Here is a 72089-nt window from a genome sequence, read left to right on the forward strand (position 1 = left end):
GTGCCGTCAACTTAAAACACCTGAGATGTTTAGCTGATCGAGCCAATTCAATTTAAACAAGTGATGAGCGTTAAAAAAATTCTACTTGCGTGCTCGTATTTTATCATAAGCTGAAATGACACTAAGCATGTTCTGAATGTAATAATCTACCTACAGTCACAACAGGTCGAATCTCCTCAAAGCAAACCGTATATAAAAGAGTACTAAGAATAAGTTTGGTTCTGTTGTGGAGGATGTAAAACATTCCTGTGTCACCTGTGGATTTGGCTGTGGGAGTTGGAAACTTTGCGATCTCATAACACTTGGCACCAGGATTGTAACAGAGCACGGGCTTTTCACAATGAGGCACCTGTCACTGCATCTTGCTGGCACCTCACATTATTCAAAGTGCAACAAAAGAGTTGCACTTTGGCTCACGGAGCCATCGAGATTGTGGCCTTTTCAGGGCCTGTCAGCCGAGCACCTGGCCTGAGCAGCTCAGAGACAAAGCAGAACAATTTGGCCATAACTGAGACACCATTGAAAGAACATTAGCAATTGTACAATCATTGTTCAAACTGCAACCATATGGATTTGTCCCTGATTTAACAGGTTGTCATTATTCCTCTCCATTTCTGCTTCTTCATCCACATTAGGTTCCTCTGTGTTTGGCCTTCCATCCTCTTGGTGGTGCGCGCTCACGGAAATGTCCCCCACAGATGAAGTTCTGTTCTTAAGACTGTTCGTCCCCCTACGGGTCATTGTGGGCTTCCCCAGAACACTTTTCAGCTGTGCCCAGAAAAAGGCCTGCTGGTTGACCTGCTGAGGCCACTCCAGGTACGTCTTAGTGCTCAGCATTTTCTTAAGCTTGCAGTACTTGCTGGGCAGGCAGCTGGGATCAATGGGCTCCTTCACCACCAGGATGACATCACTGAAGGTCTTCCCCATCGCTCTTTGCTGAGCAAAATACAGCTCGTAGTTGCACCACTCGCTGTTAACAAAGTTTCGGGAGAGGATGAATATTACCTGAGAACGGAGGGAAAAAAATGGAAAGCATTGAAAATATGCTTTATAATTGCACTTGCTTTAAGCATGATGAGGGTGAAAGTGGCTGTAAAAACATTGGGGAATGTTTGCACGGATGAAAACTGTAGACATCTTTTTGTCAGTACAATTCGATCCCACTACGCTCCGTGGCGTTGCTTGTTTCCACACATGCACTGCAACAATAAATTGATCTAGACACGAACTGGAGGAGCTGCATGTGTAAATGCAAATGACCTGACCGATTTGCTGGAAACAAAACACTGGGATTTCTAAAGAAATTCAGACAGAGAAATTATATTTCTTTCTCAGCCATATAAGAATCAATATTATAAACGTGGCATTGAGTTTTCATTTGACTTTTGTTTCTAGGAATCCATCAGATTACTCAAACACCTTGCAAGACGATACTAAAAACTTCCTTAAAAAAGGTTGAAAGGGAAAATCACACGTTTGCTGCAACACGAAACTGCTACTTCCTAACCTTGCTTAATAAGCCCACATTTGTAATCACGCAGCTAATTCCACAGACGCTGCAACGCCAGCTGGTGGGTTTCGCCACTACTGAAAATACCCACTACTGAATATTTCCCATCAGATGTTATTGCAAAGATCTTTGCAGAAACAGGTGTGTCTAAAACCTGGCTTAAAGTCAGTGACAAAGAAGGGAATCACCCATGAATAAAGGTTACGTTTGGTTCGTAGCTAATTAAAAGTAATTAGGTTAGATCTGAATTACAGTAAAGAGTTCAAATTGTTGAAAAACAAAAAGCGACAAAACCCTAACCGAACTGGCTGGTGGTGGCCTGGGAGGAAGAGAAAGAAGTTAGAGATGAAGCAACTTATACAGGGTGAGGTCCAGTTATTTGGGTGCATGCTACTTCCCGATGGCTGACCTAAGCGGACTAAAACCAGGCCTACAAGCAGCAGGCAAAGAGAGAGAGACACTGCAAGCGGTTTTGGAAGCTAGTGGAACTGTTGTGTGTACCAGTAGAGCCTCACTTTGACCTAAATGCCTTCTATCACATAACCATGTTTAGTACCTTACGACTGCTTTCGATGTTCTCAATGATGTTATCAATGATCCATTTTCCCGGCATGAAGTCCCTCTCGTGAATACAAAGTCGATAGGGGTTTTGGTTATCCTCTAGACATGGCAAGAGCTGGTCCCTCACCCAGTCTGCATCAGAGTGGCTGTATGATATGAAGGCATGATAGGTAAAAGCCTCCGGTTCGCCTGCTGCTCTTTCCTTGTGAGCTCTGTACTTGGCCCTGATGATCTGATAGGTGGCCTTCGTGTACCATGGGAGGTCAAAAATATAGCAAATCAGCATTAATATTAAGATCACCACTGTGGTGGTTGCAACACAGATGATGATGAGTAGTCGGATATCACAAGCCACCTTTCCTGGAATGAATTTAAAGATCAATTTGTTTAGAAAGGGTTCTGGGTGGTAACATCTGTAGCTCAATGGCCAGTCAGTGAGGTTAATCCTTTCATTGGAAATTGTATCCTCAATGAAAGCATGGAGCTCACAGGTACAATGGTAAGGATTGTTCCCTGCCCGCATGTGAGACAGCTGAGGCATATCCTGGAAGGATGCCTTGCTAATGAGGCCGAATGAATTCCCATCCAAAGCCAGGAAATGCAAGGATGGACTTTCCCACTTAGATGGGATGAACTTGATCTTATTCCCACTCAGCAGGAGTTCTTGCAGGTTAGTGGCTTTCTCAAAGTATATCATATTCAGCTGGTCCAGGTCGCAATAAGACAGGTCCAAGAAGTGCACTGTCGTGGGCAGACAGAGGAGGGCTTTGCTTACGAATCGATTGTGATGAGCGATTAGCCGGGTGATATTTTGTTGCCAAACACAGTCTTGACTCTTTTCAGTAGATCCCAGATTGTTGTAGCTTAAATCCAACACCTGCAGCTTCTTAAACTCCCTTGTTAGTGATGATAAATCTTTCAAGCTGCTCAGGTCATTGGTGCTCAAGTTGAAGGTATGAAGATTTGGCAATACGGCCTTATAATCACAGCCCTGGTTAAGGATGAACTCATTTTTTAGTCGATTGTTGGAGACATCCAGCATCTCCACACCTTCCATCTCAACCCAGGCGTCGCAAGGCACAGAGTTGAAATACACATACTGAACAGAGAGTTCCTTAATGTGATTAAACCAGGTGAAGCGCCAGTCGAACCGCAGCACATCAGGGTTGCTGATATACCTGCAAATGAATAGAAATTTGAGGGCTAGCATCAGTATCTGTCTTACTTTACAGTCAACTGTGGTAAGATTGTAAGTTAGCTGTAAACCTAAGAAACCTGATTAGAAGTTAAGCTTTTTTCTGTGGAAAGTCGGTGGAAGGAACCTGATTGGACTGATGCACAGTCTGTGAACAAAGGCTGGCGAAGTTGTGCTTCTGCGTCCTGCATGTACGTAAACTAATGCAGGTTACATTCAAAGATGTTGGCAAAGGTGTTTTTGTTATACTCTCGCAATCGAGTGTAGGCGTCCACAGTGTTGCATGTTGCAAACCACAATTTACTGAAGAAGTGGAGTAAAACTGGAAGTGGAAAGTAGCATAACGCTGGCACAGACAGATCTGTACCAATTACTGAAGGATGAGTGGAACAAAATGGTCATAGTTCTGGTCATAGATTATTTCATAACTTTGATCACCATGTTTTTTTTTTTTCATTCCTTTCTTTTTCGATCCAAATCATTAACCTGCTTAGTACACGCAGCTGCACAAAATGCATTGTTGAAACTTGGTAGGGGCTAAAATTGTTCTAAACTGAATCTTGGCTAAACTGGCAACTATTTTTACAGTTTTTCAATTTTATTGGGAAACAATTAATGGGTTTGAGGTCGAGATGGATTCAGGGACTGAATGCTCAATGCTAATTTTACAAACAGGTCGGTGTTTCATGAGAAATTTCCCTTTGAATTATTTAACACGGTGCCTTAACAATACTCACCACAGATCCAACTTATCCAGTGCCAGGTTTGTGATGCTGGAACCTGCTCCGCTATCAACAAATGTGGGCGAACGAGCAAAGTCGATGTACTGAAGTCTTACATTTTTGATAGGGGCAACTTGCAAGTTCATCAAAGCCATCCTTAGGAGATTCTCATTGAATTTACCTCTGTGAAAGATGAGCTGTTTGGTTGTGATGTATTTTAAACCCTGGAAAATGTCCTCCTTTCCCAGGTAGTACATAAACTCAAAGAGGTTACGGAACTGGATGAATCTGAAGGTCTTGTTGGCGAGATCATGAAGCATGTGAAGGAGGGCTCCAGGCTGTTGATCTATGGCCATATCAAAGCTCATGTCCTGTGTCTGAATAGCTTCCAAACTTCCAGGCTCATAGTAACTTAGATTGGAGGAACATTTAATAGCAAAACCTTTTAACTTGATGGCTTTCAGGGGATGAAAATCTGCTTTCTTCAGGCCAATCAACAGAGGGCCACCCATAGAGAGTTGCTGGAGTTTGGCAAATTTAGAGAAGCTATGAGCCAATGTGGCATGTTTGTAAAGGTTATTGGACATGTAGAGCTCTCTGAGATTTAAGAGGGGAGTCAGCGCTGCGGCAGGAATTTCTTGCAGGGAGTTATTGAAGATGTTAAGGTTTTCCAGTGCACTGTTGTTTTTAAATGCATCATTGTCAATGTGTGAAATGTTATTGTACTGTAGCCGAAGGGTGCGAAGCTGAGGGAGGCGGACGAAGTCATTTGCATGGACGGCTCGAAGTTTATTGGAGGAGAGATCTATCTCTTCAAGCGTGGATGGAAAATGTCTCCATGGGACACATTCGAGCTGTCTTCCTACGCAGTCTGCACAGCGGCCAGAGTCGTAGATGCGGCAGAGCTGCTCCTCAGAGTTAGCGGGTAGGGGTGAAGATGGAGTCTCGGACGTGAGGGCTCCAAGCAGCAGAGCACTGTAATGAATCAACTTCCAAATCATGCTGATAAATCTGTAAAACACAGGAACACCGAGGATTAACTATCACCATCATTTTACTCGCCACAGCTGCCGATGCAGGTGCAGGACCTGCTTCGAAAATGATGTGACATCGTGATCTGTGCAACCACTGCAAGAGATGAAAGTTACTGTTTCCAGAAGTGGACGCGTTATTCTAAAGTGAAACCTGAAAAAAAAAAAAAAAGGAAACTGGGAAACAGAATAAATGCATTAGCTTCTATTCCTCAAATAGGAAATAGGGGAAATCATTCTTTTCTGGTCAGATAAAGAAACCTCAAGCTGTTAAACACATAACTGAGAGACAGGAAAGAAATCAACACATTAGAGACACGTAACAAAGGGAAAGCTTTGATCAATTTTCTGCCATTTCCAATCAAATCCTGAATGCGCCTCAGAGAAAACCACCTACATTCTGCACGATAAGTGGACCTTGCAAGACGCACAATAGCCAAGCGGCTGCACACATCACTCCACAATCATTACGGGCACTCAGGCGGCTAACGTGCAGCGAAAAAGACGTCAGACTCATCCATATTAAGCCGACATTTTCATCGCCCCTCTAATTTACAACAACATTTACAGCATAAAACTGTGCACTGGGCAACACTTACCCACTGGACCAGTTTCCTGCTTCGAGCTGTTAACACAGACTCTTTGAAACACGTTTGTCCTCGACCTTTATTTATACTGCAGGTTGAGTACACATTGTTTCAGCCCTTACGCAGAGGAGCCATCACTATGTTAAACTAACAGTCTCAGTCTTATCTAGTGATGTGAGTTGAATAAACATTTATGTCTGTGCTGATATGGGAAGTGTTTTCTTATTTATTTTAGGCTGTTATAGTTCATCATACTACATTTGTTTATGGTCTGTTAATCTGTGAAAACTTTGGATCTGTATGGAAAGATGGTGAACATCGTCCTTATGAAGCAACACTGTCGTATTGAGACGCATTGTGCAACTCTCATACCTCTCAAGTCATGTCAGTGATTCACTGTTAACAAGTTCTTCAGTGGATGGAAGACGATATTCTCTGAATAAACACAAGTCGCCGTTTGTTTACTGTGTGATCTCCCTCTTTACATAAACCATGTGCAGGAAAACAGAAGCCGTCAGCTGCTTCGTTAAGGAAAACCAGAAACACCCATTGGCCATCTATTCAGGTTAATCGAGGACAGCTGTCCCTGGAAATGGACAGTAAATCAGAGGGACATCAATAATGTTGACTTAGTTAAACCCCTTGCATGAAAGGAACTGTTGTAAAATGATGCTATAATATCACCCAGCAATGACAAATGTTGTGAATGGACACAATTTGAGGTAAAAGGGGCTTTAAGGAGTTAGTTCAGTTCTTTGAGTGCAATGTTCAACTGGCTTCCTATGGCTTTAATTTAGGCTGCAAATGCACGTTAATCTTTTTAAACCTCTCATACTGGAATATTTCTCGACGTCTAGCTAAAACCCTCCTCCAGATGAAATCACCCAAGACATTTTTCGGCTCGAAGCAGAGATATGAGTGAGGGAGAGAGATGTTTCACAGGGCGGCTGTAGCTCAGATGGTACGGCAGTCGTCCACGGACCACAGGGTCAGTGGCTCGATCCCCGGTCCCTGGGTAAGACGGTGAACCCCAAGTTGCTCCCGGTGGGTCAGGTGAGCCCCTTGCATGGCAGCCACCACCATCAGTGTGTGTGAAAGGGTGAATGGGAATCAACATTGTGAAGTGCAGCGCTATAGAAGTGGCCATTTACCATTTAGATATTTTAATGTAGGGAAATCAGAGGCACGTTTTATGGCCGTCAGTTACATCTTCTTCTCCTTTTCCTTTCAGCTGTTCCCTTTCAGGGGTCACCCACAGCAAATCTGTCCTCTGCATCCTCTTCTCTCACACCAACTAACTTCATGTCCTCTCTCACTACATCCATGTGGCTCCTCAAACTGAAACGGAAAACCATGAAACGCAAGATCAATTCAGACAGTGTGCACACATTTTCCTTTCAAACCAGTATTAACAGACTCACAGAACATGGCCGAGACACTTTTCATGCACAGGCCTAATTATTAAATATTGATGCTGTGGCTTCTGTCATCTTATTTATTATTTATTTCCATCTGAAATATAGAGCCCTCTACATTGTGCCATGGCAGTGATCCTGCAGGTTCGAGGGTTTGACAAAATGGACAATATCAGTTTCCAGAGACTACTCACCCGAGGAAAAACACAACGGCAGCAGGCTTTTCAGTAAATGCCCACAAGCGACATGTTTAAATTCAACTAGTGAAGCTATGTAGCAGCTAGAGAAGCAATGACCTCTGGCCGCCATGGGTGAAGTAGTAAACAGTGTGAATTGCTACCACAGCCGCAGAGGGAGAAGCCAGGATGAGGCAAACGTGACTAGTGTTTGCTTCCTGTTTCCCAGTTTAGTCTTCTTTTACCTACCCTCACCCAACGTGTAGCTGCTGTCATTATAACGTGCTGTATGTCCCTAAGCCCGCTCAAACCTTTTCCCCGCACTTATAAGTGTTGTTTAGGCAACTGTGAATTGCATTTAGCTGTTTAATGTGGAGGGTGTTAGATCGTCATGCACAGACTAGAAATGTGGCGACAGCAAGTAACTTTTCTATTCTCAAATCTTAACAGATTTTAACAACTGGGGAGAAATTTCTCATATTTCAATGTTAAGAACGCAAACACACCAGACAGTTCAGTCAAGTCCAGGAACCTGTGATACCATAGAAACGTCTGTGATAAAACGGGACTTAAACATGGAGCCGACCTGTTGGTTGGGGCCACTTGTGATATGGGAAAGGATGGTTTCCCTCCACACAAAAAGCATAAAGTTAGATTGCAATGTTTCACTAATATACGTTTCAGACCGAACTGAGAGCCAGCACAGTACAACATGTTCCCAGGAGCACACAGTAATCACAGGCCTCAGCGACTACATGCCTGCGACTCCCAACCAGTCAGCTTTAACTGAAGAAACCTGTTAGATAGGAGGTGGAATGTCACCAGGAACCTCATGTCCAAGCTGAGAATCTCCGCACACATTCACATTCTATATTCCCACACAGCCCACGTACATTCAGACGAACAGCATGACACAACCCGGCACCTGCTCCCTGCTCGCTCCTTTCTAATGCTCCTGCCCTTTTTGTTTCTCTGGGCATCACAAGCAGCAGACTGCTGAAACAAGTCATTTTTTTCACACTTCGCAGCATCAGTCAGCAAAGCCTTTTCTGTTCTAACGCGTCTATCCTGCTTTCTGCCGTGGATGTTTGTTTGATCATAAACAAAAGTTGCCAAAAATGTTTGTGTGTGACTCTGTGACGGTTTTGTTGTCTCTTGTGCATCCATCCTTTTAACTCCTTATCCCGTTCAGGATTGTGGGGGCTAGTAATCATGCATGAAAAATCTGGCTGTGTATGTCTGTAAAAGCAAGGTCTGCACTTATATAGCACTTTTCTACTATTGGCACACACACACACACACACTCACACACTGATGGGGCAGCTGCTATGCAGCTGGCCAACGCTCACAGGGAGAAACAAAGTTGGAGTTAAGTGTCTTGCTGAAAGACACTAGAGATCGAACCAACAACCCTGAGGTTGGTGGACGACCGCTCCACCTACTGAGCCACAGTCGCCCCAACAAGCAATAAAAATGCATATCGACTGATCGTCTTGTGCCAGAACTGTATAGTGAGATGTAAACGATGCAACTACATCCATACATCCATCAGTTCGACCTCGAGGAAACACTGCGTTTGTGAGTAGTGGTCGTGTGTGTTGGTAGGCAGTAGCTCATGGCTGTATTATTAGAAGTGGATCCAGAAACATGGCGTCCATCCACTCTTGGGAAAGTCCAGATACTGGACCTTGGCCTTTCAATTACCCTGATGATCCCTACGCCGCCATGTTTTGGGCCCATACAGCATGTGCAGCAGCACACATGAATGGGGTCAAAATAAAATAATCTTATTTTTCCAGACTTTCCAAATTATACTGGACTGAGTTCATGATGATAATAAAGAGAAAGTCACAAGGCTTCACTGTGTTATAGTGGCTCCGGTGAAAGAGCCTTTTAGGTCAGTGTAGGTCATGTGGTGAATGTGGAAGTTGCATTAGCACCACTGGACAAAATTCCCTGCACAGCCCTGATCTAGGGTTTCGGTAGCGCTCAGCGTAAACAATTGGATGCAGCGTTCACCTGTAAGTTGTGGTTATGCAAGACCAAACTAGTGAGGTGGGTCAAAAAAAGTCAAAAGAATTCTTGGGCAAAATCTTCTCTATTAAGTAATAAGTCAATTTAGCTGTATGTTCCGAGTTGTCAGTGCAGTTGACCTCGGCATACTTTGACGTTAACCTGCCTGGCAGGATTTTCTTCATGATCTCTCCCTGTTCCGTGGTGTGCAGCCAGGAATGTGCACAAATATGTTGGCAGGCTGTGCTCAATTTCATCCTTGGGTGTAATTTCCTTCTGTTTCAGAAAAGAGGTGTTGCAATTCAGTGTCAACACACTTTTCATTGAATGGTAACGTATTAACTGCTCACACCACACTGAAACGCATCTCACTGTGCACACACATCGTAAAGCCTTTCTCCTGGTCAATACGTTTCATGTGTAGTTTGGCCCACTGCCATGTTCATAGGAGCCACGAAGACAACTGGGAAAATATTTGGTTTGCCTTTTGCAAAACCTGAAATGTGTAGGATCCACGGGCTGGCACTGCCTGGCAACGACGTTCTTTATCTTTGGACTCAGCTGAAGAGGCATTGCAACAAAATGATGCACACTGACACCTCACTGCAGCCGTGTGGCGAGAAAAGTGAACAATATAACTGGAAATGTGTCAGCGTGACACCAAGTCTCTATGTCCTCCAAAATACAAACGTTTTCTACTAGTTTACCTTTTCCTTATGTTACAGACTACGGGGTTGTAATAAACCCAATTCATTAGCAAACCAGCCCCCGGAGGAAAACAGGGGTATTTGACCAAAATCCACTCGGATCATTTTAAAAACGAATGCTGGTAGAAGTGTCCCTGCTGTGTTTTGCGGCCTTGGGACTGTGCAAGCTTATCTGAGACGATGCCAAGCATTTCACAGTGAAACATCCTTTATAAAAGTTCTCTGCAAAGCGGCTTTCTGTCACAGCAGTCCTGTTGTTCAACCTGCCCTAGAAAAAAAAACAAAACACTTTATTTAAACGTAATAAACAGATTAGACACGGAGTTCAAAACATTTCTTTCAGCAGATTTAAATAAATCCAGAAAAAGTCTATTCCGCCCCACGTTTTTCAGATGATAGATCTTGATCCTATGCTTCAGCTGTCTTGTAATTAAAGTCCCTGCCGTGTTGATGCAAACAGTGCATAAAAATGATCAATCGCTCCTGCTCTGGCCCTGTTACTAACACATTAAAGTTATGCATCACGTGCATTATGCTTAAAGTGCAGCTGATGATGACAGCATGCGGCTAATGAGGTCTGTGTGTGTAGTGCATCTCATGGCTGATGTGGTATTGAGCCGCTGGCCTCATGCAGAGATGAGGGGCGGTCTACAGAAGATTGTGGGGTTGGTTTTTTTGAGCGCATTCTCACTGGATTCATCCTGAAGCTGAGGTGTTTTACTCACGCTGTACAGCTCCATGGTGCGAGCAGCCGGTCAATGTCAAACAAGAAAAATGCCTCTTTTATTGATTAAACTATGATATCTCTCTGATATGAATGGCGTCGCCCACTGAGCCCAAAGCTCAGTTAATGCCTAATGTTTACCCAGCAGTCAATGGTCGGTGGCAAACAGCTCTTTCATTTACAGGTATCGGCAGCACTGTGTCAGTTGCTGCTGCACAGTACATTAAACTGAGCTGCGCTCTTTGCTGAGGTTCAGTGATGCTCCCTGTTTATGTGATACACACTAACACAGCTGCACTCGTACTTGAGCTGGGAACATTCTGCTCCCAGGTCAACAAATTCCGTGTCTCAAGTGACAGATGCAGAGTGTTTACTGTTTCTTTTTACCTTTGCAGGCGTTTTTTACAGGACAGAGGCCCTATAGGGACTAAAAGCAGCGGTGTGGCTGAATAAAATGCGTAGCTGCTCGCTAAAATGGCATTTGAAAAACATCTTCCCACTCAAATCTGGTGATATTTAAACATGCAGGTAATGTTGTTTGCCCAGGTTTTGCAATAGTGAGAAAGGAGTTTAATTTCTGTAACACTGTTTACAGCAAGAGAGATAAATATCTAACATGTTTGACTTATAAAACCAAATGTACCTGCTTGTGTAGATAAAAAAAAAAAAGAGGCGTCGGTTGAGCAACGGAAAGTGGCCTTATGCGATGTAATAACTGCAAACAATACAAAGTGAAAAGCGAACAGCAGCTGATGACCACTGGGAAAGGGAACAGATAGTGCATGAAATCATCTTTCACAAAGGAAGTCGCAAGAACTTCCTGAAGCTGCCATCAACATTTTCCTTGCCTGCTTCTTCCCACTACCCAAAACAAAATAGTAATAGTTTGCATTTTATGATCCATCAAAGCAGAAAAACACAGGTCTGACTAAGGCAACCGTGTCCGACTTAGTCACAAGTGACGAGGCAAAATGTTTTTCCCAGAACAGAGCCAGTATTTTAATGTCATTAGTTACAGCCAGGCTTTTCCTGTCATTGCCATTTAAAAATCCGCTAAGAGAAACTTCTATTGTGTGTTGTTTTTTTAACTTAACTTCTTCATTTAGTTGATTCAGTTCACTAAAGTTATCCACAGAATAATTAAGTTAAAAGCATATACATATGAAACATATGAAAAGTCTTATTTCACAACGTACAGCCCAGTATGGCCACAAAAAGGAAGGATTGTTCCACAAAGAACAACGTCTGTGTCATTGCCCTACTGAGTGACTTCAGCTAGAACTGAGTAGTCAATGAGTTACTTTTACCAGTCAAGTCAAACGGAGGCCAGGGGTCTACAGAACAAACCTGCAGTAATGAGTTCAGAGGTTTTTTTGTTTGACTGGAGTTCAGAACATTTGGTGATGTATGAGGTTTTCTTTTGAACTTAATGGTGCGGCTGAGCAGTGTATACATTTGTGCATTATTTTTAGAAGATGCACCTAATAAACCTCAAATTGTACATCTGACCAAAGATGCATTGTGATAAATTTGGGTTACTGTAGTTTACCCTAAGTCAGAGGAGGCATGTGCTTTATCAACAAATAGAAGAGAAACATTTCTCTTATTTGGAAGGAATTTCTGCCAATGACACTGAACTAATAACTCTGATTGTGGCAGGGGATGATTTGCGTTGCTCAGACTTGTCCTGATTTGTTTCCGTACTGAAAGAGCACACACAGAAGAGACATTCAGAACCTTATTCACGTGTAGATGTATTTAATGTCCAGTATCTGTGTTAGATTGAAAATCTCCATTAAATTTGTGAGCTGCTGTCAGTGCAGAATAAAGATATTTCCTGTTTACACATATATAATAAAACATGTTCATTCCAAGCTCCAGGTGTCGCCTGTGTAGCTTGGTGGTGGAAAAATGTCAGTTTTGTGTTGTTTAGCTTAGGTTTCTTTCTGGTTTGGATATTTTAGTGCAGAAATGTAGATAAACTTGCATCGATTAATGAATTTAAAGTGCTTTAATATGTCTCAGACCCGCTCCGCGAGGCTAACTGAGCACATGGCTAATATTCATTCAGATCACCACAACGTTTAGAGACAACTGTTACTAATTATACAAACTCATATAAATAACTGTCTATCAAAACACACTTGCTAGTAGTATTAGTATTTATTCACACAAACAGAGTTATGGTCAGAAGCCTTAGAACAAGTCAGTCCTCATTTGTTTTCCTCCACATGTCACTCGCTATCGCAGCTTATACAGATGGACTAACCAGAACCAGCCACACCAGCCTTTAAAAACTTACTTTCATGAGATGTGTTGGTGTATAAATTTTAACATTAAAAGTAAAGTTTAACATTTATGTTGTGGTAACTTAATTAAAATGGACTTGGCAACTCAATTTTGTTCCACCTTGAATACAGGATTCTAAGTCCCCTCCTCCATCCAGGGAGGGAAAGCATGCTAGAGATTTTAAAGCTAATAGGAAAAGACTTAACACTGATAAGTAGTCAACTTAAAAACATTTTAAAATGCCAGTAATTAAGTGAATGGTAAATAAAGATGGATTTATTTTGTAGCAGAAAGTCAAATTCGCTCTACGCACCGTAGTTTGTTGCTTCCACTTCGTTTCACCAGACATTGTAATAACTCAGAAAAAGCCTGACGGCAACTGTCGCCTTCATTTTTTGTTGTTGTTGAACCAAAAACTGAGTGGACTTTACAAAACTGTAACAGAACATAACATGACATAACCAAATGGCTCTCCCCAAATTTAACATTGGATATGCATCCTCGGCTTATGTCGGCTGGAAATGATTTCAATGAGCTTTAGGTGTAGTCGTTAGCTCACAATCAAAACTTTACTTCTTTAAACCAAAAGAGGAATTGGTTAAAATTACTGGTCGGAGTTCTTTGTCCATGCTGTATAGAAGCTGCAGTCACTTACAATTTTTCTCTCTCCACCCTTAAACTAAGCCGGTGAAATATGTTCTGTCCCTGAAGAGATGTAATTAAAAATAGAGGCCAGAACAGCAAACGCTCATGTTTGTTTGGATCCCAGAAACACTTTGCCATCCAGTTATTTTAAAGAATTGGCATCAAACATAATTTGTGCAGGAGTAATTGCCGCTGTTCTAAGTTCTTGGCCACGTTTCAGAAAGGTTATTTAAGAACTCTTAATATAAAACAGATCTTTGGCCACTGATGATGACTTATGCATTGGCTTTTATTTAGAAGTAAAAAGGTGAAATGTAGAAATACAACAGATGAAAGCAACAAAAACACTTGACTTGATTGACTGACTTGTAGATTCAGAGACAAAACAACAAGTTTGAAAGAGACAAGAGCGCAAACCAACATCTTTCAACTCACCTTCACCTCACCAGCGGTCAGACTCAGCTCCGGTTCCTCGGTTTGAATTTTCACAACCCATTTGAAACCTGTGTTATGTGTTTGACGCTCGGTAAAAAGTGACTCAGCACTGGGCAAGTTGCCTGTAGTAAAGCCTGTCAGCTCTGTTCTCTCTTCCTCTCCCTCTCTCCCCACTGTGTGTGTGTGTGTGTGTGTGTGTGTGTGTGTGTGTTGCTCAGGAATGTGCATTAGAACATTGTTTTCTGCCTCAGAGGCCACGTTGATTTATTTTTTTATATATCAGTTTTGCCTTGACTGAAAAATTATTTAATGTAGCCTCACAGATGCGCGTTTTGAGATATGGATTTGGAAAATGCTTGAATACAATTTGAATACAATTTAATTTGTTATGCTACAGATATAAACAAGTGACATTTTAAAGCGAAAAAAAAAAAAACGCCTGGTGGCTCAGTGGTAGAGCATCGGGTTGGGATCCAGAATCCCTCCCATCCCCACCCAGCCACCACAGTCCCGAGCTCCGGATAAAAATGGAACGGGTTGCAGTAGGAAGGGCATCCGGCATAAAAACTCAGACCAAATCAACCTGCGGAACACGTTCTGCCGTGGAGACTTGAAAGCCGTTGTTAACCTTCAGTGAGAAGAACAATCTGCGCAACATTTCTAAATGAGGTGTAAAGATCAGCTGCTTGTTGAAAAGTTGGCTGGAATTTCACATAAGTCTCACTGTGCTATGCATGAGTTGTTCTGAGCTGGGTGAGACACGAGTGAACGTCATGTGGTGAGACTGTGCAGCTTGGAACCCATTTAATGAAGCTCGGGCTAAAGAACAGGTCAGGAAAGAACCGGTGTGTGGAGCCTTTTGCAGATTATCATCATCATCCTCATCATAATAATAATACAACATTGTGGTGGACTGGTTAGTGCGTCACAACTAGAAGGTTGGACGTTCACAGTCCTGCATGTTTGTATGATCTCCCCTTGTTGACCTCGCATACAGTGCAAAAACATGTATGTTAGATTAACTGATGACTCTAAAGTACCTGTAGATGTGAATGTGAGTGTGATGAGATGAGCCCAGCCTCTCAGCCCAAAACAGCTGCGACAGGCTCCAGCCCCCACGACCTTAAAGAGGACAAGTGGTTACAGATAATGGATTGATGGATGATACTAATAAAAGCAATAATTTACAATAACAGAGAACAGATAATAATTGGGGACCTGTGGGACGGAAGACTTAGGTAACTCGCGTTCTACACTAACAGACAATTCCTCATTCGTTTTAGTTTATTTATGGGATTTGATTACAAAAATAAAAATAATCCATATGTATTTTTAACTTCATCAAAACTAGTTACCTTTAAAAACCATATCCACAACCTAACATAAGTAATAACCTCAACTGCAGAGGGAACATGGGAAACGCTGATGAAGAGCAGGGTATTATCTACAGTATGCGAGTCGGGAAAAGATCCGGTCATAGCAGTTTTCTGATCAGGCTGCAGTCGGTGATGTGGTTTCCCCAAAATCTTTGCAGGGTATTTTCAGCATTGCAGCATTATACACGGACCTGGGTGCACTGGGGGTCAGCAGGAAGTGATGTGCACGGCTAAAGTTTGGGGGAATCACAAGGGGAACAGCGAGTTTCCGAAATGCTTGGATTCTGTGAGGACTAGCCCATGAAGCCCATTTCTAACTTTGCAAGTTTGTCATCTGTCATCTGCTGCAACATTTGTGCAACGTGCTGATAATATCTCTGAAGGAAGGAAGGAAGTGCTGATTGCCAGCGAAAGCAACGGAAAGTTCAGTTAAATACAGTAAATACAAAAAGGTTGCTCTGGGGGTGTTGCTAAAGGAATGTCAAGAGTTCACTAAAACAAAAAGAGGGATGACGAATGTGCTGACTCCACTGCAGTGTCCTGACTAAAATCTAAAATCTTACTCAGTTTTTTTTAACCAATCATATAAATATAGAAAAACTGTGTCTTGGTCCATGAATGGAACACAGACGAATAACAAAAGAGCTACTGATAATCCACATCTAAGTGTGAAGCTTTACCACAAAGATTCCAAAATATTAGAATTCGTTGTCTTTAAACTATAAATATCCACAGCTAATTTATTGCAAATCCAGCAAAGGACTTTGTCAAAGACATGTTTTATGCTTCCAAACATATAATGTTGCAGGTAACATGCTGATATCTTTGCATAGTTTACTGTAGTGTTTTAGTACACTCACAAGCACTACACACAGATTATGCAGAATAATCTTAATTCACAATTGAAACTGTTGGGGAAATAATATCTCAAAGTGCTGAGATGCCCAAAAATTAAATTCAAGGACAGTATTTCAAGAACATCAATCGTAAAGGGTTCACATCACTGTGTTTTCCATTGACCCCAAATGGAAAAGTAGTTTTAATAAGCTTCCTGTAGTTGAGCTGAATGTTTTTTTTTTGTTTTTGTTTTTGTATGACTTATTTGACTGCTGGAATCAGCTTCATGGATTTTAAAATAACACATATTTGGTGAGTTAGTTCTGATTCACCTCTGTGAATCAAGTTTGTATTTAGTCATCCAATAGGTTTCACTTTGCTCTTTTCTTTCACCATCTTTTGAGGCTCTGGACACTTTAAAATCTGTATTTTAGTCTCCATTACCTTCCACAGAGTGGTTGCTACTCTTCCTCGGGTCCAATTAACAACAGTTCCAGTCAGAATAATTAAGGAACCTAAACCTAAAACAAACCGATGAACCAATTTCTTACTTCCCAAAACCTCATCCGGGTACATGGCTTTGTAACAACAGTCACAGAGGGTTGGGGATGCGGTTTTCTTCAGAGAGTTTCAGGGAATTGGGCCAAATATTTGTTCCCAGACTTTCCTGTATCAGCCACAGGCCATAACTGAGAAATATTTCCTTCTCCTGTTTATCATCCAGAATGTTTTCGTTTTCCATTCAGCACATTTCATTGGCTTTTAAAAGGAGTTTCCTCAGCTCAGAATCTGTGGAGGCACAGTGTTTCCAGCACTACTTTCCCATTTCCAATCCCTGAAGTTAACCAGGAGATGATGTGCACTGTGACAAGCAGCCTGATTCACGAAACACTTTGAATAATTCACACTGTCAGCAGAGCTTACGCCTCTGGTAGAAGGTACTGTAGTGCTATTAAACCCGGAGAGCGAATCTCAAAACCTAAACTACAAACCGTGGGTCATGTGTAAAGATTCCTTTTTCGTGAGAGAGCTAATCAAAGTGTGCATGTATGTGATCAGCTCCCTAAATAGACACCAGACCCACAAATAAACATTCATCCATACAAAAGTCCTACTACTAATAATAATAATGAGACAGTGCGCTGGTGTTATTTCATACAGTATGTGAACATTGGAGCAGACGTCTGTGTTGGTGCTGATTGTAATAAGCATTGTAAACTGGATTTATGGCTCGTGTCAGTGGACTTGAAATAATGAACAGGCTGTACTTTATATACTTTTTAATATCGGAGTCAATAAACCATATAGTGGCCAGCAGATGGTGATGAAACCTGCTTGTCTTGAAAGGCACCTCCTACTGAGTGTCAACCATTTTGTGATCTAGTGTTTGCTGATTCCCACAATAATGTGTGTGTGTGTGTGTGTGTCTTCGTGAGAGACAAAACATCTTATAGTTATATTAATTTCAAAGTGCACTAATATCTTGTTTTTTCTCATTTAAAATGATCTTTTACCATCTAAAGAAACATACAGAAAATGATTGTTCCTTTCATTCTTATTTCACCCCAGATACCCCAGATGTGCTGTTTTTCATAATTCAAAAATTGTTAAAAAAGTGGCATATAAGCCATTAATAACCAATTTAAATACATTTTATGTGGTATGTTTCAGTTTTATACATTTATAATGTATATAAAAGTTTAAATTACTAACCTAATAAATTTGATTCAGTATCACAGCATTTGGAATCAAAGACAACCAAATCTTCAACTGTAGTAATATTTTATTAATTTTCACTGCACATGTTCAGGGAAACACATGTCAATATGGATTTGTTACATGAATATCTATTGCACTATAGATATCTGTTGTTTAAAAATACATGTTATGGGATGGCATTAGACTGGCGTGGCACCAATATAAAGTCCTCTTTTCTTAATAATAGAGTTTGGCATGTTACTTTAAAATTAGATATATCAAGACACAGAATTGGGGGCACACATCATGTACAGTACTTGACACTTACAACCCCAGAGCAAGCAAAAAAATGCAACCCGCTTCACTCAACATCAGTTCATTTGTAGCAGATGGTGTGATCGACCAGAAATGGTTTCCCGGAGGCGAATCAAGAGCTTGTTTTTGGAAGAGAAGAGCCTTTATCAGACTGGCAGAGGAATGTGAGTCATTGATAAATGAATTCCAATAAAGCAGCAATGTGAATATTCATATCAAAGCAAGGACTTGAAAAGAGAGGAAATGTGGTTTGAAGGCAGCCAAATCTTTATTTTTGCCGGGGAAAAACGGAGAATAAAGCAAAGCCCTCGTGCACTGAGGATGATGGAAGGCTGATTCTACGGGCCCGTGGACCAGTGATGCTCCTCGTGAAGGAGGAAAACAACATCAGCTCCGCACAGACAAATCAAATCCAGTTTAATGCTCCGTGACACAAGGTCTCCCAAGGTCTCTCCGGGTGAGAACCCTGCATCACAAATTCACGCTCTAGCCTAGTCACGTGATCACGCATGAAAACAATAAAGCGTCAAATTTCAGCATGGGATTAATTTTGGAACGTGATGTAGCGGACACTATTGTCCCCACCCAGTTTGGATGTAATCACATGATTCAATCTTGGTATCATTATCATTATCGTGCCTTATTTCGTGAAACCATGTCATTTGGTTTTAGCACAAAAAGTCGAGCTTTAGCTTTAGGTTTCCCGACGACTGAGATGGGTAACTTGAGAGTTGTCTCTCATCCGTGGTACCCACCCATCCACCCCATCTTATTACAAACATGCTTACATCCCAGAGTGTCAGATTAGAAAGCCGTCCTTTGGTGTCTCATTTGGATGACACAGGTGCCCTTTGGCATCACTGCTGGACACCTCCAGAGTGCCACCATTGGACGCCACATGTGGAAATGTCACACAACAGTACAGACTTACTTCCTGGCTATATTACACACGTGTATAATATTGTGCAATGATCATAATTAAGGTGCACAACCCTTCAACACTGGAGTTGACCTCTGGTGTCCTGTGACTTGTTATACTGTTGACCTCCCAACGAGGTCTTTTCACTTATACTACATTGTCGCCTTTGGCATCAAATATTGAAGCAGCAGAATTTCCATTGTACTTTTGCCGACAGCCCTTTGCATTGTTTACTGACACAAATGGTTACTTTTAAATTGGTAGATTTTTGAATGTGGTTTTATGGACACCAGTTTATATTACATTTATTATGTAATTAAAAATGAAAAACTGGATGGGGTGTCAGGTGGCCCCAGTAACAACAGTAGATCCTTCATTATGTCTCTGTTGGGTAGTTGTAGCACATATGCTCAAAAGGCTTTTCCATAATCTACTGTGGCTCAGACTGTACTTTGTACATAACTTCAGATCTGCCAAATTACACAATGGGCAAATTGTAAAAATCTAAATGTAATGGAAAATTTTGGACATTAGCAATAGTTTTGACATCAAATTTTCTCCACAAAAGTTTACTTAAATGCCAAAAATTCGATTTTGATTACGTTACAGTATTATTACACGTCATAATACCCAAAACATTTTGTTCATCAACTCGTCTCGAAAATGAATTCATTTCAAATGAAAAATGAACATAAGAGGAGTTAATCATGATAACCAGGCTACTTCTCTTACAGAAGAAAACCCCAAAACAAATAAATGTTGATTTTTGAATATCAGATCTCTCTCTTCTAAATCTGTTAGTAAATGACTTAATAAGAGATCAGCAATTCAATGTATTTTGTCTAACTGTCTACGAGTTGAAATTCACGTGTTTGCCATCCACCAGCGAGCCACAGTAGTACCAATGTGTCACAGTCCACGTGTGCGTGATACTGTTTTTCTGCTGAGGAGTCTCTCAAGATATCATATAGACACAGTGATGAAGCCTATTTTACAGTTTTCAATAGGCACAGGCCTTTTTTAAGGGACCAGACTAGATTTTTCGGAGTCAAACCACGTCACACACACACACACACACACACAGCAGAAGAAGTTAGAGTATAAAGGAGAGTATACAGCAGAATTCCTCAGAGCATGTCAAACTAATTCCTGCCAAAAGTCTCTGGCAACATTTAGCTTGTTAACAACCTCTACTACATGTTTACCAGCACATGGCTGGTGGCTGGTGTTCGCACAGTGACACAAAGGCACAAATGCATGTTAGACCTTCAGTATGAGTTGTGATGGTGAGGAAGACTGATGCTATACGTGTGCCCAGGTCTCATCTGGCACCAAACATCACGCACAGTAAGGAATGAAGGAGCTTTGCAAATGCACACCGGAGAAAATAAAAAGGCAGCAGGCGAATGAGGGGGCTCAACGTAGCTTCTTCGTTTTTGTTTTTTTTTTGTTAGTTCGCTCTTCTTGGCACAGTCAGCAGTCTGCGTCAGTGCAATGCAGAAAGCAAGCAGATCCCCGAGCAGCAACACGCAACCGTGCTGAGAGCGCAACACTGGAACAGGAGAACAAGCGTAATGTTCAGATCCCCGACGCCGTGAAATAAATTCTTTACACCGTGCATGGACGGCCATCTCCATCGTCTAATTAGTTATTAATGACTCGGTAGCCGTACCGAGGAAGGATCGGCACGGGCAGATTTATGTAACACCACTGAGTGATAATTCTCCAAGCTGTGGAGGACAAGCTAATCCACTGCATAATTTATCACGGCTGGCACAAACCTATTTATTCAGTCAGCTGATCAGAATTCAGAAAACAGGTCCATGCTGTTTAACTCTCTTTTTACATTTACTCCACCTCCTCATTCATTTTGTGGCATCCAAGGAGAAATAAAAGGATGACGCTTGCAGGTGCGTTTGTAGCATTGACTTTAAGTTGAGTTCTAACTGGTGGTTGTGTTTGCTGCTGTGCGTTAGTGAAGCGTTTTGGTGGAATCTGTCAAGCCTCTTGTTTCACAGCATGAATATACAAGTACGAAAAATAACTATTTGCTTGTCTGCTTGCACTGATGTCCCTGGGGAAACAGGCAGAGCAGTCAATGGATCCATGTGACATTTTAACTATGGCGTAAAAACCCAAACCATCAACACAAACTGACACGTACGTAGGCAGCAATGGTAGAAAACAGCATCTGCAGAGCAATACAGAACATACTTCACAGATCCACACAAGCCTTTTTCTTTTTAAATCCTGGCAAACTATGAGATGCAGTTCTACTTTGCAGTTCCATTCAGCTTCATCTGCCCTTGTGGTGATGCAAGCTTGTGGTTATTCGAATTTCTATAGCGCAACACCTTGTTCACATCTTTACGCATCGTCACGTTGACAGAAACTGGACGCCATTTGCGGCAAACTGGCTCTTTGTTGTCGTCGACTTTCTCAAAAATTGGTGACTGGGATTTTTCTGCTAATGACATGCCACCAACGTACCCACAATTAGCAGAAAAGTTGCAACCACCATTACTTTACAATAAACGATCTAACAAAAGAACCAGGAACAGAAGTATTGAATCTATGAATTTTAATGGTTTTACGTTTGTTGAAAACTTTTGAAGGCATTTTTGTCTTCACGGTTAACATTAAGCAACTCCTTTTTTTCCCGAAGGAGTTGTTGGCGATGTTGACTTTTTCACATCTAGTAAGTGTGAGACTTTCGATCTAATGGTCTGGGGAAGAGAAACGACGATGGTGAGTGAAAAAAAACCCCCCAAAACAACGGACAAAGCTGTGAACAAGGCGTAATAACGATGTCTGATACCATCTGATAAAAAGGTTCGAGAAACTGCCTCGTCTGAGGAGGAGGTGCTGAGACACAGTGATGTTCGAGAATGAGCTCTTGCCCATCCACCTACTTCCTGTCAAAAAAGCTGACACTTCCTCCCAGCGATGTTGTAAGACTCAGCTGCACTAATTATAGCGCCAAGTCCAACCGAGTCTGCAGTATTCTGCCTCGACTGCAAAATTGTGCTTAGGAGTTTATGTCCCAGAAGTGTTAAGGCTTTTTAAATCTCAATACCAGACATTTTTCTAAGTACTAATGAGCTATACCAACAAAGTTTCATAAGATGGACGGTCATGTAAGAGTGGTATTAAAGGTTTACATACTCACAAAGAAGCACAAGTAAGTCAATTTCAAAAAAGGGAGAGAAATGTCAAAAAGAATTGGCCTGGTATTGGTGTCTTTTCACATAGGATATGTTTCTTTTTTTTTAAACAGAGAAGAAAGGTTCGCAAAGCACATAATTATGGTTGAATTAATTTTGAACGCACAAGGTCGGTCAATGCATGGACAATAACTCCTAGTCACTTTAGTTTGAATAAAATAATGTAGGCATTTCCCAGCTCGGATCTTGCTAAGAATGCTGCAGCTGCAGATCTCTTGCGTTACACTAAAAATACAAACCTCAATCCATCATTCACTAATATTTTACGAACTCTAAAAATCGATATGAATCAGCATCTTCACAATGCAACCATGTACTTCAATGCTCTGCGAACCTAACCTCCTAACAGTGGCTCCTCGTCTTTTCTGTCGTTGGAAGCCAGTAAGGATGAGGGGTTAGCATTAGCATTAGCTGCAGTTAATGGAGCCAAAGGGTAGCCCCGGCGAGCAGCAGCGACGGCCCCACGGTGAAGGCCAGGGAGGCGGCCAGGAGCCAGCCGTCGTTCCTCAGCCGGAAGGAGATAACCTCCACCTTGAATCCGTCCTCGGTGGCCATGCAGCGGAAGATGCCTTCTTTTAGGGGCGTGTCCACAACCGGCCCGAGGACGCAGAAGTCCCCGGAGAAGATGCAGGGGTACTTCTTAACACAGTTATCCTTCTCCCAGCGGTAGGTGGCGTGGAAGGAGCGCACTGGGCAAGGGAGAAAGACCGTGGTGTTGGACTGCACCAGCACTTCTTGGGGGGAAGTGCGACGCTGCTTCAGGGCTGTATGAACACACCAGACAAATTATTAATTACCAAAGTTAATAATTTCAAGTTGGCAGTGTTGACAAGGAACTGAAATTAAAGTCGACTGTGCGCAGTATTAATTTTTAAACATTAAATGCAGTAATTAATGAGTGCACCTTTCTCCGTGGCTGCTGAAGTCATGTTCAGGTCATTTTTAGATTTGCTGCTTGAAACACAAATTGTTTTGTAGACCTTTTCCAAGGCTGGATTACCAACTACCTCGGGGCTTCATTCCCCTTATTTATTAGCTGCTTAGATATATCTAATTGCAAAATGCACCAGTAAAACATACTATCAACTAAAATTGTGAGGCTCCCCGGGCTGTTATTTTTGGCCTCAGGCCACGTCACTGCTGTAATTCACCCGTGATTTTTGCAAAAGGATTAGTGACACTGAGCTGTTTTTAAAGGTTTTAGGTCAGCTGTAATAAATAGAAGAACTTTGCATTAGAAAATCGAAATCCACACTACTGCACCACCCACTCAGTTTCACCAGCTCTGACATTAAATGATGGAACAGACGACTTTAAATTGTTTTTTCTCCTAATACCAACAATCTTATTTGTGGTCTGTATGTTACATGGTTGTGTTTCCCCATCGCCAGCTGTGCAGCGCCGACCCAAGCCCGGTAGAAATTGGGGAGGGTTGCGACAGGAAGGGCAACCGGTGTAAAAACAACGACCCTGCACTGACGGGATAAGCCACAAGGACAAAAAAAAATTAAAATAAAATTAAACACAAATGTTACATGGTTCTTTGGGATTAAAAATGCAAGAAAAGTTTGCCCTTATTTTGCCATATTATTGAGAATTGAAAACCATGCTGTGATAATTGTACAGTAATTGATTGAGACCGACATTCATCCCTTGTTACTATTTAGCCTCAGAGTACAGAGTAGAGCCTCAGTACTTAAAAAAATAGCACACACAAAAAAAGCTTTTGCCAAATAGCCGCTACGTAATCATTACTTATCGACCTTTACAAAACATAGCAGCTTTCAACATGTGTAGGCTACATGGGCATTAGCATGAATCCCCCTCTGCAGTATATTTCGAAGACTATCAAGCTACACTGCAGAACAAGAACAATGCTGCTCCATTGTTCCCATTCTGCATGGATCAATAATGGATGAGGGTGCTGCCCTCTTTTGCCTCACAGTAAGTTATAATGGAGCCATCACATTGACTGTACAGTGCTGTGCATTTCAGGTGTTTAGCTTTTTAAGTGCACTGTATGTAGTTTATTCTGTGCACCAAATATGATGTCACAACTGCTGACGTATACGATGAGCACTGGTGTCATTTAGGCTGGTCCTGCACCTTTAACGTTCTTAAACCTTTAGGCCTCCGCTGCCCCCTGTTGTATCAGTTTTATCTTCCTGGAAACTTTGTAACACCCTCTTGGCCATTTTTCCCCTTCATAAAATCTTCACCTTCATGTCTCGAGTTTGAATCCAAACGATTGACGCTTGTGAGAACGTCAAAACATAGCATTGCTGGAAAACCCGGTAGCTATAGAAGCAGTAACTACAGTATAGCAGCATTGAGAATCCTTTGCTCCAAGATATCAGTCAAAAGATTAAAGCACGTTGCATTATTACTGTAAATTCCAGGAAAGTGATCCAAAACTTATTACTGTATCCACTGTGAGGACAAGTGGCACCACGGACACGAGCAGAAACAAATGTAATGTTAAAATCCGATCACTTAAGGAGATAGTTCCCTTTGGACGGGAGTAATTGTCATGATTAGTTAAGGTCATAACTGGGTTGTGAGCTTTCGAACAGGGCAAGACATGAAATGAGAAAAAAGAAAAAGAGAAAAAAAAAATCTCTCCCTGTGGGTTTTTGGACTCAGCTCAATTATATGATAATCATCTTTTTACTGTAGCCGCTCAGAAAGGTTCCTGTTTTGGTTTAATTAAGATCCAGAGAGAGTGGAAGAGAGGAGATAAGGACTCACCCGCAGCTTCCCCACAAACCGAGGAGTTGGAATGGTCCAGATTCTGAACGATTGCCCTGTTGGAAAATAATAGAGGGGACAAATTAGCAGCATTAAATAGTTTCACAAATGGCTTATGAGCCTTCACATCAACCTACTGTTACTCGCAAATTAAAAACAGGCAAAGACAAATAATTCAACAATGTCAGAGTGGGAAAATGAGTCAGAGGCTTATTACAGCGAATGATTGATTTTCCTATTCTTTCTTGAAGTTGGAGCCAGAGCAATTTACTGAATGAGAAAGATGCAGTCATGTAGCTGATATTAGCTACGTATGCGTTGCATAATCATGTTTTTTTTTTGTTGAGCTGCAGATCATTTTCATCAACTCCTGGCCAATGATCAGTCAGAATGCAACGCGTGTTTTTTTGGGGGGGGTAATTATTAATGAGTGCCCCCTCTCCTATCTTGTCAGCTCATGTAAAAAACAGCCAATAGCTCTGCAGCAATGACATAATTTCTAATCATACTCAGACGTGACGTTGTATCCAGGCGGGATGGCGATGCACTTCCTCCTGGCCTTGTCCCAGCCGCAGTATGGATCCCGGGAAAGAATGCACTCTCTGCACGTGTCGCCATAGCGACCGCAGTCAGCCAGAGGCAGCCTCTGGATCTCCATTGCTGTACCAACATACAGGTGTCCCTAAGAATGAAAGGATGCACTATGCTATGTTACTCTGTCATGAATAAAAATGTTTAACATTTTCATACAGGGCTTCATTCATCCCTACAAGCCCATTTATTCACATATTCATTAACATATTCATTTATTGAGCAACTAGGCCCATAGCCATTAATGTTAGAAATTCAAATTTTTAATTTTGTGCATTCAATAACAGAAATAAAAGACGAAATGCCAAAGGATGAAAATTTTTAATTTTGTCATTATTTGTTCCCTTGAACAATTCTTCTTGGAAACATAACTTTGAAATTGGCTCATCTAACATGATCCAAAGTGCAGAGTGAGACCATTCTTTCATAAGGCCTTAATTTTTTTTGAAAAGCCCTGAATGTCTGAATTTGTTTTAAAAGTACAAAACAAATTCTGTCCCATTTTCTTTTGACTAACGGAGACTAGAGGCTGCTGGCTTTGTAGGTACAGTGCCTATAAAAAGTATTCACCCCGTTAGATAAGTCAACCTATTATCGACATTTAATCAATTATGGACAATGTAAGGTGGCGACTTTAACAAGATCTTTCAGAAAAATACCTCATTAATGTCAAAGTAAAAACAGGTTTCAAGTAACACCAATTAAATAAAAATATGTAGAGTGAAATAAGGGTTTGCATAAATGTTCACCCCCTTTAAAATGCCTGACCTAATCCAAAAGAGGTCGAGCCCTTTGGTGCTAGTATTCACACAGTGAAATGGGGATCATCTGAATGAAGTGAATATTTCTCATGTGATTGCAGTATAAAGACACCTGTGTCTTGAAGGTCCAGCCACTGGTTAATCATTATTCCCGGTTACCATTAGATCATGAAGACAACACTCCGAGCAACTCAGAGAACAGGTCATTCACAAGCATAAGTCAGGGGACAGATATAAAAAAACTCCAAGGCTCTGAACATCCCCGGGAGTTAAGTGAAATCCATCTTTAAGAAATGGAAGCAATGTGACACATGTCTAAATCTGCCAAGAAAAGGCCGTCCTGACAAAGTGACCATGAAAGGAGGAGACTAGAGAGAGGCCACCAACACACTGATGATTTCTCTGAGGGCGTTACAAGCAGCTGAGATGGGAGAGAATGCTCATACAACAACTGTTGGTTCTTCACCAGTCAAAGCTTCATGAGAAACTTGCAAGGAGAAAGCCACTGTTAAAAAAATAATTCGTGTTAAATCACAACTTGAGTTCGCCAGAGGCATGTGGGAGACTCCGTGGTCAAGTGGAAGAAGGTTCTTTGGTCTGATGAGACCAAAATGGTGCTTTTTGGCCATCAGACAGGACGCTTTGCTTGGCAGACACCAAAAACTGCACACAACCGCAAACACACCATCCCCACTGTGAAACATAGTGGTGGCAGCATCATGCTGTGGGGATGGTTATTGGCAGCTGGGCCTGGAAGGCTTGTAAAAGGTAGAGGGTAAAATTAATGCTGCAAAATATTAATATATATAAAGTATTTTGTATAAGTTTTCACTTTGACATTAATGAGGTGTTCATACCTTTTGAGAGTCGATGGCCATGCTTAGAACGGGTCCCTCGTTGTGAAACAGAGAGTACTGAGATATGATGAAGACTCCTTCACTGGTGTGAAGTACTTTAAGAACTTTGCCTTGTTCTGTAGAAACAAAGAATGAGAAGACACAGTAAATGGAGTTGGGTAATGGATCACAGGTCTGCGGTCTTCTACATTCATCTGAAAGTGCACACATACAAAAAAAGATGCGCACATTCTTTGTGTGTTTGCACACAAACAAATGCATAGATTCTTGGTAATACATTTCAAAACTCTGGTTCTTTCTTTCTTTCTCTTGCCTGAGTTGCAGCCCTTGTTGTGCTTCCCAGAGTGTTTTATAAATACTGTACATGAGTTTGACTTGGATGCCATCCACTCTCAAGCTAGGCTGGAAGGCCAAAAGCAAAACTATAGACTAGAATTTTTTTGAACATGCATTTGCGAAGACACAGTTTCTCTGGCAAGTAGAAATGTGAAATTTTACTTTTTTTCTTAAACGCCAATGAATAAAGCCAAACCACAGTTCTGGCTACAGTAATACAATATCAGCAGGTGGCGCTTCGTGGGGAGATGAAGTAAAGAAGTTCAGACCAGTTTGGATCATGTCCTAGAACTTTTCTTCTGACCTTAACAACTGGGAAAGCAGACAAATGCTCGGGAACCTACATTTTCTAGGCTCTTGCAGATTCCAGGACAATAGCTATGTCCGCTGGTGTGTGCTAGTTTTTCACAGATGGGTTTGGTATGTAGACAATTTTAAGTTCCATCAAAAAAAGCCTGTGAGTGTGAACAGGTGAATGAGAAGTGCCTTTTACATTTAGCTTCTAAATTAGCAGCAGAAACAGAAGTGTCGGCAGATATAAACTCGGACTGTTACTAACAGAGCTGTTAACTGCTTGGACAGACCAACAAAGGACAGAATACTGTCCTAAACAGTGTGCGTTGTCCAAAAGACACGTACAACAGACTACTGGTAGTATTTGGATCGAGAAGCTCTTGTTTGGAGATGCTTAAGCTGGGAGCTTGGGTCAGCACGACAGGATTTTCCAACATGTTCTCGTTAGAAGGCGACAGATAATGTCTGTGCTGCTTTGTTCTGCTGTGTTCTTTCGCATATTACATCGACGTAACAGGCACCTTTAGGATTTATTTAACTAGCTGAAGCATCGCTTTATTAGCAGCCTGCCATTCAAACATGAGGCACATTATTGGGACATTTAGCTCCTTCATTACTTTATTACGAGCTGCGTCATAATTTGGCTTCTCCAATTTTTTGAACAGAGCACAGCAACCTACTCACAAACATCTTTGTTAAAACTTGAAAAATCCCGTCCCACTTGCAGCAGATTTTGAAAGTTGAGGGGGATGTTTTGTAGCTGTGAGTCTGAGTGTTGGGGCAATTTCATTGGACTATTTGTGTTTTCTGCCTCATTGCATTTCAAATGACATGGGTCTGTGCAGAAATGCACTCTAGTTGATTTTCCACGTCTCGCACTATTTTGCCTCCCCCACTGTGAAAATGTGATTACAGTGATATCTTTATCTAAAAATCTTCATTTCCTGAATGCTCCCTCCGTGAGGCACTTTCTCATTTGTAATTAGGTTGGCTGGTTCTTGCTGTCACTTAGACTTCTTTTGTCTTGAAACCTTGTCTCTTTTTCATAAACTTCAAGACAGTTTTTCTCTGTAGTCAGATAACACTTCCCTTTTCATCTGGTTTATTCTTATTCTTTAATTCTGTCTACAGCTATTTTTTTTAAAAATCAAAACAGTGCATCAGCACAAAGACAGCAGCAAGACCTTTTGAGGGGACAAACCGGGGACAATGCTGAAATCGTGCAGCATCTGTTTTATATAAGCAGGGAGAGTCTGCTGAGCACATACTATACATTGTTTTCGACAGTAAACTCATCCCCAGCTCCATTTTACAGTAACATTTGGTCATTCGGTACATACTTTTATCCAAAGCAAGCGAATAAGTCCAGAGACACTGAAAGCAAGACAGCATGTCTAGATGTACTGACTGTTGGACAGACGGCCATCAGCCAATACACACATTTTTCCAGCAGGACTACAGATTTGAAGTTGCCTTCTTTTGCTAACAGGGTCTATTTCCCTTTTCTCTGATGTACAACTTGTACACATTAACCTGCATTTACCCAGCTCATACTTTTCCCCCAGCTGGACGCCACCTCCCACCTTGGTTTGCCTCTCCAACCTTTAAGCTACTGCCACTTCGAACTGCGTGAAGAGAAAACAGCTTCTGATCTCAAACATAAAATCAACTTGAAACAAGTGTATGTCTGACATTTTTTTCCCCCATCCCTGAGGGAGGCTTACTGCGTTATTGCTTCCAGGACTGAGATGGTCTAAACAGCTTTCCTTCTTCTGGTTTTTAATCTGTCAGCAAGTTACAGCGGGAAAAGAACATCCACTGCTGCCCATTCGTGTGTTTCATTTCCAACAGTCCCCAACATCAACACACTGACTGCTTTGGTTTCTCCTCTGGCTCTCAGTGGCCTACAACCTTTCATACCTCTTCACCTGCTTTATTTTTTCCAATTGGCAGTGCAGCTTCAGCCTTCTCTTTTCTTCTAGCACAAGCAAAATACCAGATACTGAAACATCAGACAAGCTGGATACATTATTAAACTGTATTCCAAGCTTATAATAATCAAAGTGTTTCAACAGGTCAGTGACATAAAAATGATTGTTACATGTAATCTCTTAAGCGCAATCAGAGCATCTACGGCATGAATTTTATTAGTCTTGTGCAGTGTGGTTCAAGATCATCCTCACGATCCAGGGATTTAAACTATTCCCTTTTACTTAATATTTATACTAATGAACTCAGCCTAACCGTTAGAAAGGTACATTTGAATTTTTAAGCTGATGACACAGATATGTATTCTCTAGTTCCTACTGTTGATGATGCTCATGCTGATGATGCTCTTGGGAAGCTGCAAACAGCATTTAATTGTATTCAGTCAGAGCTCAGTGAGCTTAAGCTTTCAATAAATGCAGACAAAAGTAAACGTACATTGTCCTCATCTCAAATTATTGGCAACTTGAAACAACTAAAGCAAACCAATTGAAAATTCTGTTTGTTGAAGTATCTTGGGTTTGAATTAATGATTCTGTCTTTCAGACCTCATCTTGACAACCTCATCAAAAAACTGAGATTGAAACTTGTACTTTACCTCTCTAACAAGCATCGCTTCTCTTTTTTAGCAAGAAGAAAGTTGGCACCTTCTGCATTTCTAAACTTATAGATAACTGTAATATTGTGTATTTGCAAACCTCAGCTGAGTGTCTCAAAGCCATAGAGACCGTTTTTCACTGTGCTCTCAGATTTATCACTGGGTGTTATTTTAAGTTATATTCTGTACTTAGTGTATGGAGATCATTGGCTGATGTTTGTGTGTAAAGCCAGCGTAAAGCTGCTCCCTTTATATTTGGGGGTCCTTACAAATCCTGTTTGTGCCTCTAATCTGAGATCTCAAAACTCCGTCTTGTTTAATGTCCCAAAGTCTCACACTGAATTTGGTAAAACAGCATTTAAGATTTCGCTTTCTTAACACTTACTGGATAGATTCCTATGGGATGGGATTCAGGTTCAGAAACTCTGCTTTGCTATGACAGCAACCTGACGACTGATAATATACAGTATCTATACTAGTTATGATTAGCTATTATTCATATCGTTCAGGGGTGGAAGTACCATTTACTGAAAATAAGGTAACAAATATGTTTTTGGTTGCAATTTACATAAGTATATTTATTATTAAAAATTTTACGTCTCTACAATTTAAACTGTATCTGTTACTCAGTAAAAAAAAATATAATTTTAGCATCCTAACATTAGCATATAGTTCAAAACAACGGAATAATGTCTTTGTCTTTAGGGCCGATCTTGGCTTGGTAAAATCCGCCCCGTTTCAGATTATTTTATTTCACTTGGTGATAAAGTCAAAGTCAAACACAACCTCTGCATTAACTTCATTGAAATTGCCGCCTTTTTCAACTGCTTGCAGTGAAAAGCCCCGTCTGCCATATTTTCCAGATAACAGAGATTGAAAGGGCTGGTTATGATATGCATAAATTCTGCTGAATTATTTGCTGGCTGGTGATCAAAAGACAGAGAAACTCACTTTGTCAAATCGTGCAGCAATCTGTCAGAACGTCTCATCGTGATAGTCCCACTGAGACCAGCAGGATAGGTTCAAAAACCCGGAATATACAGTAAGCCATTTAACTAATTAGGACTCTATAGCCTGCACGGTACCTCCCTGTCCATTTGTTCTAGGTCAACATTTTAAAGTGCATTCCTTTAGCCTCTAATACATCCCTGTGCCAGACAACTGTGACTAGAATAAACAAAATGTGTGGCTCTGTGGGTGGGGAAATTAGATGAGAGGAAATTAGATGAGTAATGTTCTCTACTTTCATGGCAGCCACCATTAAGGTGTCCTTGAGAGTGGCACCCACAGTCTAGTCACACTACTTGAGCTTTTAAGTGTTGAGCAGCTTCGATCAGCGGAATACGTAGCAAAGAGAGATACGCTCAGACAAAAATATGCAGAAAATACAGGGACAAATGAAAGTCAAGCCTAAAGGCTCCATAACCGCAACATACTCTAAGAGTAAAATACAGCCTTTGGTTACATGAAAGGGTGGAGAACAAAAAGCCGAACTACTGTAGAGTATATGCAAATAATTCCAGTCAATCAACCAGTCGATTAGTAATCAAATGCATTTAATAACTAGACTAAATGGATCAATTGCTAAATATTCTAAAGCCCTAAATTAAATGATCACATGTCAATCAATTGATTTAATTATTTTGTGTTGGACAGTGGTGGAGATGAGTTGCATTGAGGGGTAGTTTAGGAACCACGGTCTTTAAGGAAGGAGAAATAAGTGGAATGAAAAAGATCAACACACTATTTTCACACATATAACAGCTGGAAAATAAAATCAGATAATGGTGTAAATGGCTGTCATGAAGTAAAGACAATGTAAGAAGCTAAACAATGGTTTGGTCAACTCCTAACTGAGAATATCTGCTCTTGTGCTTACAAGCATCATTCGCTGTTGAAAATGCATTTTAACCCCTGAAAATGCATCGTGGAACAAAAGAAGACTCTCATATTTCTAAAAATTCATTCATTTTACTGTCTAGGCTATTACATCATTTGGTTTAGCCTTTGTATTTTCGTGCATGCAAATATCCAATTTTTCTGAGGCTGTTTGATTGAAAGTGCTTCTAAAAAGAGCAGATGTGAATGCAGGGTTTAACTACCCGTTAACCGAGAGTGAGCTCATCCTCTTCATAGACATTTAGTGTTTAAGACACTCAGACTGATATTTCCTCTCTGGGGGGCACCTCACTAATATCAGCCGCTGCTTTTTCCTTGCACAAGATTAACTGGGTGCTTTGTGTCTCCGGCCTCGACTTTGTGGAGCGTATTTATTGGAATTTCCATCACCAGGGAAGACTAATATCTTAGCGCTAACCTAGATGAATGTGCTTCGAGCTGTGTATATCTGGTCTCCAGGTGGACACTGGCTTCCAACTTTCTGTTCCCTCTCAACCTGATTGGTTGGAAAGCAGCCATCTATCAAGCTGAGCTGTTTGTCCGTCTGCGTCACTCACTAAATATTGGATTCGTTCACGAAGGCAGCTTCTTACTATCATATGCAGAGATACACAGACATGGTTGGGTGTCAATCATGCAGATTGATGAGCTTGGCTTGTTGCAGGCCTGTGAATATTTACAGCCGGTGCAACGGTGAACAGGAGAAAAGAGAGATTTGAACGGATTCAAACTCATATTCGGTCCAAGCTGCAGAAACATTCGGGAGTAACAGACAACATACGATGCTTCACGTGCCAGTGGCTGTTTCTTTTAAATGGGAAAAAACACAACTCAGGGAATAGTCCTTGTGAATCTCCATTAAAACCTGTTCCTTTGGCCTCAGGTACCAGTGCAACTCAAACTGCTCTAGTTTCTTTTTAGGTCATCACAGAGAGCCAAGACTGTTCACAGCTCTCCATCCTTCCTCTCCTGTTAGTGACACACTTAAAGCCCACAGCGAGAGGCCATCATCCTGTCTTCTTTCACACTACATTGTTTTTTTTGTGTACTAAAATTAGAACCAACCCAAAAAATGCCCGGTGAATGACAAGCACATATCCACCGCAGCGACGGAAAACTGTGCTCAGAGAGATAACACTCGCTCATCTTTTGGAGAACTTTAGAGTGTATGAGTTATGGTGGTTGCCATGGTAATCTCCCTGAGGCGCAAGGCAAATTTTGAAGTAACTGCTACGGGCAATAGCAGCGCCCCAGCAATGTCTCTATGATCAAATAGAAACAGTCTTGTGAAGGCCAGAAATCATTTGAACAGATTTTAAGCAAAATAGATTTGGACCTTGTGACAGTTTTCCTTACTCACTTTCCTCACTCACTGGTTTATCTTGCCCTCCTAATGCTTTAAACCTTTAAAAACCTGGTTTAAGGTTGTGTGGATGTACCACCTGCAGGTCGCGAGAGCTGTTATTGGTCCGTAGACTGTGGGATTTTCATTAGAAACCTGTTGCTTCACACGGACACACCAACAAACGCACAGTACGTGCACACACACCTGTTCCAAGGTACAGGACGCTGTAGTGCTCGTCGTTGACCGCCAGCACGATGTCCGCCACAGTGTGTGTGATTTGGTCATCTCTGGGGAGGTCAAGTGGAGCCACACCCACTGGCCGGATCACATCCTCAATTTCTGGGTGGTATCTGATTACCCCCAGGTTCTTGACGTCGTTGTGACCTCCTGCTGTGGAGTTTCTGCGGACGCACTGTGAAGAGATGGTGATGTAGTCGATTTGGACCAGGCGGGCAACTTGAATAAATAATAAGATTTTATAAAAAAGATAAATGTGATGCCTTGTCTTACCAATCCAGGGCGGCTGCCTACGAATTGACTGCTGTAGCCCTTTAGTTTAGATGTGGAGAAGGCCTGGTCAATATCTTCAATTGAGTAGGCACAGATGACTGTTCTCCCCCTGGACAAGGGTAGATAAGGGAGTAATTACATCCACAACAGCACATGTGAAATTCGAAGATGACTCAGGGCCCTAAAGCAGTAAATAACTATAATCCCCAGCAAGCATAACCACATTATTTGGTGTTCAGTCAGACACCAAAGCAAATTTTGAAGACAGTGAAATTGCAAAAACATATAATAGGAGGATTTTGTTTAAAATGACATAATTTGAGCCATAAATTTGGTATCCCAGCACTTCATGAAGCTACTTTAAATGTATGCACAGTAGACAAGCAGAGGCAGGAGAAAATGTGTCCTTGGGCAAGACACTAAACCCCCAAGTTGCTCACGGTGGGTCAGGTGAGCACCTTCCATGGCAGCCAACGCCATCGGTGTGCGAGTGTTTGTGTGAATGGATGATTGAGAAGCAACATTATAAAGCACTTTATAAGCGTTTTTTTAAAAAGACATTTTACCACATTATCTGACACAGTCAGTAGCTCAAAGCTAAAGTCAGTGCATTAGGTGCAGTGGCAGTTTTTGGGGCAAATCAGTAACAGTCAATTCAGCAGAATGAAGCAAGATGACTATATAATAGCTTTATATCTGCAACCAATTTTAGCATGAAACACTTACTTGCTAATTAAACTTCTCGGAAGTCATTATAATAAATGCAACGTACTTTACTTACTGCCTCTTCAATTACTGCTCCTCACCATTTTCAGTTTTGGCTTGTACCAGCTTCTAAATGAGGGTCACTCCTCTAAAAAGTCAGACAATTCACTTAGTTTCTCCTTGATTAAAAAGTTTTGGAACATTCTTCTTACGCTACACAGTAATGTTTACCTTTTACTAATTTGTGTAATCCAATTATGTTCGTTTTTAAATTATCTGTTTTTTGTGCGCTATTGCGATGAACTTCAGGAAAAACGCAAATGTGATAGTTCAACAAAAAAAATGTGTTGTGTAAAGTGAAAATGAAATGAATGATAATCCAGTTTCCTGTGTTTCTATTGTTCTGCAGTGAGACATACTATCATATCTTCCATACCTTTGCCGTAAGGTATGAGGTCGCAACATGACCTGCGGACTTGCAACATAAATGTATGGTCCCGTTTGTGTCTCTTAAATTTCTCAAACTGCAGCACTCACTATGACTTTTGCTTTAAAATTTGTAAAGATTTAACAAGTAATGCATTTGGCAAAAGTGTTGGCAGCATCCTCCTGCAGAAAATCCCAGTCTGTTGTGTATCTGTGTTATCAGATGTATAGCAGCTGATATCTCGCTAACTTTGTGACAATTATTTGGTGGGTTGCTCCAACAAGTATAAACTAATGTATCGATGCTAAATTGGACCTGAGAAACTTGTGTGTGGGTGTGTGGGTGTCAGGAGGTGTTGCTGGTATGTGGTGTGTGCTGCTGTGTGGGTGGATTAGTGTCAGTCACTGTTTTGTATTCTTTACTTTTCAGCCAGTTACACCGTGCAGTTAGACATTAAAAGGTGGTCCAGCTCACCAAGCGTTGGAAAATAAGCCATACAGGACCCCCCTCTTGTCCTGTGCCGTCAGCACCACCGCCTGCTTCATGTTGTTGTACTGCTGCTGAGTGTTGCCTGCACCACACATCACCCGGGCCTTCATGAAGGTGGTCCACGAGTCGGCCAGCAGGGTTTTAATTCCTCCTTCATCCACCTGCAAGGAACATACGAGAGCTTTGACAACTAAAGTGCAGCCAGATTGTTCACTTTAAAATGTATTTACTGTCCTCTGAAAACATAAGAGACCGACCCATAACCCTGGGAAAACTAATAGAGCTTTTCTGTCTCTGAGGTTTCAGTGCAGCTACAAGATATTTGTAGCTCAGTGTAGAACGGCGGAATCAGCACGTCTGGGTTTGTTACACAGTTGATGCCCTGCAGCAATTTCAAAGCACATTGTTTGTTTTTCAAGGTAGAACCCAAGACAAGTTGGCATATACAGCACAGCACATTTAATTAACGAAAGAAACTTAACGGAAAAACAAAAGTAGAAAGCCTCACTGTGCCAGGTCCCTCTAACAATATTTTTTCCACAAAAATAAGAAACAAATCCGAAGCAAAGAAAAGCAGAAAAGGTCCTGTTTCTGTAAAAACCCCTTTCTTGGATGTCAGGTGTGTTCTTTTAATTTTTTGACTGAAGCTAAGACAATATCTCTGAGGCTAACAATTTCCTGGCTAAACAAGGCCTGAACTTAGGTGTTTTGGGGAAATATTCATTGCACATTTGGTTTCCTGTTGAGACTTGATGACAACATTAAACTATTTTCGTGTCTGCATGAAGACAACAACCACCAGGCAGTCAGATCAGCATTTTTCTGCATATTTGACCAGGACTTCTATACTAATTTTTTTTTTTTATTGAACTCCTCCAGCAAGCAAAGCATCAGCGGCTGTTTACCGCTGACAGTTGATTGGATACACCTGCTTTGAGATGACAGCGTTAGGAAATGCTAAATGCTTAGAAGATCAGCAGAGCAGCAAAATAAATCTCATTTTATGCTTTGTCTGACTTTCCAGAATTGAAAACATATTTATAAAGTGAAGTAAAAATGAAACTCCGACTGTGTCCGAAACCATGTCGAGTGTGTAAATCTATCCACTATCCATTTTAGAGGGGAAAATTGCTGTCGCACGACTCAAAACAAAGTACATACTATGTAAAGTGAAAAAGCTTCATACATCAAGACACAGGATTTTCCCACAGGAGACCGGGGTTTGAATCTAGTGCAAGTTGTTCTGCTCTTTAACTATGATCGAAACACAAATTAGCGCCTGTGGTTATTAGAGTAAGCAAGAAACATATGTGCAATTTTCCGGGTGTGCAGTGTTTTTTTTTTTTATGTAATTTATCTTTTAATAAGTTTTCTCTTACATAACCATGGCATCTATATCGTTGTGTCAAAATTATGTAAAAAGCGCCACAATTTGAGACGCTAAGAAGCTTGAACTAAAATGCAAAAATCTGGATTTGCAACACCGTGCAGGAAAATTAAAGGGGATTTCTTACCGTGCAGATTCGACCTATGCGGGCCCTGTATGGCTCCTCATCCACTCTGGCTGTTTTGTTGATCTCACTGAAGAAGAAGTAGATCTCCTCCTTGAACTTTTGCAAAGATGGGATTATGGCAGCACCCGCAAACTGTGGATCTGGCAATGAGATATAAATACATTATGTCTGTAGACACACTAAGCAATAAGCAATATTATCTGCAACTGTAGGATTATTTCATGATGACATCACTATATTTAAAGAAATACTGTAGTGCTTATGTTAAACTGTACATTAAAATGATATTGTGAGAAGATTAAATGGCTGATCTCACTGCTGTTAAAAATCATGACCCAAGACATAAAAACACCCACATGCAATTTTTCCCATGGGAATGATAGTGGATGATTTACCACCCACCAGCTACATATTTGTTAGTCTAAATCTTTACAGTTTCTGCATGACTCCATTCCTCCTACTCACTCAGCAGCCAAATGTTCTCCGTCTTCAGGAGTTTCTGGGAGCCAAACGTACGGCGGATCGAGCCGGCGTGACCTCCCACCGACGACATAGCTGAATAAAGATTCCCATCTGAGACGGCAAGGAGGGAAAAAGAAGATGGGGAGGAGAAGAGAGTGAGAACAGTGGGTGAAAAAAGAGAAAAGGAAGATGTGACTGTGATGGATGGGTACAAGGTTCAGAGAGAAAGGAAGGGAGATGGGAGCAGCACAGAAGGGGACTGACTGGAGCAGGGGAAGAGGAAGACACAGAGAGAAAACATTAAACACAGAGAGGGAGAGTGAAGACAGAAAAAAAAAAACCAAGCCCATGAGGCCCAGACAGAATGAAAAAACAGGAGGAAATGGAGTGCAAGAGCAAAGAAGACATCAAGGCATAGTAGCTGACTGCACCAATGAGCAACTACCAATCACTTCGTTCTTTAAAACCCACTTAGATCACTTTCTCCATAGCAACACAGAGGGCGAAGCATTTGAAACTGTGGCACTAACATCCTAATTAAGGCTGATTGGTATTTTAGCAGGCTGAGGGTCGGCTCGTTGCCTCAACAATCGATTCCCAGCTGGAAGAGCGTCCTGCGGCGCAAAACTAACCTCTCGCTACTTTCTGAGTGCTTCTACAAACGAGCTATCTGCATTAGTGGATTTCTCAAACAGACTGTTTAATTTCAGGCAAATCTGTTCACTTAATGGGCTAAGAGGTCGTATGACCTGTAGACTAGAGCCTCTGAGGTTCCTGGTAATTTTCTTGTTTGATACAGCTCAGATAAAAGACAAAAAATGACATTCACTACCACAAAAAGGTGCAAAAATGATAAATTACCTAAACCGACCAAAAGAGGCACAAAAACAAATTAAAATAGACAATAGGCAATTAAAATAGACATGATAAATAAATGGCGCAAAAATGACAAAAAAATGACACAAACCACTAAAAATAAAGTCTAAAATTAGACATAAAATCACTAAAAACACATAAAAGCAGTGTGCGGGGGCCCTTGTCCTGTCTGTGCCGAGGGGGGGCCCATTGTCTTTCAAACCGTCCGTGGCCTGAATGTCAGATAAAGACAGATAGATCCTCTTTTAAAGCCTTTGTCAGCTTAATCCGACCTTCAGGCCAATTTTCCCCAGGTCATGTAGGCCCTATCTGTGGTTTCTGTGTGTTAGATCAGTCTGTTGTCACGTGGATGAAGCGTCAGGGGTATGTAAACACTGTCAAGCCCTTTGATTTTTGGTGATTTTTAAGTTTGCTGTCCTGCTGTAGGATAAAGCTTTGGCTCAGTTGTGTAGTGAGGTGCATTGCTCGCTCGATATCATTCAAAAGGCTTGTTTTATTGTAAAGTCTCAACTCACACAGAATGTGTGTTTGTAACTGGGCTTATTCCTTTGAAGAACTATGTGATGCATACATTTCAACCTCAAAATGTACTCGATGAAAAAGAAACAGGTTTTCATTTGTGCTCAAGGCAGAACACATGTTTCAAATGTACTACACGAATTATTAAAATCTGCTAATACAACTCTCGTGGAGCATTGGCTCTTAAAATATAACGTCAGGTACTTTGGATAAAAGCATCTACTCATTTGCATGTTATGAATAGAGAGTGGTAATAAGAGACAGATCTGCTGATGGGAGCCTGAGCAGTGTCTCTCATGAGCTGAAGTTGGTTTTGTTCCAAAATAAGAGGCATCTGAAAAAGTGACACCTTTGGAAAAAAAAAAAAAGGGACATGTTTGAAATGGTGACATTTATTCTTATGAAATGGATCATAGTAAGACATCAATCAAGCAAAGCTGCCGCATTCTTTGTTACTCCTCAGTTGCCTTATTCATTATTTCTTTAGGCACTTTGTGTTTGAGCCTCTTTGTACCAGCGTTGTACAACTGCAACATTTTGGAACAAATTCAGTTGATTCATGAGTGAAAGTGTCTCTTTCTCTTTTCCCTCCCATGAAATGGCTCCTGGTTGTACCTCTGCAACCAGACGTGTACTTTTTGCGCTGCATTTATTACCTGAAGACAAGCTAATGGACCTCTGGGAAGGGAAATTCGGTGAGATATCGGAGGCTGACGCTATTTGCCCGCTGCCCTGGACATCAGTCAGCACTGTGTCATTAACCTGCAGAGGGAGGGAGGAAGTAGAGCAGTTTAGATCCAGTTTATTACACATTTTATACCTTATAGTTTTATCTGAGGGTTCAGAAATGTTATCTGCGGGGGCACACATGCATTATCAAGTCCAAACATCCTCCCTGGCATTTAATAACTTCCGGCCTTCATCTACCCTTGTTGAAGAAATAAGAGACCGAACAAATGAATGCTAATTGCAATTGATCTTTGGATTGTTACGACTCGAGGTGAAGCAGCAGATGAATATCTCACAGCATTTTAAGGATTTTGCCTGAAGAGACTCTTACCAGCATCCAGCACCTGGGGCTTCCAGCATTTGTCCCACATACGAGGAATGTGTCATTTACTTTCTGAATGACGGTGATGAAATTATCGCACTCCAGCTGTGGGAGAGAGAGAGAGACGATGAGTGAGACAAAAAGACAGAAAAATGAGGCAGAAACAAGAGGGGCAGACAGATTGGGAGAGGGATTAAAGATGCAAAGAGAGACAGAGACAGTGTATGTGCAACGGTGATTAGAGAGAAAGAGGCGACACAAAGAGACCAAGGGATTGAGGAAAAACAAACAGAGGAAGGTGGAACAGAGAGATAGAGGAACAAAGCGTGAGTACAGTGCAGCACAAAACAGATTCTGAGAGAGAGAGAGATTAAAGAAGAACTGGAGGCGATCCACACTCTGAATGATTTTGGCAGCCAGCACACAGGAGGTTTAGCCCTACAGTACAACGCTGCAACACTCCATATGCATCACTTATTCATTAAGTACACAAAATAGTCTGCTATCCCCCCAAAGACGTTACTAAATGGAGGATGCAAGGGAAGACGGTGGACAACATGAAGGGGCAAATTCTGGCCCTAATTACGATTAACAGAAAATTTGTTACTGACAAATTCTGACGTGATAATGGGAAGAAATGCATCTAATTCTACAAAAAAAAAAAAAAAAAAAAAAAAAGGAGCTTGTGCAAATGTGTGTAGGAGGAGGAGTAGGCGGGTGGGTAGGCTGAGTCTTTTTTTTCACTGTGTATATGTACATACTTTGTATAATTTTATTTTATTCTTATTTTGAGAAGTACTTTGAGTTTGACAATTTTCTACAAAAAAAGGTATCGCAGAATGTCCCCATTTCTCCGGGGGTTAAATTAGGGCTGTGAAAGTGCGTCTATGTGTCTGGAACCTGTTAGGCTGCAGGTTTGCGTATGCAAAATGGTGACTTTGTGTAGCTTGCGTTGATTTGTGCACGTCGTCAGACATCAACACCGCCGATGCAATAACCATGTAGTCAGACACACTGAATGTTGTTCTGCAAAATCTAGATATTTGCAGTTGAAGCTTAGTTGCAAAGGAACATAATGTAAAGACAGGGCTGCCTAATTACACCAGTGTAAATATTCAATGCCTGCTTGCACAGACTATAGAGTTTGTTTTTGGGGGGCTGGGGGCCGTCTCTTATTGCGATTCCATTTATTAGAGCCCTTCAATAGCCACTTTAGCCTCTAGAACCTTTTTAGAGCTACACAGGACATTATCCAGCTTACTAAAATCAGAGCAGGGCCCTTTTAGCAAACTTCACTGTACTTATTCTAAACTTGAAGGAGGCATAATGAGAGTTGATAATTGTTTGTTTTTTTTAGGACAATGACTTGTGTGTCAGGATCAACTTTACTTAGGAAGTTGGATTTTAGTGTGACTGTTTTTGAGGCTCACCCTGGAACTGTCCATCAACAGACACACAACACCGTGAATATCTCTACGAAATGAGGTGTGCTACATGCCACCTGTGGTAATGGTTTCCACAAACTCTGTGGGTGCCAACCCTGAAGGATCTTCAGGCCTCCTGTGCTTTATTCTCCTTCCAAGCACCGTTGACTTTATTGGAAAAGATTTACTGCTCAGAATCACTCTGAAGATTCTCATTTCCCACCATCTGCCACTGGCAGATTCTCTGGACTCTTGTTCATGAAAGGCACTGCCCTTATAATTTTTTGCCACAACTACAGAAACAGTTTTTATATGTATGCACATGATGGTGGCAGGTCTTAGCTTAAATATGGGTGGAAATGATAAATAGTGAAATTATTAGCCAAATGCTCCCGTTAGTGAAGTCCTAATAACAACATGCTAATGATTCCACAGACTCCATTCATGTGGGGCCTGTGTTAAACCTGACACACATTGCTGGACTGCAGACTAAAGGGTGTTGAGAAGCTATGGTATAAGTGGTCTTTGATGCAATGCAACTATAGCAAATCTGTTTGGAAAAGAAAGGGCAGCTTTCAAAGCCTGATTCTGCATCAACATCACTTTCAAACAGGTTTTGTCAGGAGTCAGACTGTCCCTGACGAGCCACCCTGAGACATGTCATTTCAAGATGCCAGCTACACGTCTAGTCAGCTTTGCCACAAAGCAATTGATCTTTTGTCTAAAAAGTAATTTGGGGGAGCTGTGCCACCACGTACTTAAATGCACATTTCCAAGATAAAACTTACTGATTTAAGACACTTTTTAATAAAAAAAAAAAAAAAAACCTCCCATAAATTGTGTTGAAATAATAATGTTGGTGAATAAAGCAACATATTTTTCGTGTCACAAAACACGTAGAGACTGTGTGTTACAGGAGCTGTTGTGCATGGCACAGAGCTATAAAACGCATTTTCAACGTGGGAATAATTGCTTTACAAAGACGCTATTATTAAATGTCTTATAGCCTGTAGTTCTAGGGCAGATGGATAAAGGAAAACACCAGTCAAAGATCTATTGTCCTAGTGCAAATGGTGTTGGTTGTATTTAGCCTGTAAACTGAAAATCCTTGCCCTTTGTGAAATGTTCCAAGCTACATTTTTATTTGTGGCAGGTAAATAAAAAACCTTTTGTTTCTAGCAGAAATTCCCTCTATGCGATGTTGTTTGTTGGCATTATGCGATGGGTTATTTTTTTAAGCCTAACTTTGACATAACAACCGTGTCTTTGTGCCTAAACCCAAGCAATCAGCCATCTGTGCATACAGTAGTTGCACTGCAGCATTTTGATATGTTAAAGACGATAAACATGTTTACGCTAGACACAATTTTGCTGCCATTGCAAGAGACGGCAGCCACCATTTTGTTGCCTGGAGCCAAAGGGGTACAATTTCAACATATTGACTGTGGGGTGGCCTTGTGGTGTATGACAGGGAAGTGGCAAACAACGTTTGTGGTTGTTTAGGTTGCAGGACTAGCTGAAATACTGATATGGTCACTTGCTGAGTGGAATTGACCCACACATAAATCGTGTGGCCACAATCCACACTTCCAGTGGATTATTACAGTTGACCAAGCAGATAAATGTTCAATAATTCCCTTTTTTGCTATCAAATATAAAATTTGTTCATGGCTATAAAAGTTTAAACAATAATTGTAATTATATAAGTACATAAGTTTATAAAACTACATACGGCATAAATAAAAGCTGAAAACAACTCTATTTTCAATGACAAGCAGCTAATTTAATTTAGCAGATTCTACCAGCATTAACTATTCAAACTCTCAGTTGAAGCTTTGCTACGTTCTCAGACCCATTTAGTAAGTTGTACGTATCGCTATCAATAAAATCCCGCATCTTTTCAGACTCGATGGAACAGCATAGAATTATTCACTGCAATTAGCACCGTCTCACTCATCTGTGCATGGTTTGGTGTATTTGCTCTACATAAACTAGCATTTGATATCTTTTTGTGTGATTGCAAAAATTTAACCCAACTACACAATTAAATAAAACTGAACATTGTAGCACTAACCATATTGTAGTGGAACTACACATGATGATGATGATGATGATGATGGGGATGGGAAACAGGATGATACTGATGATAATACACCCATAGTCGAGGGGTAAAGGTGCACAGCAATTGCAGAGGTGCTGACAGGGTAGATGTGATTCTACCTCGAGTGATGCCGGCTTCGCCTTGCAGGTATCAATTGCAGTCAGATCAGATGCCACTGGGATCTGTGGGAGGAAGAAGTGTTTAGTTTGTGCCAAGTCCTTTCACGCTGCTCTGTTTTTCAGCATGAAAACACTGACCCTTCTGCAGCTTCTTAACACACACGCCTCACAGAAAACATCCACCTCGTCAGCCAGAAGTACTGATGTTCACTGCATCCTTTTGTTGTTACATCTGCGCTTTACGTTCTTTACTTCATTTCACTCCACCCGCCCCCACATTTTCCCACAATTCCTTGCAACACAAAACTTGCTCCGTGTATGTGAAGGCGGTGAGGGGCATTGAAAGAGAGGCAGAATCTAATTATTCTCACAGTATTCTGAGCATTGGATTCCTTATTTTAACAACCCTTTTTTCTCAATTGCAAATGAGATGTCAGAGAATACTGACCCCTTGATAACTTTCTCTCTCTACAATTGTCGAGTCTTTCATTCTGTGTGGCAAACACCAAGATTTGACATTTACTCGTACAGCTTTTTTACATTTGAAATTTTTTATTTTGCCACCGTTAGGCTCCATTAAACTAACCTGCAGTCAAAATAACCCAACCTGACAAAATGTCCCCTTGCTGTGTGAGTAAGAAACAACAAACCATCCAGGATTAAAAAAATAAACTCCATCACTGGCAAACACATCGCCGCGGGCAGTTTTTCCACCTGCTTATACGTCTTCACTGAAGAGAATCCAACAATGAGCCTGCAAACATTCTGAAACATCGTATTTGGATGAAACACTGAGCTTATAGTCACTTTAATTTGTTGGGTTTGTTGTTGCTGACACTGTAGCCCACACACTGTGGAATCTTAAGCCTATGCTGACATTATGGTTTTTGTCTGCTCACAGAGAGAGTGATAAGTGTTTCCTCATTAATGTATGCATGACCCAACTTCCTGGGCCTTCACTGAATCTCAGTTGTTAAATTGGGTCAGCAGCAGGTCGGCGGTCTCAGAGCTCTGGCTGCCCTCTCCAGCTCACTGTGTCAGCCTCACAGCGGGGCGAGGAACTATATTTGTTTTCATCCCACAGCTCTAAAAAAAAAACAGCCATGGGAATGTGGGGGTAGCGGTGGGGGAATATAATTTTGTTTTTATTTGCCTACTGCAACTTATTTAATTGTTCACTTATTTAAATCACAATGCATTTCACTTAGGAGACGGCAAACACATCTTCGTGCACGTCCAAAGCTCATTAATTAAAATGTTTGACCAATTTAAAAACTCCAGTTGTGGTCTTATGGTGACTTGTGTGTGAATTTCTGGCAAAAACAAGTGCAATAACTTCCCATGGTCTGGGTGACCTGTGGAGAACTGGGTCAATGGATAAATGGTTGATTGTTACTAAACAGTTAGCGAGAGCCAGGATAGCTGTTTCCTCCCAGCTCCACATTTAACAACCAGCATAACACTGAAAGAATTTCATTCTATATGCAGTGCGCTTCGGAAAAATCAATGCAGCAAATCTTAGAGCAAATTACCATTTTTGGGCTGTATTTAAAAAATGACTTAACAGTCTACAGGTCTGACTCCTCAACCTCCAGGTCCCTAATGCTCATTTTACCAATCAGCCTCATTTTTCTGTACCAATAGCACCTACAAACCCTAGTAAGCTGCCAAAATGGCTTTTAAAGTGGACTGACTTAAAGACTTGGCAGTATTTAGCTGGTCATTGGTGAGTGATCTCGTGTAACTCCTTTCTACTTGGCAGCAGAGTGGTTCCCCCAATAAGACAGCCTGAAGCTGACAAGATTCAATCGCCCCAAGCATCCCATTAGAACAAAATCAGCAAAAAAGAAAAGTGTACCTGCTCGTCATGGACCCCTCTGTCAGTAAAAGTCAACACGTAGACCATCGCCTGGCCACCCACATACAGCTTGTTAGTGCCTTCCGGATGGTACATGCTGATGTAGTTCTCAGGTTTGCTGAAATGAAACCTGGAACTCTCTGTGGGTCAGAAAAAAGTAAATTAGGACTGGCAGACAAAAGATCTGCTTGAGTTTTTTATTTTGAAAAAATACGCTTGAACTTCTGCAATTAAAATATGCTCGGTGGCAATAAAGTTTAATTCATGTAAATGAACCAAACTCACTTTGGTTTATTCAACAAACAGCCAACAGCTCCCACCTTTTCAGATTTTATAAACCTAACAATACTTCTGCTGCTACAAATAATTACTGTAATTAAGAATATGTCAAATAAAGCAAATAAACAAAGAAAAAAATCCTACAGGTCAAATACAATAACAAAAGGTCTAGGCATGAAATTAAAATTGGGTTTTACAAAGTTATTTCAAAAGATGATCCAGATTTAGCCAGCCTAAGCTCCTCAGGCAGATCAAATCAAGACTAGAAGCCCTGATAGAAGAGTCAAACCTCTCTTTTTTTAATCTCCATTTAATATGTAGTCAATGCAGGAACAGACATGAGGAGTCCTGGCTATGAAGTGGTTTCTTTTACCAAAACACCTGATCCAACATCACTGCTCTTTGTGGTTTTAGTTAAAACAGGAAGCCATTACAGAAGCATGGCTTGGCTGTTGGAGGAAAAGGGCATTTGGTTGGAAGCAAAAATACCACTGACATAATCATGTGGGCAAATCCCATCACAGATGCTTGGTTGAATTACACTCCAGACACCTCCAGAAGGCTCAAAAGTACATTTGGATTGAATCACACGTCCAATCAGACTCACACTTACCTACACTGCAACTGTTCCTGAGATAAGAAATACATTAACTACAGCTACTATTTAAATGATTTGGTTGCATGCACTACATATACATCATGTATGGATTGCTATGTATTTTTGGGAGCAGTGAATAAAAAGAAAAAATTATGATATGAGTGAAAGAATAGTTACAGAGAGTACAATGGGGGGGTCATAGAAAAGCTTCAATCTCAAAGTTCTTTCTATTTTCAGGTACAATTATCAGTAATAATTATGAGTAGAAATTAAAAAAAAGACTAATGATATGTTTTCTTCTTGATGTTTCAATATATATCAGCCCTGACGTAGAAAAAAAGCAAAACCAGGATGAAGTGGTGGTGATCAGTGATACAGGTTGCTAGCCAACCATCTACGTTTCTATGGAAACAGGGGTCTCTCTTATTGGTGGGAATCTAATTGATGAGGCTTATACTTCACAAGGAAGTGAATAATGTGCAAGAAAGGCCAATGTTGCTGATGACTAATGTAAGAATGTGTATCTTCCTTTTCATGGCCTTGACAATGGAACAACCTGTAGCTGGAAAAGCACATTGAGACACTGCTATGATTATTTGCTTTGGAAGTTAAGCGGCAGATGTTCACCGCTTCACAGCCTCTGCTGAGCCAGCCGACAGAGGCAAGGTTAATCTTCTGTTTGACAGACCCACATCGAGCTCAAAGAATGTCAAAAGCTGAATAGAAAATAGTGTCGGGTGTTACTTCAGCTAAAGAGCTTATGATAACGTTTGTTTTCTAGTTTTATTGTAAGACGATCGAAAGCGCGGTTTGTTAAACTAGATGTATGGTGGCCATGAGAGCTCAAAAGACTGCAAATTGAAAAGTAATTTTCTATAACTAAATTATAAAAGCAAATCAAAAAACAAGACAGGTGCAGCATTAGGAAACGTGCTGCAAAAAGCTACAACCCAACCAAACTGAGAAACGCGCTGCACGGAGCAGAGACGACAACAGAAATGTGCAACTAAAAAACACCTGTCAACGGTGCACATACGTTGTGTTAGCATAATTAGCAAAACGCTAATACTAGGTTAACAATATTCATCAGCAGTATAGGTTAGAAAAAAATTCTAAACAAAACAAAACAAAAACGTACTGTTACTCAGCGAATTTCCCAACACACAGCGGGAGAGTCCGCTGCGGCAATTTCGTGTTAGAACTAACTCGGGTGTGTCCGTCACTTTTAGTGTGCCGCGGAACCATTGTACTGTCATACCAATGCCTCCAGGGGCCACTAAAAGCTGACGGACAGTTAGGTTTTTTTTTTAATAAGCTGGTGTTTTGGCTACTTGCATATGTTTTCTCGATTTGCAGTGATGTGAGCTCTTAGGACCGTCACACAGAACGCTTCATAGACACAAGGTGACAATTATTTGTATGACTATTAAAAATAAAGTTAAAATAATTTTGGTTAGATACTGGTTTCTAAATATTTCTGTTTTCTCATGCGTGAACTTTACTGACGTCTGTGCTCATTGTGATACAATGCTTGACATAACTGTGGAGTCGAATGCTCATATTTCACATCATGATGTCTCTTAGTATCCCACTTAATGTACTCACTGTATAAAGGTTTACAGCTATTGTACATTGATGTTCCTACAAGAGCAGGATTTCAGTGACACGCTGTTTCACATCCTTTACTGTCCCATAGCCATGTGATCGCCACTATAACCATGATGACAAAGATCCTGTAAGCTTCTGGATGTACTTATTTTACCACAAACCAGGATCTTTTTTGGCAGTTAAACCAACGTTAGGCAATTCCATAATAGCAGCTTTAGTTGTACCCATATCTGTTGTTATTATTTCTATAACCACAAAGGTCTGATACCCACCTACCAAAGAAAAAAGTAAAGTAAAACCCAAACTTCCAGATCATTGATAAAACTCGTCCCTGAGAAGCTGTATTGTTGTTTGTTGTTTAAGTATTTGAAAAAATATCTAATAACCTCGTTTTGTCCAATATTTCATCCAGTATTTATTTATAGTGGGCTTTAAAGAAGATTACGCCGAGCAAGTTCAGACATGTCTGGAATAACAGCAGGATGGAGAAGGCTGAACTCTGCGGCAGTCTTTAGACAACAAAGATATCAACTGGGATGTTGAAAGAAGAGAGTGTTGGTGAGTTTTATGGATGAATCTATGCTGATCACGTAGAACTTGAACTACGGATTTACATTTTATTATATGCATGTCCTAAAAAGGCAATTGCTAACAAGGGGTAAAATGCAACTACACAGGTTGCCACAAACATTATGCATCATAATGCTAAACTTTGAGGCTGTTGTGGTAACTGATAATCTCAAGCTAGATTAGGTCCCGCTAACAGGAAAGAGGTTAGCGTGCAAATTCAAATTACAAATTGGAGGTTTAGGGGTTTAGTGTATTCAATCTTCTACTTGATACAAGTGGTGTTCATCTGTGAAGATTATTTTGTTAAACACATCTCATTACATACTTTCATTTATCAAAGAGCTTACTTTCTGCCACAATCCGAAAGCCAAGAAACAAATTGGACTTTGATGAAGGAAGCAGAGAAATTGTGAACTGTGGGATTGGCTTACAAAAAAATTATAAATCATGACACATGAAATCTTGGAGAACGTGAAGAACAATGAAGGAAATGTTTAATGGGTGGTTGCATTTAGTTGCTGGTGCTAATGAATCAGTGGCTAGCCCAGATGTGACATAATGTGTTTGACTCTCCTTGACAGACAGAAGATTCTTCCTCCTTGTTGCTTTCTGCCCACCCTCTGTTACACGATTGGTCTACATAGGGTCCTCTAAGTTGATTTGCCAAGAAACCCAAAAGCCAACTAAATGTTAGCACAGAGATTTAACAGCAGAAGTTTTACAGGTGTTTAGCAGCACCTGAGAGCAAGGAGAAGGGTTTCTCTGAGCATGAGCAATCTTTTTGGGTGTGATGGAAGGTGATTGAGAAAACGGTTTAAAAAAATTTTAATATATAAAATATAAAAAGGTTTTGCCGGGCAAACACGTTGTTTCACAGAAATTAGTTTAAGACAAATCTGCAAAGCACATTTAAAATAATCGATTGAGTTAAGCTCCTCCCCGTTTTATTCCTGAACTTTCCTCGTGTTTAGCAGTCAGGTGTTGTCCCACCTCTTTAACCCACCAAAAGCGCCCAGCCCGAACAGAACGTACAATCGTTTAAACGGTTTCTTATTCTGTCCCTTAAATATTTTCAAGTGTCACATTGGGGCGACCGTAGCTCAATTGGTAACGCAGTCGTTCACAGACTATAGGGTCTGTGGTTCGATTCCTGCTCCCAGCACAAAGTGTGCACGTGAACACAAAGTGATCTGACAATCGGAGAAAGAATCTGGGCTGCTTAAATAGAGAGAGGGAGACACAGGTGAAAGCAATTAAACTGATAATGACGGTAAAGCTGGGGGCACTGTAGAAGGGTAGAACAGGAAGTAATAATTTCAAAACAAAAGTCCAGAGGCGGAAGCGAAACTTGAGACGGTGACAGTTGTAGTTTAAAATCCCAACTTGTCAGTGTTTGTGCTCCTTGCTGTTTTTTCCTTTGACACTTAATCGTTGCTGCAGTGTAAAATTCTTGAATTTTTAAAAGGTCAGCTTTTCAGGGACAAAGAAACACAGCCTCGCTTTCGGGCTACATTTTTTTAAGGCTTCATTAAACTCAAGGCTTGGATAGTTACCTTACCCTCAAAAGAGCATGCATTTCTTTAAATGAAGTTTAAACAGCCACTTTGAAAGAAACAAATTCCTAATTGCACTAAGAACTGTGCTAATAAAAAACGGAGTAATGCACAGATGTTGTTTTGGGGGTATAGTTTCCAATTCTACATGAATAAAACATTATGGAGATTGGAAGTTTAAGGTTTTTAATTTAGAAGTTTTTGAAGCCTGTTTGGTCTGTTTGGTTTGGCACCAACCAATTCCTCAGCTTTTATTTACATATGGACCACAAGGGTTTTGAATTGATGTGTTTAGGCCTCCAGCTGAATGTCAGCTGAAAGCATCTCGGAACTTTACAAAATGTTCAGATATTAGGATCCAGCTGCAGCAAATTAGCTGTGAGCTGATGTGTTGTCTGTCCTTGATCCTGTCAAACTCGATGTCTCTCGTGGTTCTCTGTAGGTCTGATAGTTTATCACACTCTGTTTGTCCTACGTCCTCTGTCTTTTGACATCCCATCACTCCCAGGCAGACATATTTAAAGGTTATGTAAATATTATGTACAGTACATTCAGGCTGTCTTGTTTTCTCCCTCCACTACCCTGCTGCTCCAAATCCTAATCCTAAAGCAGCTCCTTAAAGAAGTGAGGTGAAGTACAAAACATTCGTAATTTGATACATTTTTCCATTTTCTTTTAATGACCAAATACACGGGCAGGGGCTGCAAATTAGCTTCAGCTATGAGCGCCGTGTACGCGGCATCAGTTGCTTAGTTATAACAATATTTACTTGTATTATCCCTGCAGAAATAACTTTAAAAAGAAATTAACAAATAACATGAGATGAGTGATCATGTCTCCTGGATGTGTATCTAAGTCTGCTAACCTGTTAACCTTATGAACTATTTAAGAAAATGTGTGTGTGTGTGTGTGTGTGTGATATTTACTTTTTCAGTGTGTTATTAGCTGTAGTGCAGATTGACTCCCTGCGAACCTCTATAGGATGAGTTCTATAGCTAATATATGCATGGATGGATATGATACATATATTACTCAGTGTCTATTTATCTTACTAAAACGAATGCAGTCTATAATGTAACAGAGCCACAGGAAAGCTTCCTCCGTGAAGCCTATGATGTTCAGCTTTTGTTGCTGCTGATTTAAATATGGCTGTAGGTGTCTTGTTTTTACCATTTAAACCAGTAAATGTAGACTACAGCTAAAACTGAAAACTTTCATTGGGTTTGATTTTATTTAGTTTGCATCTTTTTATTCATTTGCCTGTGAGAGATGCATTTGCATTTTTGGTGAGGTCTAATATGAACTCTTTAAACCTTAAAACCAACCCAGGTTTGACCTAATTCCGAATAGGAAAAAAACCTGCGGAGGGTGGACACTTCACCATGTGGGGACCTGGGTGCTGGATCAGGAGCTGTTAGTGGTGCTGAAACAGCACCGGCTCCCAGTGATGGTCGTACACTTCAGGCTCCCCCTGCGTCTTTGCCGAATGACCTCTGACCATCTTGTACCCGAACAATCTGTGTGCGCGCGCACTAACAATACATATTTACAGCCAGCCCTGGAATTGCATAATGAGTGTGATTAATATGACACGCACGTCCGGCCCGTCATTTTGTGCATTTTGTACTGTGCTCATCCGTGGGGAGGGGGTGAGATACAGATACAGATGCCTTGACACACAGCCCCCATCCCCATTGATTGCTGAATCCATTAGAGGAGTGTGTGAGGTGTAAAAAGGCGTGACTGGAATTGATAACTACGAGTTGCTTTGGAAATTTCCATTCATCGCGCTCCCGTTCCCTTCTCTCCCTTTGCCGTTTTGTGTTTAGATTCATGTGTATGTGCATTTAAGCCGTCTGCTACACCAAAGCTGGGTAGCAGACGCACGACCACTCTGCTGCAGTGTGAAGCAGCTGCCGTGTCCCGCATTGCAGCTCCGCCAGGACGCGGAGCTACAATGACTGTGTCAACCTCTAAAGAGTCATATTTCATAGTAATGATGCTTTGCGGGCGGGTGTGTAAAGGCCACAGCTTCAGCGGCGTGTTGAGGTCGAACGGGCGCCATGTTCCAGAGCAGAGGTTGTTTTTGAGCGCTTCTGCTTTTATTGCGCTCGGTGCGTCTGGAGGAAGCGGGAGCGGGAGCGGGAGGGGGGGGGGAGACGTGTCACCAATTAGAGCCTGGGCACCGTGAACTGACAAACATGCAGCGATGGTGCATCTGAAAACGAGCACGCAGGCAACTTGGAGAACAACCGAACAGAGCGCAACCACAGAAGTTGCCAAAAAAAAGGCGACCGGCAATGCGAGGATCGGATCCAGGTGGATCACTTTTGTGCATGTGTCCAAACAAACCAACTGAGACATTTAAGAGACAAATAAACACACAAAGACACCACTTTTCATATTTTAAAAAATCCTTTAAAAAATCCTTTAAAATATCCTACTGTTCGTCCAGAGCAGAGCTCGTGAACATGTGTGCGGGGCCCGGGTGGTGTAGAGCGTAATTTACTACTCGGTCGATGGAGGGAGGGCGGTGTTAAGAGATGAATCTGGGGTTAGCATCGCCAATATGGCTTTATTGGAAGCCTACTGTTGGCGCATCTTTGGCAAAGCACAGTGTTACATCGGTTAAATTAGAAGAAGTGGAACATAGCCGGCTACATCACCTCATGACTCCACTCCGACAGTCATCCACCCATTCACTCATTCATGTATTCATTCCCTGCCTACTACATCCATACCACGGATTAATACAACATGGGTACATATTTGGTTGAATGACTTGTGATAAAATAGACCAAACAATATTCAAAGAATACAGCAGCTGCTCACCGTGCACAACAAATTTGAGCCGAGGTGACTTTCCGGCGATCACGGTGACAAAAAGCGACATCAGGACGAACGAATTCATCTTTCTTGAAGCTTTGCACAGCCGAACTGAAGCGTCCGTCCCCGCCAGGAAAAAAAAGGATCCTTCTGCTTTTAGTCCCTCTAAGATCTGCTGCGTCCCAGATCTGTGCCACCGACTGCTGGTCCCGGTCCAATCTCGTGCGTGCGTTTCGCCGGCAGTTCAGTTTGGAGAAGTCGGGGCATCAGGCTCCACCTCGGAAAAGGCATGAGGGGGAGTGAAGCCTCTCAGCGGGGGCGCAGGAATGAAGAGTGGAGCATCAAACAAATACAAAAATGCAAACAAATTAAAAAAAAAAATGTCTACAATGTCGACGCGAGTGATTTAGATTTTCGCGTCAGACCTGTTGCTGCCAGTGAAAGATGTTTTATTTTTTTACAGATGCATCTGAATCCCACTGCCCCTTTAAAACCACCACATTCGTCTTGTTGTCAGTTCACACCAGTTTACACACTGAGTGATATTCACTATTTTCATGAACAGTTACATGTGCAATAGTTACTACGTGAAATTATGATGTGTGAGCGTAAAATATATTTTCAGGGCCATGTTATGTTTTGCCCCCCACTCACACACTCAGACACACAAACACAGCAACAGCCTGTAACGCCATTGCCTCAGCAACTGCTTGTACCGTCATGTTGAATCAATATGTGTCAATAGTGCCTGAGTGTGTGGATGTGAATGAAGCAGCAGCTTGGCTCTGCTGTGCTTGCATTTGTTGCAAGTTAATTGACTGAAATTGGAAAAATTGGGCCACTCTACAGTAAATGGTGAATGCCTGATATTTTCACGAAATTGCTCTCCACACATTTAGAGCGTCATCTGGTTTCTATTGGGCGTTTGGGAGCCGAGCTGCTTGCAGGAGAATATCAGCATGAGTCTGTGCTGAACAGATTAGATATTGCTATGTATATGCCACATACAGGCGATGGAAGCAAACCTGTTACAACCCAAGTACTAAGGGGGCAATTTCCCCCCCTTCAAGACCTCAATGCCTCAATCATCTCTTTTTGTGGCTCCTTAAATCAAGACCTTTGAGTTCAGTCAGGGATTTCACCTCGTACTAGATCTTATTTTAGTGGGTTCATTCTTCAAACTTACACACACCAAACTAGTATGATTTTCTAACCCTTGTTCATAGGATACATTTTAACACAGAGATGGTGTGATGACGACTGGATAAACTACTACTACATTACTAATAAACACGTGCATTTGTCTGGTTTCAGTGTGGACGATCAGTTCTATCACTGATAGCTAAGTGATTTCATTACCCATTTTACCTTCTTCCTCTCCTTCCCACCCTGCTTGTTGGTGCAGTTTAACGTCACCTAAATGATGATGAAACCTCAAGGTATTAACATGGATAGATTACTGAAGTGGCATAACTGGCACAGGCTCAGTGGTCCGCTGTCCTGTTGGGCCCCTAAACCTGTTCCTAGCAGAGAGCCTCTTAAGTTATGATCATATGTCATATATATATATATATATATATATATATATATATATATATGGCTTACATTAAAGAGAAACTTATGGCTTACATTAAAGAGAAACTGAGAACTAGACTTGAATGTATCCAAAAAGATACAAAATGCCCAAAGGCAGACACAATCACAAATCGACCACAAATTTCAACTAAAAACAGATAGAAAAGGACCAACAACAGGCACAAAATAACCAAAAGCAAACACAAAACAACTAAAAACAGGCACAAAATGACGAAAATCACAAAAACAAACATACACTTTCCTAAGACAAATGTAAAATTTCCAGTGTCATGAGGACAACAAAGAAAAGGAGAGAGGGGCCCTTCACCTGTCTGTGCCCAGGGGCCCATTTTCTCATTATCCGTCCGTGAGCATTACCTCAGTCAGCACTGATGTCATTTTCACAATGCTTAAGGGTGAAACTTTGAACCACTAGATGGCAGCAAAAAGCAGGATTTGCACTGCAGGCTCATGAGTTTGCCTCATGAATCACTACAGCCCAGTTCCCACATGTCCTTGAGCAGCTCAGACTAGTGATTAGCTGTCTCTGGCAGAAGGTTTGTTAGTGAAGTCACCCAGTGTGGTCTTTGCCCTCAAAGGTTAACGTTTCAGAGGACGGAGAGGACGGTCATTTAATTAAGTGGTCCGAATCAATCAATCGTCAACCGGAAAACAAGATGGATTTGAACAAATCAACTAGAAAATGTATTGTGAAATTCAACATTTGCTCAAGGATTGAGCAATTGAGCAAATTCTCATGTGCTGTTAAAGTCTTTTGACATTTGTAAGCTCACAAATCCATCACCTAAATCTAAACAAATGTTTTCATATGTCAGGGTGCGGATTAGGCAGAAGTTATGATTTGTAGTGTTTAGCTTTGCAAATAAATTGAATGCATTGTCGTGAGTTGCGCCATAACACATCTCTCACCAGAACTAATGGAATAATTTATAACTACAGAGAAATAAAAAGCGAATAAAGCAATTACTGGGACACCATGACTAGATGTCAGGCTTGAAATTCTAATAAAACCTAAAAAAAACTTGAACTGTCTTATAAATTAAAATTAATAATAATTCAAATGTGTGCATATGTGTGCAGTCACTATCCTGTTCCTTCTAATGACTTTATAAAGCCTTTTCCCTTTTATCCAAATCGAGCCATCACTAGGCAAAAGTTACAAGCCATTTATATGCAAATTAGCACATGCTTGTTAAATGTAATGAATCCCTTTAATTTGTTGTTTTTGCTCTACGTGCAGTACTTGCACTACTTGTGTTTACACTACTGAAGACTGGATGAGTAGTTCTTAGGACTCAACTTGCACCTGAAAAGCCCTCAGAATATTTGCAGGTAGAAATCAGTTTTTAAAACAAGGGACAGGACAGGAGAACATATGTGACGTGAAACACAGACTCAGAACTGTGAACACCTACGTTTTGTGAACTTGGCAGACGAGGCTTAAATCCCACAGGGCTTAGAAACATCAACACATCAAAAGTATGACAATGTCAATCAAGCGCATTGGTCCAGAGTGAAGGGTCTTAAAAGCCATGTTGAATTTCCCTAAAATGTGTCTCTAATCTACGGGATTAAAACTTATTGTGATTCCCAGAATTGTTTTCTTAGGGAAGGTCCACATTTCCAACTGTAACACACAGTATCACAATCGTTGTCACAATCCCTGAGTGAACAATTGACCACACCATAACTTAACCATAACTTAACAGGAACTAAATGCACAAAATTCTACCAATCAACACAGTGAAAGACACAACAAACATCAGAAAAACTATGTTTGTATTCAGCATTTAACTAGAATCCTTCCTGAACTGTACTGTGCGGTGCTAAACATAAGCACAGGTGGAATTCTGAATGTGAACCTTGGTGTCCTGACCCGGGCTTTAGATGCCCAGCATTCACACCAGACAACTGCCTGTGAATCCAGCACAGCTCCAGTTAAATTTAGTAATTCACAGAAGACAGGGTTAAACCAACAGGTTTCACAATGTGCAACTCAACCTAACAGTAAGAAGGTGAGTCTGAAATGTCTACAAAGGCCACTTTTCACAGAATAAACCCTTTAATAAAAGGGAGAACAGCCATAGTTTCTCTGACACCATAATGTAGCTAAAACTGACGTTTTTTCAACCATAAATAGTGGAAATCTCAGAAAATAAAAGTTGTGTATTGAACAGTGGATTCTCAAAGTCTGATTACATGAAAAAGTCTGAAGTCTCCCCAGAAGCGCGATTAGAAATCTTTCTGAACACGAGTGAGTCTGCAGAGTCACGAGTCAAGTATTATATCTTTGCTCTTTTCTTCCCAAGAACCTTTTTTTTACTGCAGATTTCCTTGCTGAAGTGCTGTAAATCCTCCGTCCAAACCAGGTCAATAGCAGCAGAGCGGCAACCATAAAACTGCTTGGTACTAAACTCCTAACCAACCAAAGCAGTTAACATGCACATCTTTTATAGAGTTGATTTCAAAGAAAACTTCTTCTTTTCCTTTCGGCTGCTCCCTTTCAGGGGTCGCCACAGCGAATCATGTGCCTCCATCTAACTCTATCCTCTGCATCCTCTTCACTCACACCAACTAACTTCATGTCCTCCCTCACTACATCCATAAATCTCCTCTTTCCTCTTCCTCTAGACCTCCTGCCTGGCAGCTCCAACCTCAGCATCCTTCTACCGATATATTCACAGTTTCTCCTCTGAACATGTCCAAACCACCTCAATCTGGCCTCTCTGACTTTATCTCCAAAACATCTAACATGATCTGTCCCTCTGATGTCCTCATTCCTGATCCTGTCCATCCTCGTCCCTCCCAAAGAGAACCTCAACATCTTAAGCTCTGCTACCTCCAGCTCTGCCTCCTGTCTTTTCTTCAGTGCCACTGTCTCTAAGCCGAACAACATTGCTGGTCTCACCACCGTCTTGAACACCTTTCCTTTCATTCTCGCTGATACTCTTTTATCACACAACACACCTGACACTTTTCTCCACCCGTTCCAACCTGCCTGCACTCGCCTCTTCACATCTTTTCCACACTCACCGTTGCTCTGAACCGTTGACCCTAAGTACTTAAAGTCCTGCACCTTCTTCACCTCTGCTCCCTGTAACCTCACCGTTCCACCTGGGTCCCTCTCATTGACACACATGTATTCTGTCTTGCTGCGGCTAAGCTTCATTCCTCTGTTTTCCAGAGCAGACCTCCACCTCTCTAGATTTTCCTCCACCTGCTCCCTGCTCTCACTACAAATAACAATGTCATCTGCAAACATCATAGTCCAGGGAGATTCTTGTCTAACCTCACCTGTCAGTCTGTCCATCACCAGAGCAAACAAGAAGGGGCTCAAAGCCGATCCTTGATGCAGACCCACCTCCACCTTGAACTCCTCTGTCACACCTACAGCACACCTCACCACTGTCTTACAGCTCTCATACATGTCCTGCAACACTCTAACATACTTCTCTGCCACTCCAGACGTCCTCATACAATACCACAGCTCCTCTCTCGGCACCCTGTCATACGCTTTTTCTAAATCTACGAAGACACAATGCAACTCCCTATGACCCTCTCTGTACTTCTCCATCAGCGTCCTCAAAGCAAATACTGCATCTGTTGTACTCTTTCTAGGCATGAAACCATATTGCTGCTCACAAATACTCACCTCTGCCCTTAGCCGAGCTTCCACTACTCTTTCCCACAACTTCATTGTGTGACTCATCAGCTTTATTCCTCTGTAGTTGCCACAGCTCTGCACATCTCCCTTGTTCTTAAAAATTGGTACCAGTACACTTTTCCTCCAGTCCTCTGGCATCCTCTCACTCTCCAAGATCTTGTTAAACAAACTAGTCAAAAACTCTACTGCCACCTCTCCTAGACACTTCCATACCTCCACAGGTTTGTCATCAGGACCAACTGCCTTTCCACTCTTCATCCTCTTCAATGTCCTCCTCACTTCACTCTTACTAATCTTTGCTACTTCCTGCTCCACAACAGTCACCTCTTCTACTCTTCGTTCCCTTTCATTTTCCTCGTTCATCAACTCTTCAAAGTACTCCTTCCATCTTCCTATCACACTCCTGGCACCTGTCAATACATTTCCATCCTTATCTTTAATCACACTAACCTGCTGCACATCCTTTCCATCTCTATCTCTTTTTCTGGCCAACCTGTACAAATCCACCTCTCCCTCTTTAGTGTCCAACCTAGCATACAAGTCCTCATATGTGATTTCAAAGAAAACCAACCAGATTTATTGATATATTCAGTATCAACATATTTGCAACTCACCATTTACGCTACATGTCAACATATTCTTATTATGTTCACAGGAAACATAATTTGGTTGAATATACGTTTCTCAGGAAAATGTAATCGTGTGTGCAGTTGTATAAGAACATCATTTTTAGGAGACGGGGTTGTTTCAAGATCCAATGGAGATTCAGCTTTGTCACTTTGTCTGTTAGCAGCAGGTAGTTGAATTGATCTAATCATTTACGCCCCTGATTAACACTCTCAGCCAGTGGCTCAGTTTGTGGACCATAGTGTGAGGGGGTTCACGCCCTGCTCTTCCAGACCTCATGTTGAAGTGTCCCTGGGCAAGACACCAAATCCCCAACTGCCCATTCCGTGTAGTGCCGGTCCCAAGCCCGGTACAAATTGGAGAGGGTTGTGTCAGGAAGGGAATACGGCGTATAAACTGTGCCAAATTAACATGCGGACAAATCATCCGCTGTGGCAACTTCAGCAGAGAAATGTGTTGTATGTCTCTTTCTTTGAGGAGCCTGAAACTAACCTGACAGCATAAGCAATGATGACCATGTGGTTCTTGAACATGATTGGCTTGCACACACCACGTGTGCATGTGGTGTACAAACACCACTTTAATCTGCCCCTTTGGTTTTTTGGTCCAAAGGGAGCAAATAGTTGTATTAAAATAGATATGACAGGCCAAGCTGGGCCGGAGGGTAGCACTCGCCAGAAAGACCTATATAACAGATTGAGACATGCAGAGGTAATCCACAAGGCTTTAAATCTCTGCTCATACACGTGATTATCAGTTTTGTTTTGTTTTTTCTTGATTTCTGGGTTATTCTCGGCAACAGCATGAGACGGACAAAATGGTCTGCCGTCCAGTAAATCCACTCAGAGCACTGAAAGTCTCTTAACTGTACTAAGGTGAAGTGAGGGCAATTCTGCGGTTAATGTTCGGCTCATCATGCTCGAGCGCTACATTCTGTCTTGGAGTCAGCAGTGAAGAATATGCAGCGTGGGAAAAGGTAGTGCCAGTAAGTGTCTGAGAGAATGCAGCCACGTTGGTATTTCCTCTGAACACACAAGCCTATACTATATGTGTTTACTTGTCTGCCAGCTGTAACTTTTTTTGTCTTACAAAGAGACGACAATGCCACTTTCCCCCTCAATTTAAAACCCAAAGTCCTCGATAGACTCACGACACAGAGATTAAGTGCTTTGGTTATGCAAGCAAATGTTTCCCTCTCTTGCCAATTTCTCCAACAATAGTCATTTTGGATGAAGACCCACTGAGAGATTTGGTTTTAAGATGATTGGATTTAGGTTCCCCCCCCCCCACCCTCCACTTGATGACATTCCAAAATATTTTACATGAAACGACTCAAGAAATTGCATCCACACAAGACAGATTTAAATATAGGCATTTAATGACATACAATGAAAAAAAAAAAACTAAAACCTGTCGATGCTGTAAGTGTGCATGAATTACATTGATACTTTTCCCGGTGTAATAAAGCATTGCTATGTGCACACAGTTAAGTTTGTACTGTACACAAGAGTGGCATATTTGAGTGACGCTAATCCCCAGAACAAGAAAAAATGACAGACTAAACCCTATGCACACAAACGTCCTTGACCTAAATCTTTACATAATAGCGGTGATCAGGTGAGCATTCTCTCTGTCGACGGTGAGAATGTTACTGAGGCACGTACATTTCAGTATATTGTGTGGATTAAAAAATAAAAATAAAAAACAATGTTTCTTAAATATAAAAAAGGAGAAATCATTGCATCTGGTGAAACTAGAGTATTCTAATGTAATTACATGCTAAAGTACCAAAAAAAAAAAAAAAAAAAGTGATCCAATTTGAACCTGACAACAGCCCTATGTACAGTATGATATGCTATCGCCGCTACATTTAAGAGAAGCACTACTCAGACGGTAGCAGAAAGCACATTTCCAGTTCAGCACACCTGAGACATGCTACGAAATTCCCAAATCTTCTAACCTTAATCATAGGGTTGAGACATTATTTGGCTGGTCAGTTCCTTACATGAGTTGCAATTACCAAAAGCTTCATAGTCACACATCCACATGTTAAATATTTTAAAACCATTGCGCAAATAAACTCCTCGATGTGATCCCCTATGTGAGCATAAACAGCAACCCCGAGGGACAAGTGTTTACTTGGTGTGTATTGGCAAGTGAAGACATAAAGCTGAGCACGTTTGTACAACATGGGTGAAGAAACGAGCACCTCCTATGTTTTGACAAAGCAGAAAATTGTGTGAAATCCCAAGTGCCGTTGTGTGTTAATCCCCAAATCTGATTTACCACTATCAATTTACAAAATGAAACCTTTGCTAGGTAAGTGGTCATTGCCTGTTTTAAAATTACAAGGTGTTGAAAACAAATGCACAGCAACCACGAGACAGCTCTGCCTACAATCTGTTAACATCTTTCTATTCCGGGATCATGAGATATTCATTAGTTAGATAACACAGCCAAGTGGGTGCTGAGATGTAATGTGCAGCTCTAAAATTAGAAGAGGACTAGCACAAGCCCAACAAACTGGCACTAATTAGGCCTCTCAAGGGGCCTTTAAATTGAGGTCTCTGTCCTTGAGTGTCCCAATGGGCGTTGCCACATTGCAGAATAACTCACAGTCAATATGAAGACCTCTTTGACCTTTTCCTTGGCTTTAGATAAGTTTCATGGTGAACCTGCCACCGTCACCACCATCTCCTCCACCTCCACCCATTGAAGACCGGGGAACAAAGTCAATAGTTGCTGTGTGCTTTATCTGACCTTTGCTCTGACTCCAGAAAAACATGAAGACAAAACAGATGGCCACTGAGCTGAGAAAAGACAAGAAGCCCATGGTGGTGGCGATGATCAGAGTCTTTGCGTCAAATGGATATGGCTTGGCCATTTGAGCTGAGGAGTTGGCGGCTTGGGTGTTTGAAGGCTCTACCCAGCCCTTCTCTGTGAAGAAAGGCATAGTTCGATTATGTGGGAGTCCCTTCACATACAGTCCGACAGTCCGACTGTCATTGCCAGCTGCATTACCCGCCAAGCATTGATATGTACCACTGTCCTGAATTTGGGCATAACGCACCTCTAGAGTGCCATTTGGCAAAATTCGGACTCGTCCGGTTGGAGAAACCACGTTCTTATGAGATGAGATCCAGGTGATGGATGGCAATGGATCCCCATCAGCTTCACAAGAGAAGAGAACCGTTGTGCCCTCTTCTACTCTTGCCTCCTGTGGCCTACTGTCTTTCACGCGAGCTGGGCGGCAGGTAAACAGCCTTGGGAGCTCCTTCTCAGAAAAGTCTCTGAATTCACGCTGCCTCACTGCATCAGGAGACAAACAAGTGGGCTGATGTCCATCAAAGTTCAGACGCAGTCTGCGGCGAACAACCCAGAGAAGCCGGCAGTCACATGCTAGGGGATTCCCATCCAATCGCAACACCTGAAGGTTCCCCACTGAGTGGAAGACACTCTCTTCCAGCGTGGCGAGCTGATTAGATGTCACATTAAGCATGCGAAAGAAGGCCAGGCCCCTAAAGGCCCCGGGCTCTATTCGTAGCAGGCTCCCCCCTGCTAGGTGTAACTCTTGGAGTCTCAAGAGGTCCCCAAGCAGATTACTTTGGATAACAGTAATGGGGTTGTAGGACAGGTCCAGGAAGCGCAGATAGACCAGGTGGCGAAGTGCTGAGTAAGGAACTACACTTAGGTTGCAGTTGCTGATAACAAGGGAGGTCAGATTAAGACCAATCAGGCTGTTGCTTGCCACAGTGTCTAGTGATCGCCAGTTTGCAATCAGGAGGCTGCGCAGACGGTGGAGCCGTCGGAAAGCGTTGTTGGGCAGTGTAGAAATTGTGGTGAGGCGCAGTATGCGAAGACGAGTGAGGCTCTGGAGCTGGGACAATGCCTCAGAGGGAATTGAGGTCAGGTTGCTACGATCTAAGTTGAGCTCTTGCAGATTCTGAAGACCGAAGAAAGCTCTCTGTGAGATGAACACCAGGTCATTCTCCCCAGCTTCCAGCACTTGCAGGTTCACCATTTCTTTGAATGTATAGTCCAGGAAGACTAGAATCTCATTCTGACTTAAATCCAGAAAGCGTAGACCGGAAAGGCCAGAAAACACCCCAACTGGCATAATCTTGAGACGGTTATTTTTAATCCGAAGTGTCCGGAGACTCTGTAGCCCCTGGAAAGCCTCCACCTCAATCATGGAGATTATATTATCACTGAGATCCAACTCTTGAAGTTGTGGGAGGCCTGAGAACTGGCGGCGGCCCACTGTCTTAATCTTATTTTGCGATAAATCCAAACGCCTGGCATCACCGGAAAAGCCCTCCGGCACCGAGTTCAAATGTTTGCCAGAGCAGATCACTTCTTTCACCTCCGTTCGACAGACACAGCGTGGAGGACAGCTTCCCGCAGAAACTCCCAGTCCAAACTGGAGCACGATGCTCCACGCCCCCCATCGGACGACTGACTCCACATACATCTTACCTCCAGCCTGAGGAGAGATGCATGGATAAAAACATTAGCTCAGACCCAGAAATACATTAATGTTTTTCCAAGAAATGTACAGTTAAATCCCAAAAATGAGACATTTTCAATTGCCAGTTTTTTTTAGTTTAAACTCACCATTTCAGTCTCAGAGTGCAGATTTTCATACCCAGTGGCAGTCAAGTTGGAATCAGGTTCGAGTTAAGTCCTCTGTGGAGATGTGGCTCTGTCAGTAACATGCTCTTTAAAGTGGCCTGGGTTTAACAGAGAAACAGAAAAACAAATCTTAACAACATTGCACATTGTCATACCACAAACTGAACTGAATGAGCCTGTGTGCTGTCAGTCCAACAGCTTCTCCACACTAGAATAAACATAAGAAAATTGTTAAACTAGTTCATCCTCCAACTTTTAAGTGTCCCTGCTAACAGGAAACCAGGGCATACCAACTGAAAACCAGAACAAATAAAACTTTCTGAACACAGTCTCCTGCTCTGCATTTTAAATTATTATTTGTATCAGCTGGTCTCACGAAAGACAATGACCAGAGTTCCAATGTGGCATTTAAATTAAGGCGAGACAAAGGTTTTCTAGTCTCTGATGACTCAGTCACACTTAATCTACACCTGTCAGTGACGTGTCATTTTACATGCTCCCTTTAGGTTTATTATTTGATATGTGAACACAACAAAAAATGCACATATTGGTCAAGAGTGTGTGTCAGCATGAGGCAGACGTCGCAGCTGCTAAGTTCAGCCTGCATGTCTGTGTCCCAGACAACTAAATCCCTACTTAGGTTTAGATTATCGAAGAATACGTGTAACTTTTTATCTGCACATTTCATCCGTCTAACAGCTGGAAAGCAGCACTTTAACACCCATGGACGTGTACACATCTGATCTGAAAAGCAAAATGAGCGCGTCGAGCCTCCTGTGCGAAGCTGTGATAGTGCCGACGAGGCCTCGGTGGCATAGGAACTTCGTGAAGCATCTCGATTTAGGCCAATTAGAGTCTGCCAGCAACAGGCTTATAAACCAAATCATTCATTATGTCGTTAAAACGATACATATCAGAAATGTAAATGTCGATAACGTTTTCCTCTCTTTACTTCCTTCCTTCCTCTGAATTACTGTATGAATCACAGTAAACTTGTGATTGATGTGAGAATATTAAAAAAAAAACAACATTAAATATAAAAAAACTCTCCTAAACCATCACTGGCACCGGCGATCAGGTTGCAACCTTCCCCTGACTTCAATAACGTTTTCACTGAGTTGTCTTTATGTCCTCATGATGTAGATTTGGGCCACGATATTGTTACGCCTGTAACTGGATCTTCTAGCTACAGGTGTATTTATACTACAATTATTAATTCACTGCACTCAGTTGATTTCCATTTAACTAATCGTGATACTTTGTCTTCCATTGTAATTTGTTTATTAAATTAAAGTCAAAGTTATCTTTTAAAGAAAACATCCAGGGGGTGAATAGGTTTTTTTTTGGTTCAGTAAGTCCATTGATTATTTATTTATTCTATGTTTTATTCTGTTTAATATAGTTTTTTTTCAAATCGCACATCTACAGATGGATTGTTGTATCCTGTGCAGCCTGTAAGCATTTGGCCCTGAAATTTACTGCGTCATAAATTTATCATTATTTTTGTGTGTAGAGTTTTAGGGCAATGACACAGTCCAGAAACAGAATCTGTATAATCGTTTCTAACCCTTCCAAAAGAATCCATGCATTTTATTTGGGATATGTTTACAAATCTAACAAAATGAAAGCTTATCGTCTTAATTCCAAACATGAATGGAAGGCATTTTGGGAAATTGTACATCTGAAAATCAGGACTGACCAGCTTATTAAACACTTGCTGTATTTCACCTATAGTGTCAGTGTCCGAGACATATAACCTATATAGTGTTTTTAGATTGAAATACTATATATTAAAATGATTGTGACTAATGGACATTTAGAATCAGGGTAATATTTTAGGGTAATAATTAACAAAAGTCGATGCCACTAAGTAAAAAAATGTTCAAAATGACTTTAAACTCTAAAGCATGAATCTGACATTATGCAACATTATTGATGATAATAATAAAGTTTACAAGCAACTTGTTGTGGATGAAAAGAGGCCCGCTGATGTAAAACACTGCACAGTGAAATATCGCATAATTACATTATCCTACCAGTGTCTGGCCTTGCCAATGGTGAGAAAGTCTGTGAAATAAATTATGTATTTCCTCTCCAACAACTTCCACTCAGATCTGCTTGTATATGCAACAAAGCTACTGAACCCAGAAAAGCAACACTTATTCTTAATGCAACACATACAATTTCCCACAAATGCACAGAAGACTTAACTGACAGCACTCGCACAGCAAAGTTCCATATCATGCAGATATGCTAAGGTACATGTACTTCAAAAAACCCAGCAAAAACTATCCAAAATAATTTACCAAATGCTGGAGTGAGTGTAACCTGCAGCAGCAGCAGCAGCAGCAGCTTTATGCTCTCCACCATCAGACAGATTCCAGAGTGTGGACGCGTCCTCGCTGCAGCCTCGTCTCTGAGTGGCAGAGCTGTCGACAGTCCCAGAGCTACACAGACTTTGTCTCATGCCTGCTCTTATACTGGCTGGCTGACTGGGAGCGCTGAGTCACGACCCAACACTTGTGCTTTAAGATTCCCAGGACTCGTGCTAGACTGAAATCTCAGAGAGCAGACGCGCCGTGCACACACCAAACACGGCTTTTATCAAATGTTTGGCTGCAACTAGTGGGACGTTTTACCGTAGCTTTAGTAAAACAATAGTTACAGTACTTCATTTTAATGTATTAGATATTGTTGACTTTTATTGTTCCTCTTTTGTCTCCTATCTCTATTAGACTTCTTAGACTCCGTATAGGATAAAAAAAATCTATCACAAATAAACAGTGTGACCACCTGCAACAAATCTCGGCTGTTTAGCACTGGAAGAACCTAACCTTTGTGTAACACATGGGTGGGGTTCACCATTTAAATATGCTGACCCCTCCTCTCCCCCATGAACCTTCTTGTGAGAGACAGAGAATGGCAGGTGTGGGGTATCTCAGCCGGGTGAGCTGTCAGTTGCTGAGCCCTTCCAGCCAATCAGGGGTCACGATCACTCCTCCTCTGTGTCTCCGAACGCATCATAAACAGCTACAGTCCACAGCCAAAGGTCGCAACCCTAGAGTCACGGCCACGATAGATGCTGTCGGTCAAATTGCAAAATCAGGAAATGTATGCATTTGTAGTTTGGGCATCTATTTCTCACCCTGTGTGGATTGTAGCTGCGTAAGTGTCACCTTACAGTGGTAATTATGGTAACTATTTTCTGTTGGGCACAGCCACTTGTTGTTTCTATTAATGACGCAGTTTGAAATGGGAGCGAACAACAGTCAGTCACGGAGAAACAGAACGCGTGACCCCTCTGGGGGCATAATACAGATCAGACTCATTTTTAGTTATTGGTTATTATAACCATCTTTGTGCAATTACTGCCAATGTAGCTTCCACTATGATACCTAGGTTTTCAAGTTCAAACAGGATTTAAATTACAGGCTTGAAATTCCAAGATTAATCAGAAATTAGACCAACAAATATCAAGCAACAAAGGAAGAAAAATAAAACACTAAAATATAAACACTTCCTAATATGATAATGTTGAGATAAAAATAGTTCTATTTTCAAATACGATGACGACTTGAGTGTTTGGTTGTTACTGATAACTACGAGTGAGTCTGTCCAAAAAAGAGGTACTTGAACACACCGCAAAAGCTTCTAGCCACAGGTCAACTAGTACATTATGTGCCTACATGAAAGGAGAGGAAGGAGAAAATCTGCCAACGATATAGGAGACACAGCAAAAACTAGGTCTGTACTATGGCGCATACTAACAGCTTGGTATGTTACGGCCCATATTCTACAAAGTGATTATAGGAAGAAGTTTCTGTTCAGTTTGATATTGATAGACGATGTTGTTTGTGTATTTTAACCCAACAATACACTGACTAACAATGTCTAGAGCAGATTTCTTGTGATAATAGTTTCTTTCAAAATGTACTATATAATTGCACAATGCTGCACCACTTTAGTTTTTAATAGAAGCTAAATGCTACTTCCTGCTTCTTTTATATCATACATCAATTTCAGTGATCAATTCTAATTCCATTTAGTAATAAAGTACAGGAAGGTCTCTCCATCTGGTCGGATTTGCTTCCTTAGTCCAAGTCTGACCAGAGTCTGGAGAATGTGAGTGACCAATATGTACCTACCATTTAATGTCAGACAAAAGCATTCACCCTCCTCAAGCCAAGCTAATGACTGTCTATAACCTAATAAACCGTCACGATGCCAAAATGCAAACAATTTGAGAGACAGTGGGATGTTACCTCTCCTCAGACAATCCTGTGGCAGAACTGAAGCAGTCTTTTTGGACCTAGTCCCACTGTCGCTTAATTCATTGAAACAAGTCATCTCCCCCTGACTGTGCTCAGTTTGCCCTCTCTGCTCTGTCATCACACAAAACTCATCAAGTCTCTCCACCCGGGTCCTTATCGCCTTACATCAATCTGTGGCCAGTTGCCACCCTGTGTTAACATTAGGACTTTCTTCGGTGAGCGAACACAGCTGCGGATTTAGTCTTTCCGGTTGTGTTGCATGCGTTTGCTCTTTATGATTCTTAACCCCAAATACTCGATTCATCAACTCCGCTCAAGTTGGGACATTTTTAACATTCGTCTTATTCACTAAACCGCTAACAAGGGCAGAATCAAACCCAACTTTCGTCCCACACTCAACGATAACGAACACCATTAACCTGCTGCTATGTGGCCTGAAGCAAAGACGAGGAAAGATTTTTTTTTTGTGTGAACTCTCCTTCTCACTCGTGTCATGACTTCATCAGACTCCTGTCTAAGCTCAGCTCTTTAAGTTTCAACTTGTGCCTGCAGCAAAATGTGAACTGATACAGACAGTGTGTGTGTGTGTGTGTGTGTGTGTGTGTGTGCAGCTTCTGAGCTTGAGACTTGAGGTGAACTCATCCGTTGCAACAGGTGCATTAAACAGGAACACGACCTCATACGGGCCACGTTATGACACTCTGTTTCCTTCTGAGTTTGGATGCCCCAAGCATACGTGTCCGTGCCAAACGGTCCATCTGACAGAGAATGCACAGTCTGAGCCCAGCTGGGTTTTCCGACACTCGTCAAAGTGCTATTTTTAGCTTGTCACTGTGAGGAAGACAAGAGCCTGGCTCAAATCCCCAATTAGAGCGGCTGGAACAAAACAACAGTGCAGGGGATCACCGAGCGTGGAGCTTGTGTCTCTGCACATTTTGTGAGTGATTTTTGTCGTGTGGTGGTGATGGTGCTGGTGAGAGTCGCAGTGTGTGCTTGTGTTTTCTGTGCTTCTGGCACCTGCTGCAGTGTGACAGCCCCTGGGACCTCCTGCATGCAAGCAGCAAATATTAAAAGGTTTGCTGGCAGAAGCGGAGCAGGAAAACAAAAGTCTCCTGGTCTTTCCCCCCGTGGGTTTGTCAGGGGAAGGATTTGTAAACAAGTTCATGTCAAGAGCTGCATTTAGGTTAAGTAAAGAAATACAAAGGAAGGAATGGGAGAAGTTTTCGTTTCACAAAAGGAGTTAGTGAGCGTCACGGTGAGGAGTAACAACTCAGGCCGGAGTCAATAATACAGCAATACACCCTCCTGTATTGCAAGGTGAAGACAAAATGATTCAGCAGGAGTTGACATCATCTTTTTAGTGGGGATGAGTTGTAATGTTAGTGAGGTCGACTCCTGTAATTCACTTCACCTTTCACAGTAAATTACAAACAGAACCGCATCTGCAGTAAAGGGACACATGGTTTCACTAATGGTAATGATTTTTTATAATCTGCTCTTCTTGAAATCTACAGATTGTACAATAATTATTGCAAATAATAGAATTTATAATCATTGTGTTGTTTGTTTAAATAATATAATTAATGTTGTTAATAATTAGCAAACTGCTAATGTCCTGATCCTTCCAGATTCTTCCACTCCCAGTATTCACAAAAGTGCTGAAAACAAAACTCTTCTTTAACTTCCTATGCATATAAATCTTTTTTTTTTTTTTAATCTGTTCTTTCTTGCACTTGCATCTCTAGAAATGCTTTTCTCCTTAACTTAGCGTCATGGTGTCTTGTGCCTCACTTGTAAGTCGCTTTGGATAAAAGTGTCTGTCAAATGACTAAATGTAATGTAATCTGAACTGGTCAAACTACTGTATATTAATCACAAAAATGCATAAAGGCTTCATTGTTTTTATTTTATTCAGATTGTTTAAGCATTTCTGAGTTATCATTTCTGTTATACTGTGGCAAACAGTGCAGAGGTCATATTGTCCATGATAATCATACAATTAAATTCAAACTGTTCTTCAACCCTGTGTCCCAAAAATGACATTTGTATTTGACTAATTTACCGCAGTAAAAAAACAATTTTGGACTCACAATAATTATTAATGAATTGATAACAATGAGCGGATTCTCCAACCATCCATTATCTATACTGCTCATCCTGTTTAAGGAAGCTGGGATTAGCTCCCAGCTGTCATTGGACAGAGCCACACAGAGACCATTCACTTATTGTTTCTATCGTCCATGTGATAAAAACATTTTTGATTTCTGTTTCCATTAACTTACAAATATCTAGACGTTAAACACATCAATAAAATGATTACAGACAACATTTTCGATTATATCAGATCTTACAGATTAGTTTACACTTGTACTGACAATAACTTTGTTAAAGCTTTTGTGGTAAAGGTTAGGAATCAATCTGGTCTTATACTCACCATTTACATTCAACCAAATCACCTTATCTAAGCTTAACCCAAGTGATTTTCTTGCCAGACTGTCCGGAGTCTGCAACTCACTTTCTACACCTACTGTCAACCCCAGTACTTCATTATGACTCAGTTGCATTAGTAAATGTTGTGCTTTTATAATTTTACAAACTGTGACCATGATCCCATTTGCAGGAATAAACAGCTTGGTAGTGTCTGTATGTGGAGATGGGCGAGCAGGTAAAAAGTGAGCATCAGTTGTTATCACATAATCCAGTTTGTGGTGGACTAATATAAGGTCTACATAATTCATATCCACATTAAACAATCTCTACACACTTAATTTTCAGACAGAGTGAAGGTAAAAAAAAAAAAAAAAGTAGATGGGGACGGATTTGATGTCCCCCTGTGACAGTGGCATACAATTTATTATAAGGTTGTCTTGAAATACAGTACAACCCAATAGCAAAGAAGTTGTGTGATCTGTGAAACCTACAAAAAAACAGAATGCAATGATTTGCAAATCTCAAAAACACATGTTTTATTCACAATAGAACATAAACAACTTGAAACTGAGACATTTTACCATTTCATGGAAAATATGAGCTCATTTTGAATTTGATGGCAGCAACACCTCTCAAAAAGGAGCATTTCACAACTAACTAGGTTCATTGGCAACAGGTCAGTAACATACTGACTTGGTATAAAAAGAGAATTTCAGGGAGACAGAGCCTCTGGAATTTATAGATGGAAAAATGCTCCTCAATGTAAAATTGTAAAGACTTGTAAGTTAAAGCTGTATGATGCAAAGAAGAAGCCGCATGTGAACACGATCCAGAAACGCTGCCGTATTCTCTGTGTCAGAGCTCATTTAAAATGGACTGAGGCAAATGAAAAACTCTTCTGTGGTCAGATGAATCAATGTGTTGCCTGCAGTCCAGACCTTTCACCAATAGAAAACATTTGGTGCATCATAAAACAAAAAATCCAGCAATAAAGGCCCAGAACTGTTGAGCAGCTAGAGTCCTGCATCAGACAAGAATGGGACAACATTCCTCTCATAAAACTCCAGCAACTGGTCTCCTCACTTCCCAGACATTTACAGACAGTTGTTAAAAGATGATGGGATGCTACCCAATGGTAAACATCACCCTGTTGCAACTTTTTTGAGATGCGTTGCTGCCATCAAATTCAAAATAAGCTGATATTTTCCATGAAACCGTAAAATGTCTCAGTTTCAACATCCGATGTGTTTTTGTGTTCTGTTGAGAATAAAATATGGGTTGATGAGATAAGCATTGTTTTTTTTTTTTACATTTTACACATCGTCCCAACTTTTTTTGGAATTGAGTTGTAGATTGCACTTTTTTTATGGCTCTGTTTTGAAATGTTTTCACCCTTTTCATATGAGTTCTGTCAGGGACAGGGAATTAATTTAAATGCAATTTCTATATTCTCTGGCTTATGATCATTTACAGTGTGTCTGTGTGTATGTAAAGCTGTATGTGTGATGTTTGGTACTTTTGCAGCCGTATGCATTTTTATGTCACTCGCATTAGCCTGTAACTAAACTACTTAATAATATTTTCTT

General features: G+C 41.2%; 3 protein-coding genes across 5 annotated transcripts in view; all 3 read right to left on the bottom strand.

Moving 5' to 3' along the window:
* The window catches only part of tlr18 (toll-like receptor 18), a 10958-nt gene extending 5959 nt beyond the window's left edge, over nt 1-4999 (bottom strand). Inside the window, exons 1-3 of the mRNA XM_067509996.1 lie at nt 4004-4999; nt 2067-3249; nt 554-1005 (exon numbers count right to left, since the gene is read on the bottom strand). Coding sequence (XP_067366097.1) covers nt 554-1005; nt 2067-3249; nt 4004-4989 — 2621 coding nt within the window. The 5' untranslated portion in view covers nt 4990-4999. The remainder of the gene's footprint in view (nt 1-553; nt 1006-2066; nt 3250-4003) is intronic.
* A 15589-nt stretch (nt 5000-20588) lies between these two features.
* Nucleotides 20589-53727, bottom strand: si:ch211-113g11.6 (uncharacterized protein LOC559008 homolog). Of its 2 annotated transcripts, XM_067511061.1 has the most exons (14): nt 53290-53727; nt 45850-45989; nt 43992-44054; nt 40357-40452; nt 39953-40058; nt 37905-38012; nt 37440-37579; nt 35911-36086; nt 34305-34413; nt 33999-34206; nt 27337-27452; nt 25637-25809; nt 25128-25183; nt 20589-23143 (listed from the first exon to the last, which is right to left on the bottom strand). In XM_067511061.1, the coding sequence occupies exons 1-14, from the start codon at nt 53366-53368 to the stop codon at nt 22797-22799; spliced, it is 1917 nt and encodes a 638-aa protein (XP_067367162.1). In that variant the 5' UTR covers nt 53369-53727; the 3' UTR covers nt 20589-22796. The 2 variants fall into 2 exon arrangements, with proteins under 2 accessions (XP_067367162.1, XP_067367163.1); XM_067511062.1 differs by lacking the exons at nt 43992-44054; nt 45850-45989; nt 53290-53727 and adding an exon at nt 43846-43867.
* A 6799-nt stretch (nt 53728-60526) lies between these two features.
* Nucleotides 60527-72089, bottom strand: part of lingo4b (leucine rich repeat and Ig domain containing 4b) — an 18961-nt gene continuing 7398 nt past the window's right edge. The window contains exons 1-3 of one of the 2 annotated variants that reach the window (XM_067511064.1): nt 66109-66817; nt 63785-63900; nt 60527-63653 (exon numbers count right to left, since the gene is read on the bottom strand). In XM_067511064.1, coding sequence (XP_067367165.1) covers nt 61824-63653; nt 63785-63787 — 1833 coding nt within the window. In that variant the 5' untranslated portion in view covers nt 63788-63900; nt 66109-66817 and the 3' untranslated portion in view covers nt 60527-61823. Of the gene's footprint in view, nt 63654-63784; nt 63901-66108; nt 66818-72089 lie in introns of those variants that run through there. The other variant, XM_067511065.1, reaches the window with a different exon arrangement.

Source organism: Channa argus, chromosome 7, assembly GCF_033026475.1.
Source record: "Channa argus isolate prfri chromosome 7, Channa argus male v1.0, whole genome shotgun sequence".
NCBI classification, from domain to species: Eukaryota; Metazoa; Chordata; class Actinopteri; order Anabantiformes; family Channidae; genus Channa; species Channa argus.

Bases quoted from the DNA above. Each gene is read 5' to 3' on its own strand.
- si:ch211-113g11.6 (XM_067511061.1), bottom strand. From the start codon at position 53,368: ATGAATTCGTTCGTCCTGATGTCGCTTTTTGTCACCGTGATCGCCGGA. The intron at 44,055-45,849 runs GTACACTTTTCT...TTCCTCCCACAG, and splicing joins GAGGGGTCCATGACGAGCAG to ATCCCAGTGGCATCTGATCT. The intron at 36,087-37,439 runs GTAAGAAATCCC...TGTTCCTTGCAG, and splicing joins GCATAGGTCGAATCTGCACG to GTGGATGAAGGAGGAATTAA.